This window comes from Cibotium barometz, chromosome 20 (assembly GCF_041138505.1).
Source record: "Cibotium barometz isolate CiBa-2024 chromosome 20, ASM4113850v1, whole genome shotgun sequence".
NCBI lineage: Eukaryota > Viridiplantae > Streptophyta > Polypodiopsida > Cyatheales > Cibotiaceae > Cibotium > Cibotium barometz.
Window position 1 is genome coordinate 19703073 of NC_141065.1, and position 72089 is coordinate 19775161.

The following is a 72089-nucleotide window of genomic DNA, read 5'->3' on the forward strand; positions in this document are numbered from 1 at the left end:
CAAACAGAAAAAGGATTGAGCGGTGTTTGGAAGATGCAAGGAAGGGCAAGTATGGACATGGTTATGGCTTGGAGAGGCTATCCTTGATTTGAAAACAAAATGCAAGTTTCCATTCATTCATAGTGTCATGTTTCCTAATCAGCTGAGCCCTGAACATGAGCCCCATGTGTTCAATATGTCAACTATGGGCCTTGGAAGTGGGCTTGACTTGGTTAATAGGATGCAACTAGATGGAAATAGAGAGCATGTGGATTCATTTTGACCATGTGCATAGAGTGCAAGGTTGGCCAACCATATCAACCTTCATGTATGATCCATTTGTGAGGGAGCTTCTTACCATTGCCACTTGTGAATTTAGGGTCGAGGATAGGAATGCCCAAGTAATATTCTGGAGGATGCTTAGTAAAGTGGTTCATGACAATGTGGGTTTGCAAACCTAGAGTGTAGAGGTTTCATGGCAGATGAAGCCAATGCCAACTGGATTGCAGTCTTCTCTGCACTGATTACTTTGGAGGGGAAAAGAAAAAAACGCCAAAGAAGGAGAGGTCATGTGTATTCCACTGGGAGCAAAGCATGGTATGACATACAATGAATTGTATTAGGCCGGCTTTCCAAGAGGAGCATAAAGTATTGTGTCGCAAATGCAGAAGTGCTCCGTTCGAGACTACATCTCAGAACAATGCAAGCATGAGATTTGCAAGTTTTGGCATGCAGGTAATGCCAAAAAAGATGAGATACCTTCATTGGAAACATTGCTAGCTTGGTGCGAGGTTAGAGAATTTCATTGGGGTGCCTGGATTGTAACATAGGATGACTCTGGTGTATTTTTACCAACAATAAATTTGTCTGAGAGAGCAAGCATGTGTGCTAGTGTGGGTTGCAAGTCAAGAATCTCCCTCTTTGATAATGCAACGACGGCTTTGCAAATATGTCAATGGAAGTACTGCAAAGTGTCAATTATAATGCATACTTGAAAGGCACTCATTCAAGGGCTGGACCAAGCATGCAAGATTTTGTGGACAGATTTCAAAGTACAAAAAGTTCAAGTAAGTCGACTGCTAACAATTTTTTGATCTCGCTCACTCTTCCATGCAAGAGATGGGGGTGCATTCTCCGGAAATGTGTAGAGACCATGCGAGCAAGAGGAGTGTTCGTAGTAGAAAGCAACCTCCTTCACAAGATCCAAGAGTGGAGTTAGAAGATGATAGCCATAGGCCTAAGTATGTTACAGTCCACTGATGATAGAAATAGAGTTGGGTTAAAAGCGGAGAGAGGAGGACAGAGCCAGATTGTTGTTGAAGCCAAAATGGCAAAGACAACGTGGCCAATTTGTTGATCTGGACCAGGGAAAGAAATTACTTGATTTGGGATTCCACCTAGACATAATGCAAGATGTGGAAGATATATTAATGAGGGGTCTAAAGAAGTGGGAGCTCCACCACCTTGTTTTTGGGGGCGTCAACAATACCCCGGTGGAACAGTGGGAGGATTTCTTTGGTTTTGTAATAGTATACCAAAGCATTCTTGGATTGTCGATGAGAATCAGGTTATGGGACGTCGAGACCTGCTCTAGGAGTTTGGTCGGTTGAGGAGGGTACATCTCTTCAACCCCAGGAGATAGAAATGCTCACTTTGAATGGGTTTGTGTTGCAGGGTGTTACTCCCCATTTGCAAGGTACCACGAATAATGTGGGAAAGGTTCTTTCATCCTTTTGAAGCGGGTAACAAAATTTTTGGTGCCATTGTCCGACTTTTTTGGTTGGCAAATCTACACACAACTCATCGCCCATACTCTCTGATAGTGGATTTCCACGATAAAGAGTTGGTTTGGTGGAGATTTGTGGTGATTGACTTTTATCTCCTACTTTCCTTTTCAGGAAAAACCTCTTACACCCCCGAATTTGAAATTCAAGACCACCCCCTCCACACCAAACAGATCCTAAAAATCTTTATAAAACCTTAGATTTAAGGGAGAAAAAGTTTTTCACGTCGAGGGGGCAGCGTGAAAAACCAGAGATATTATGCGTAAAAAACTTAGTTTTTCATGGCTGTTGTGAAAAACTCACAAAAAAAGGAAAGGAAAGAAGAGAGAGAGAGAGAGAGAGAGAGAGAGAGAGAGAGAGAGAGAGAGAGAGAGAGAGAGAGAGAAGAAAGAAAGAAAGAAAGAAAGTTGTATTAACGTCTACTAGAGACTGAACTCGACCTATGAGACAAATCAATGTACAACTATCAATGTCCTCTGGATGTCGAGAAAAAAGGACAAAATGAACATGAAATGAACATGAAACAAACTATGAAAGTACTGAGCTAGCGGGGGGTGTGATGGATGAAGCACTACTGCTAGAGGCTCAGTATGCAACCTATATGCGTAGGGTATACAAGAATGCAATGCAGATGTGTCTAGCTCCAACCAGTACCATAATGGGGAGAGAGAGAAAGAATAACCCAGTGATGGCTTGAAAAACTAGAGAAATTTACGTCGAAAAAATTTCATGAAAGTCTGTGATTTGAGGAATTGCCTCACTAAGCCTAAAAAATCTTATCATGAAAATCCCATCCTCAATTTTTTTCTTGAGAAATTCATGTAAATTTTTTTTTCAAAATTTGGGCTTGGGAAGGTGAACAAATGGTAGAGACTAACTAAAGTCCATTAGTAGTGATTTTGACCTCAAAAAATCAAAATTTTTTGGCATGATAAACCTAGAGTTTTCACGATCAAGAATTTCTTGAGAAATTCACGTCGAAAAAAAATCATTTTTTGAGGATGGTAAGGTGACCACATAATTTGGACACACTGTTAGACTCCAATTGGTAGTGATTTTGAACTCATTTTTTGAGGTTGTTGAGGTGTCTGTATGATCTATACTACTCCTCTAAGTCCATTAGAAGTGAAATTGAGCTTTAAAAAATTTTAAAAAAAATCAGCATTAAAAAACAAAGATATTCATGCGTGAAAAACTCGTGAAAAATTTGGCATGAAAAACTAGAGGTATTCATGCATGAAAAACTCGGTTTCTCACAATCGTGAAAAAAGGAGTGTATAAAAAGTAGCTATGTTCGAGTTCCTACAAACACAATCACAAGAGATTACATTAGCAAGTTGTAGGGATCTTTCTAACGGCCGAGCTCATAATCCCAAGGTCTTCAAGTTCCACACCTCCTTGGATATAGCAGTTTTCATCACCATATCCCATGAGCGCTGTCACACTATCGTATTCGACTACATATCATCATCCCTCCTCTCACCTCACAACATTCATACAAGCTCACTAGCATGCATTAGAGAAGATGATTAGTGAGAAGATTAGCACAAGAGCAAGAGTCTATTGCGCAATTGGAAAGTACGTTGTATTATGAGAGAAAGCGGCCTATTGCTTATGCAATGCTTAATCTCATAATACTTGCATGAAGTTCACAAGACATCTATTTTAGATTTTTGCCACACGTTCTTAGAGTGAAAATCACCATAAGTATTCCGTTAGGCCATTTTCGGGTGCCTATCCAAGTTGTAGATTTGGACACTGTTGATTGATCATACATGCTTTTGGTGTAGCCTTTGCTATTTGATGTAGAATTATAGTGTCAACTCTTTTTAACCCCAAAACGATAATAGGAATATTAATATAATGAGAAAACACATAAGAAAAAAATCCAAATCAACAATGTGTAGTTTGTTGATTATGAGGCATGGATAAACATAAATAGAATTGAACGAATAAGGATCCATACATGCAAAAGAGAGTTATATGACTTGTGTAATGGCTTGACTTAAGTGCTTCCAAAAGATCAACATCTCTTTGCTTTAAATTTTAAAAAAATCATTTGGATGTTTTGATTTTTTAATGTTCTCAATTTTGATGAAGTTAAGAATAGTGGTTTAACATACGGATTACTATTAGGAATGCTAAAAAAACCATCATAAATTCAAAACCAGACAAAGGTTCATCATGAATGCACAACCCTCTCTTTCATTCATAACCATAAATTCTAGGTTTTGCAGTTTTTATGAATGCACAACCCTCTCTTTCATTCATAACCATAAATTCTAGGTTTTGTGGTTTTTATGAATGCACAACCCTCTCTTTCATTCATAAGCATAAATTCTTGGTTTTGTGGTTTTTGAAAAATGAGAATGCCACACAGTAAAAATAAAAATGGCAATGTGTCTCCTCAATTGTAATGGGCGACTCCATATTTCTTGCGAGGGTGAAACTTTGACTAAAGTTCTTTACTCTAATATTGGAAGGGCACACTTAAGTATATTTTAAAATGAAGCCTTTCTTTTGAAGGGTAAAATTTTGTGTTCCCCTAAGTGAAGGGTGAAACATCCCAAGAAGGAATTTGGATCTTTACAATTGAGAGTATTGTCACTCATTTGCAATGGTAAGCCAAGAATTCTTTAGCACTCTCCTTGACTTCATGGTTTTTTCGAGATTTGGGAGTCTTTTAGTCAATAATAGGTTTTATACATGTGCAAATCAATCAAACACTATTGTCAAGGTTAGTGGAGGACTATGCTTGCCTCCTCCGGCTAGAAGTCATGTGAGACAATATTGAGGATGACGATAAGGGAGTACTACTCGAGTTGAACTTGATTTTATGTGATGGGATTGATGAAATAAGTCGACTCGTTGCTTTGGTTACACCAAAAATAAGTTTTTTCTTTTTTTCTTTTCTTCACATTTCAAAATGTGTGCCTTCAATTAAGTCCATATTTCCATTGACAAAGCTCCACTTTAGCATATAGAATTCAAAAAGCAACAACATATGCATAGAAAAGTGAGTCAATAGGGGATAGGAGTAACTTGTAAGGAACATGTTCTAAACTGTTCAAATTTTCAAAATAAAGGCATCCTTGAAGGTAACTAGTTCTCACCCACAAAATTCACATGTTATGTAGATATGCTTAACAAAAATATATGCCTGTGAATAGAAATCAGGTTGGATTTCTCTATTTTAGCAAGGAAAGAAATGCATTAAGGGGCCTTAGAAACATGACACCGATTATTCTAGCTAGGAAAAAACACACTAAGGGGCCTTAGAAACATGGCATTAGCTAGGAAAAAATACACTAAGGGCCCTTAGAAACATGGCATTAGCCAGGAAAAAATACACTAAGGGGCGAGGTAAAAGGGGATTTTCCATTTAGGGCCGCGCCCATCTAAATGGGAGAGGTGTATGCCTCTAAAGACCTTAGGCCCTATATATAGTGTCTAAAGACCTTAGGCCCTCTAAAGACCTTAGCCTCTACCAAAATGTGAATAAATATAATGTGTCTAGAAGGGAACAATAATTTTTGATAGGGTTAAGTACTAAACTTTTTCTCTAAACAATAATTTTTTATAGGGTAAAGTACTAAACTTATTCTTTAAACATTAAAAAGCACAAGATGGCCTAAGGCCCCCCCCTTGGCCCATGTGCATTAGAAGTACCTCTCTCTTTGCGAGAGACTCAAGTAAAGCTGCAACTTTTCATGTGCAAAATCGCCATCAAAATTATAGACTGTGGGGGCTCTTTGCGCCCTCATAACTGCTGGACCACCCTATCTCCTCTGATTCTCCTTCTCAGATGATCATGAAGCAGCAGCTGCTTTGTTCTAGCCTCTTCTCTTGCTCTCATGGGTCTCCGAGTTCATCATAATGCCAACCCATCTCCTCTCATTGCCTCTCTCAGCTTGCTTTTCATCATCTTCCAAACTGCTTCCGCAACAGACTTTATAGTCGGGGACGACAGAGGCTGGGTGGTGGGAGTTGTTAATTACACTCAATGGGCTGCTAATTACACATTCTATGCCGGTGATTCTCTAGGTAACACAAAGAATTAAGCCTTTGACGATGATGCAATAGAAGAAGTGGGTTGCTTTAGCAGGCGTACCCATTACACCTTCAGATTATTGTAATAAAAGAAGTGATTATGTTAGTAGGCCTCCATAGAAGCCGTAATAATGCATAGAAGAGGGTGGAAGCGTTATCTAATGTAATCCAAAGTATAATGATGCATTAAGCTTTGCAATAGAAGTAGTGAATTGAAGAGATTACGCATGATCTAGGCCTAAGTAATATCATGCATTAAACCTTAATGATTGAGGTTAAACTTTAATGTTTGAAGTAGAAGAAGTGGTAGCTTAAACAGGCATTCTGATGATGTAAGGAAAGGCAAGGCAAAAACCATGCATTGATAAGCCTTGATATTGCATTAGAAAAGGCTGTAATGCAGATAATTTAAATCGATGGTGTTCTCTCTTTGTGCAGTCTTCAATTACCTGGAAGAGTTCCACTCTGTGTTGGAGGTGACTAGGGCAAGCTATGCAAGCTGTGAAGCTGCAAACCCCATAGCTAAATACAATGATGGCAAAACCACAGTTCACTTGAAACAAGCAGGATCTTACTACTTCATATGTGGGGTGTACAGGCACTGCCCACTTGGCCAGAAGCTAGAGGTTTTGGCCTTTAACCGCCCAAAGCTTAAGGGCCCTGCACAAGCCCCCCACCACCATCTCCAACAAAATAGCCCTTCCCCTTCACCTAGCCCTTCACATTCTTCATGTATTAGAACTACAATCTGCACATTCTGCAACCTTGGATTATTGCTTCTAATTATGTTGGCATATAATTAATTTGTGGGAAGAATTGCCTTTTCATTTTTCCCACTAATTGTAATGAATTATGATATATCCCCCCCCCCCCCCCCCAAAAAAAAATAAAAATAAAATGATGGGATGATTGGATTTACAAATATTAGCACTGGAGCAGTGTTATAAGATGATGTTAATTGTCATGTGATAGAGGCAATGGCCCACTATTTAAATAAAAATGCACATCATTTTTTAGGAAATTTTCCTGTGATGAACCAAAGTCCCCAACTGTCTCTCTCACCGAAATCCATCCTCTGGTAAACTGTTGGAGTCTCCTTTACTCCTATGTCTCCCATTTTGAAACTTTTTCATGGCTCTCTCTCTCTCTCTCTCTTTCTTTTCATGGTTCTCTTTCTCTTTCTTTTGTCTTGTCTTGTGATGTGACTTGGCAAATAAAATGCACGTACAATATTTTGAGGATTGGAAAATAACAATTAACTTATACGTGGATTCATCCCGAGGATATGGGTTCGATTCTCCCCCTGTGCGAGCGATGGCATTAGTGTGTGAGAATAGAGTAGTTGTACTTTTAAATTCCAGTCAAGATATAGATATATATATATATGTATAATCAAAAAAAAATCCAAAAGTTCTTTGATTCCTTTTGTTTGTTTTGGGCACATTCAAGAAGCAGACAGAGAGCTTGGAGAAAGGGGGAAAGAGTGTGTGTGTGTTGCAATAAAGCAACTAAAAAAGCACTCACACATAGCACATGTAGTGATTGGTAGACAATCACTAGATGCTTGTCAAAGTTGGTGGTGGATTAAGTCTATATGAACATGGATTTAGTCCAAATCCATGTTCATAGCATGGGTTGATGTAGTCCACATCCAAAGCATGGTGTCTAATGGCCATGGCCCATGCAGTCCATCCAAGTTAAAAGCATAGGAATCTCTTGAACATGGTGGTAAAAAGGACATCATGATTTTTTAACCACAACCTCCCACTAGAAAACCACAACACAAGAGCCTTGTGACTAAGAAAAAAACTCTGCCAAATCAATATCTTTGTATGAACTTTGCTCTTCACTTTCTTTTTGGTTTCTAGTTTCTTTTTTTTTAACAGGTTGTGGTGGGATCACTCGTATGTCAAATAATGTGTGTTTCCACTTCCCATGGCACATGCAAGGACACCCTTGGGGTGCAGTCTTACTGCACCTAGAGCAGGGCCGAGGATGTAACCATGGGCTCCAGCTCGGGGGGTGAGTCCGGGCAGGCTCTTTGGCTGGGTGGTGAGCCTTAAGCCTTGATCCTCAGTGGATTCTATGTCCCAATGTCCTTGGGTCTAGGTCTGTGAGACCTTACATTGGTATCACAGCAGGTCTGACAAGTTTAAGAACCCTATGGATTCTGGGGTTTGAGGGTATTCGTGCCAAGAAAAGTAAGGAGTGCAGACATACATGGCATGATGGAAGGTAAAGCCGTGACTCTCTTTGCTTGGATGAGTAGAGAGGCAAGGAAGAGTGTTCTTTGCATGGATGTGCAAGGATCAAGGGGGGATAGGAACCAAGGCATGCAGGCTGGCGTTTTGCTGGTCGTGCAAGACAAAGGGCATATATATGGTCCCATGGTAGCCTTGAAAGCAAGGCTCTCTCAATAATTATCCATTTGACCGAAGAGTTAAACTCTTCAAGCTCACTATAAATCCCATGTTATTTCTTTTGTACACAATAATGATCCGATATTATTAAGGGATCACAATTTTGTACTACCCAACTCGGGTGAAATCTATTGAACCCAATACAAACATGTTATCTTCCAAGTATGATCTCTATTCATGTCATTTGAGTTTTGATCTCTTTTTGTGTGATTGATGATTAACTCAATGCATGACAAGTCATGTAGTGCAATTGAATCAAATGAGTCACGAGCATTACATGAGATTAAGCAAGAGTTTGCAGACGTGTTTCTAGCTGATTTACCAGGACAATATCCTCGAGTGAGGAGTAGACCACATTATTGAAATGATACATTGTAGCAAGCCTTTCTCAAAGTAACCTTATCAGTTCGGTAGAACGAAGAGGAGATTTGTATGGCCAAGCTTTACGAGGAGATTTGTATGGCCTAGCTTTCGACCTTTGCAGTCCAGACCGACTTGGGTACCAACAAACTTTGGCATGAGAGATATGGGCATCTCACTATGTAGACTCTTTTTAGAGATCCAAAAGGTAAGCTAGTTGAGCATTTGCCCCCAATTTCTAACAATCCAGATGCATGTGAAGCTTGCATGACGGGTAAGGAGCATCGAGATTTATAGGCTCATTCAAAACTTCTTTTGGGTGGGTAGTTGTAGCCAAGAAAGAAGGATGGCACGATGCGCTTCTTTGTTGATTACAAGGGGCCAAAAAAGCTCACAATAGAAAATAGTTATGCATTACCTTGGATGGATGACCTTACGGATCGACTCTGAGAAGTCATGAAGATTAATCTTAGATCTAGCTATCATCAAATTTGGATTAAATTTTCAGACGAGGTATGGCCACTAGGTTTTTGCTTTTACCTTTTGGGTTGATGAACGCTCTCACAACTGTCCATCACATGATGCACCATCTACTCGGTCCATCAAGTGATGTGGAATGATGTCCTCAATAGTAGTTTTGAGGCATTGAAAGAATTGGTGACAACAACACCAATGCTCCATAGTATAGTAGATCCTAGCATACCATTTATGGTTGATGGTTGAGACTCGTAGCAAGAAAATTTTGGAGGCAAAGATGTGGTATCCCACTCAAGGAAAGGAATTACTTGCACCAGTGGTTGATGGTTGAGGCTGATGCTAGTGATTTGACCACTAGGGTAGCCCTATTCGAGGATGGAAGGCTCGTATCGCAAGAAGATTTTAGCGGCAAAGATGTGGTATCCCACTCAAGGAAAGGAATTACTTGCGATAATTCATGCCTTCAAAAAGTGGAGACATTATTTGTATGGCTCCAAGTTTGTTGCTTAGACAAACCATCATTCCTTGAGATGTATTTGTGACCAAGGTGATCTTTGTAGTCATAAAGCTAGATGGGTAGGAGTTTGTCTTTGAGATACAATATCGAATGGGATCTGGCAATCGGGCACATCTACCATTCTCCCTTACGTTCAAGGAAGAATGGCAGTGGTGCCATTCTCAAGGTTTCCCATCACCTTAAAGGGGAGAATGGCACCACAACCATTCTCCCTTATGTTCAAGTAAGAATGGCAGTGGTGCCATTCTCAAGGCCTCCCATCACCTTGGAGGGGAGAATGGCACCACAGCCATTCTCCCTTACATTCAAGGAATAATGGCAGTGGTGCCATTCTCCCCTTTCAAATGATGGAAGGCCCTCAGAATGGCAGTAGTGCTGTTCTCCCCTTCAATTAAGGTGATTAGAGGCCTTGTGGATGCACTCAATAGATTGCCTGAAGTTGATGCTCAGTATATCGGTTGATCTCTATCTTTCTCTTCACGGGCTTTGCCAAAGGGAGCGCTTCTTTGAAAGCAAATAGTGGCTAGGTGGCAACTAAGAAAACTTGGTAAGGAGTCCCAGATTAGTCATGCCAAAGAGAAGATGCCAAAGAGAAGGTAGTTCAACAGTATTCCATTCGGAATGGACTGTTGATCAAAAATGGAAATGTCTTCCGAACATCAATGAAATTCGATAAAAGATACTTTTCGAATGTCATGATGTATCGAGTGCAGGACACCTAGGCATTCATAGGACTTGAATTAGTCAAGGAATACGTTTATTGGCTATATATGAAGTCCTAGGTGGAGGACTATGTCAAGAGATACTTTTATTGGCCACATATAAAGTCCTATGTGGAAGACTAAGTCAAGAAGTGTAGCCAATGAATGCCAAGTTAATAAAGTGGAACACCTTCAACAAGGTGGCTTACTTCATCTATCGAAAATATTGGAGTGTAAGTGGCGAAGTATCTCCATGGACTTTATTGTTGGATTACCCCAAATGAATTGAGGACGCCATGCTATCAAGGTAAAAGTTGACAGACTGACCAAGATGGACAATTCATCCCAACACGATCTATAAGAGTTGGCTGCTTTGTCTATGGATCAATCCCGAAGAAATAGTCAATGAGATCGAGAGATCAAAGTTCACTACATGATTTTGGCACCATAAATTTGCCAAGCTTGAAACTAGCTAAGTATGTCTTCCTTGTATCATCCAAAGGCAGATGGCCAAACGAAACAGATCCAAAGAAGATATGATACACGCTTACATTTCAAATCATGAAATAGAGTGGGAAAGATATCATCCACAGCTGAAATTCACGTACAATAGCAATAACAATTCGTCTACGGGATACAGCCCATTCATGCTTATGTACGACTTTCAACATAGGTCACCAATTGCAGTTGGATTGAGTAAGATGCAGTCTTTAGATTTTCTGCTAGATATGAAGGGGATACTTAAGGTAGCTAGCGCGAGTGTAAGAACAGCTCAGGAAAGAGCTCAATCTAATGTTAACCAACATTGATCTCCCAAAAATTACAAATAAAAAAATTTGAGCCAATCTTTTCTCACTCTAGCCACATCTAAAGTTGGAAAATCTCTCTCTCTCTCTCTCTCTCTCTCTCTCTCTAACACACACACGCACTCACACACCTCTACAAGGACGTGCATACCCCCCTAAAAAAAGGAATGAAGTTGGCCTTGATGGGGTTCATTTTCTCCTGCATAGATCAACAGGGTCTGTTGCATCATTGGTCTAGTTGCACCACCAACAGGAGCACTCAACCAACAGATATAATCACTGTGCTAAAATTCTCCATGTACTAAATCAAAAATTATAGAATGCCCACCTCCATATGCTAAGTCAAAAATTGGCAAATTACTTAGAATTTTCAGACAAGCTACATGAACAAAGACATAATGGACGCTTAGAAATCTCTAGTTCACACAGCTTAATAGATGACCTTTAACCTTCAGCCCTTGTCGCACTTGATGAACAACACTTCAGTAACAAGTTAACTTTCGTAGACGTGTTGTTACTGCCCTTGGTGAGTCATCATTCAGAAACTCAAACACTTTGACTGATAAACGGTGTAACACACATAGTTCATGCACCTTGCACATAGATAGATGTCTCTATAAGAGGTGTGCAATGGTATCCCACATCGGGGCATTAAACAGCTTCCCAGTCCATGTTTTCTTCTTATATTGTATGGTTGCTTCTCTTTAGCCTGAGCATGGGGTGGGGAATTTGTTTCCATACGATGGCATCTATTCAGAGTGGACAGTGTGAATAATATAATTATTTAAAATGATCAGATAAAGATGAGTTTGAGTTCATGATTTTGTGTGGTCCTGATATGCACTTGATTACAAAAAGCACAAAGATTGGCATCAGACGTCACTACATACAGAAGCGTTGGCCTTATCCCCGGACTCTTTGGGCACAATGGCATGTGTGAGGGGAAAAAGAGCATAAGATAATACAGTATGTACTTAAGGCTGTTGATTTATCTTTTCTTCCTACCCGTGGCCTTTGAAGAGCGACTGGTTTGTTTTGGAGTGGAAGTTGCAGGCAACCTCAAAACAGTTCCATCACGTATGTCGGAGGAGCCACTAGCTTCCAATGTTTTTTGAGCTTCAATGTAAACCATGAAATCCCTAACCTGTTCATCAACAAAAAGTAGATAAAATGATTGGGGCCAGCACTAGTAATACCGTCTCAACCACATCAGCCCAAAATTTGTAATCAGACTTGTTGCTTGTTGCTTGTTGCTTCTATATACCCAGTTCATATAGAGCACATAAAGGGCTTCTTCCTTCAATTCGCCTCCCAGCCTTGACTTGATCTCTCATGTGTGTATTCTCCTTGGGCCTCTAATGCCAGACCAGATCCCCCTTCTTAGAGCTTGCCACGTGACCAGTTTCCTCCTAGGCTAAAACCCCCTTTGGGCCTTTCACCTTAATGCACATGGTATCCCCTAGCCCTTCCTTCCTCACAATGGTCAGCTCAAGCACTCACCTAGCCCTTCTGATTCCTTAATTACACAACTTGCAATAAGTGGGAAGAAAAATCAAGGCAGGTCAAAAGTAACAACCTGCTCCTCTAGATCTGTAATTCGATCATCACGCTCCTTAATAGCAGCTTTCTCTCTGCAAAAGACATATTTTAGAGGGATTGCTTCCGCAAACATTACTTCAAACATATAGGAGTGCCTTTGATACTGCTTGCTGATCAACATTAGAAATAAACCTTGCTTCAGCTTCTTTTATTGCCGATCTCCAAGAATCCTGGTTTGCCTTCATGGACTCATTCACCTGTTTGCCCCAAAAAAAAGGCCCTTACAATCATAACACCTAGCAGCTAACCCTTATCCTTTCTTTTGTTTTTTTTGGGTGGGCTATATATTATCTAGCTATGTGCGTCCGGAGGAACCCCAGATCCTTGCTGTGGGAACCAAAACCATTCACCACCAGGCTACACACCCATGGGTGGAAACCTTCGCATTCGTGATGTAGAGTTCATCCCACCCCTTTCAAGCAATCAAAAACACACAAGGATGAATGAAAGAGATCCTCACTTGTTCAAGAAACCTCTTTTCTTTCTCGACTTTCTCCAGCTTAGCTTGCAGTTTCTGTAACTTAAGGCTCACTGCCTTTTCCACAGCTTGCGCAATAGCCACGTCTTTCTCTTGTTTTGCCTCCACGAGGAGACCTTCATAGTACTAAAATTAACCAAGATTAGCTTGCATCATCAAAAAGAAATCACATAGCATCTTATAAGAGAACAGATTATAAGGTTTACATAACCAACCTGTCTTTGCTTATCCAACTGACTAGTGAGGAGTTGATTGTATTCAGCTGTTATCTGCCAGCAAGATGCAGAAAACATTGTCTTATTGCCTGAATTATCTGTTGACAATTTTACCTCATAGATTAAAGGATTAGTTTGGAATTGATTAACTCTTAGGAAATGATGCAGAGATCATTATTTGCACGGGCTGCAGAGCAGGGGCTGCTGTGGAGGGGAAGGGGGATCTACTTACTCCATCTATTTTACTGTTGATTAAAGCTTCAGCCATTCCAGAGCCATGGCTACACTCACAGCTCCCACACTCATCACTCCCTTCCCTGCAAGGTGCATTCAGCTCTACAAGCTTTCCATCAGTTTTAGACTGAATCAAGCGGTGCACGTATCCATCACCAACATAATCCCACACCCTTTGCGTTTCAACTTCAAGAGAGTAGCAATGCTGACTCTCTCTCCAGTGCCTGATTGCATGCCCTTGCTGATACCTGGAAAGCAAAACTGGACTATCATATGTATACGGCAAGAAGACTCAACAGGGCAAGTCCATGTGCATATCTCAACTTTACCTTCCACATCCTACAAAGCCACAGATCACACAGATCCACAAATTCTCGGATGTGGAGCAGACTGTACATGTGGACTTCCCCGACTGCTCCTGGCAATACCGACACACCTGAAGAAAAAAACAAAAAATATTCCATGAATATATGTCATAGTGACTTCAAAAGCTGTGATTTATGGATCTAAACTAGAGTAAAGGCTTAGTACAACAAATGTAGGATCCCAAACAAAAACTTACAGGACATGATGAATCTGTCCACTTTGAGATACACGAACTATGAAATGAATGGTTGCATACTGTCGTCAAGATCCCACTTATATGTTGATCCAGCCTTTCTGCATCACAAGAACAAAACTTGTGAATACATTGCTACTAAAGCTCATGCGTACAAATTTACAAATAGCGCGCGCGTGCGCGTGCATGTCTATAATATTTTTTTATAAATTCTCTTACCCAGACAGACTGGACATGCTTATTATTATGATATCAGGATATGAAATTTCAACAGGATTATGTTATATAATATTAGTTTTATATTAAACAGTACACTATGTAATATTATTACAATAATCTTTTATACTTTATTATGTATATACTATAAAATTTCTTACCCAAACAGACTGGACATGTAGGGAGCTCAGTCAAGCCAATGGGAGGACTGGAAGCTTCTTCTACTGTGTTGGTGTACTGCACTTCTGCAGTGAAAAGAACATGGCAAACTTCCTCCTGCAATCAAAGAGGAAGGCATTCAGTTAGATGGAAGTGTCCCCTATGGAAAACCTGAGCGAGAATAATGTATTTTGAAGATTAAGCAAACCTCAAAGGAGGAGAATGGCTTCCCATTATAGTGTTTGAAGAAATCATCAGCAGAGCTCTGACTGTCAAACTTCATGAGAGCACTATATCTGTCACTCGATCCATCATTTCTACAGCATAAAGATTATCCCACATTACAAAAGTATAAAATTAGCACATGCCAAATATTCCTTCTACAGTCACGACTCACAAAGATGCAAGCCTCACCTCACAAATCGCATTTCTTTTACGTTTTGAAGAAATGAACCTGTAAACTGGCAAAACTCAGCACCAGTCATATGACTTGGAATTGCAAGTATGCATAAGTGTTCGCTGCGGCTGGCCTGTGTCACATCAAAAGCAGATGCTGTCAGCTTTGTTAATGTCATAAGCAAGTAAATGATCAAAATTACCCCAAAAGCAAGTCAGCCATGAAAGTTAAGCTTGTACAAGATTAGACCTGACCAGACCAAGTTCAAAAAGCAAAGTAACAAGAGGTGATCTTCATAATGAGAAGAGGAGGAGGAGAAAGAAATGACAACAGAGGATTCAATTATTTCAACATAATCTAATGTACATTGTGAAGCTTACAAAACTACAAAGAATCCTTCCGGATCTGCTACTAAGCTTAAAAAGCATAGCTGCCACCTTTGATTTCATTGTGAAGACAAATCACCGGAGTTTGAGGTATTTTCTTACCCAAACTAAGTTGTCAGGGAAGCATATGAGAATGGCCAATTTCCTCTCTATGTTTCATTTTCAAATCTTGCACACCCCAAGAAAGAAGAATGTAGTGGCAGATGCATTGTCATGAAAGCCGTATGTAGTAGCTATCTCGGTTGCCTCTCATGGGCACTTGTCTGCCATGCGTGATTTGATCATACGGATGCTGATTTTGCCACTATTTGGACTGATTTGATGGCTGGTCATGCACATGCCTCATATGTGATCAAAGAGGGTTATCTCATGAAAGATAATTGCCTATGTGTGGTGTTTGACATGAGGCAAAAGGTTTTGGACGAGTGCCATGCTGCTCCATATGCTGGTCATAGAGGCATAATGCCTACTACCCACATGATTGAGCGGTATTTCTTTTGGCCAGGTATGCGGAAGGACATAGAGGCACATGTACGTACATGTATCAAAAGGTGAAATTTGATAGGCAAAAAACACCAAGTTTGCTTCAGCCATTGCCTATTCCCATGCAGCTATGGGAAAGTATTACAATGGATTTCATTATGGACTTGCCACGGACCCAACGGGGTAACGATGCAATTTGGACAATTGTGGACAGGTTTAGCAAGCAAGCTCACTTCTTGCCGGTCAAAAAGACCATCAAAGCTGAGCATATGGTTAAAATATATCTTGCACAAGTGTTCAAGCATCATGGAATGCCGAAGTCCATTGTGGGGGATAGAGATCCCAAGACTACAAGTCTCTTTTGGCGGGCCTTATTTGATAATATGGACACCAAATTGGACTTCTCATCAGCTTATCACCCTCAAACGGATGGACAAAGTGAGGCTGCAAATTCAGCCGTGTTGGATCTCTTGAAATGTTATGTGGCAGATCAGAAGTCTTCTTGGGAGAAGTACTTACCGCTTGTGGAATTTGCATACAACAACATGGTGCATGCATCTACGAGAAAGGCCTCGTTTGAGATTGTTTATGGTAAGGTGGTTTTGCTACCCATCCTTCGCACAAAGGATGAGATATTTGCAGCTGATGAGTATGTGAGAGACTTGGATATTGCTTTTACTCAGGTGCGGATAGCCATTGCACGGTCACAAGACAAGCATAAAAAGGCTGCCAACAAGCATAGAAGGCGATTGGATGTTAAAGAGAATGATTGGGTATTGCTGAAATTTGAGAAAGCAAGACTTGCAAAGAGGCCTCGCAAAGAGGGTGCATATCCTAATCTTGTAACCAGGTACTATGGGCCTTTTTGAGTGATCGAGAAGATCAATGAAGTGGCTTTCAGATTGGCATTACCTAGTCATTGGCACATACACAATGCTTTTCATGTGAGTCTCCTTCGCAAGTATGTAGAACCGGAGCCTAGTGAAACGGTCATTGAGGATCCACCAGAAGTGGATGAGCTTGAGGAGATCTTGTAGCCAGAGCAGATTGTGTATCATAAGAAACGTAAGCTTGCTGCAGGCAAAGTTGTCAAGCGTTACCTTGTGAAGTTTAAGAACTACCTTCCCATTGATGCTAAATGGGTAGATGATGAGTTCTTAAGAGATTTCCCGCATGTGCTTTAGACATATTTGGATGCTTTTCAGTTGCGGACAACTATTTAGAAGCCGGGGGGGATGTCAACATTTGGCCACCCAATTGGTCCACCCGTGCTTTCTCATGATGTATGTACATTGGACTGGTGTCCATGGCAGTTGTATATGCCAGGGATTGATGCCACTCATGTGATACTGTGGACTTGGCTTTCCGTTGGGACTTATGCCTGTGTGTACATGCCCAGAAATGCTTGGTGGATTGGTGTTCCATTGGGTCTGGTACTTCGTATACTTGCCTGGAGCACGTCTATTTTGGTATAGTCTCCTGAACGGGGATTGTCCATACCAACGCTGCATTGCATAGCATCTTTATGTGCTTGCTTGCAATTGAAATTGCATGCTGTTTTCATGCTTGCTTGACCAATGTGTAGTTCTGGGTAAAGAGACGCCCGTCCGCAAACCATGCGTGTGAAACTGTCTGCTGACATGGTTATGTGGCATATGACAGGTGGTATGTATTGGTCATAAACCCAACCTTAGGAGTTAGCACTAATTTATAAGTGTGTGTGTATACACTTCATTAAGTTTTGGGCGACCAAAACTCACTTATAAATTATGACCAACCTGATGTTCACACACACTGACGTCCCAAGGTGGACATAACCCAATGTCCACTGCCCAAACCTTATCCCCTTTGTACAAAGGGAGTAACCAGCCATGTGTCCACTCTAGCTTGCTCCACAAAGCACCTGCCTGCCACCTACACTGGACAACTCACCACCTCACTCCTCCTCCTCTCTCTAGAGATTGGCGCCTCCTTCATGAGGGCTGTTGGGCTGCATTTTCTGCACTTTCTCCTTCCCAACTCCATTTCCAAGCTTGCTAAGGTGTTTCTAAAGCTTCCAAGAGTGTTTCCGGATGCTAATCACTCTCCTACACACTCCCAATGACTGAAATTCAGCAAAACAGCTCTCTTTATTGCTGTAATTTCTGATCTTTTTGCTGAAAACCCTAATTTCAGCCCTCCTTTCTCAAGTTGAACCATAGGAAAAGCTTTCCCAAGGTTCCCTTCATCCTCTTGAAGACTTTTGCCGCGAAGAAATGCGACAAATCGAAGATCTCATCACTCCAAGGACTTCCATCGCAAAGACTTCTATTGTCATTGACTCTACTTGCAATTGGTAAGCTTTTATGCTTAAATATGGAAGCAAGTAGCAAGAGGGAGGAACCGGATTACAAGATCACATACCCTGTGTAGTGTTCTATTATCCTACGTGCTCTCTTGTTGCAGATTGTTGCTACCATGTATTGGTGAAACAATAGAGAGCAGATGGCAGGGAACATGGGCACTTGAGAGGGTAGTGTGGATTGCAAGTCTACATCGACAACCACTTGTTTGCAATACTGTATTCATATGCATTGGCATGGAAATCTAGTCAGAAATGCCCATGACACTATGTACTTGATTCTCCCAAGATCAATATACTTTATTTGAGGGAGGGGTCGGCCGTTCCGGCTCATTGTGTGTCTCCTGTCAATTCAGCAAATTACTTCTTGTATTTGAGCAAGTGTCCATCAAATCTTAGTGTATTTACGTGTATTGATTAGCATTGTGTTCAACCAAGTTACAGGCTCTCACATGGGGGGGGAGGGGGGGGGGGGGGGTCAAATACGATAGCTCCATCCTCGCCTCGCAAGCAGCGAATACCATCTCTCTACCTGTGAGAGCCTGCAATCTCAAGGAAATCCCCAATGACTCTATCTCTAGCCTAGGTCCAGAAGGAAGCTCTAGCATGGTATCTGTACTCCACCCTCCTCTCCTCTATGAATTTGACCCGTACGGGTGACAACAAGCTAACTCTCAATCCACAGGCTATCGGGGCATGCACACCCATCAAGTGTACAAGTGGCATGGCATCATCAAGCATTAATCAGGATATTTATTCAGGCATATATCAGTATGAGCATCATATGGGGGTGTTTCATCACCAACATCAGCACTTTAGTCATCATGAGCATTGTAAGGCATTTAGCTACATCAGCCGACAGCATATTTGCACCAGCCAACAGCCTTTATGACCAGCCGACCAGCATTTATGGCATTTATGTGCAGTCGTGAGCATTCAGGAGCTGGCCGACTGCAGTAAGGCTGGGCGACCAACATCAGTTCCCACATATAAATAGAAGCGCATCCTCCATTCAGTCCATCATCGCTTCTCAGATCAACGCATATCTCATCCAGTATCTCATCCAGCTCAGTCCATCAGATTCAGCAAACGCATCCATCTCCTCAGTGTTTCCTTCCCAGGCAACAAGGAGAGCATTTGCGTTTCATCATCAGCTCAGCATCACATCAGTCCCAAGCCATCCCTTCAACATTTCCTTCCCATGAGACAAGGGAAAGTCAGTGGGACAGCAATTCATCCAGCATATCAACATATCCAGCATATAGGCAGCATATTCAGCATATAAGTCATCATTCCTATCACCTACATAGAGGGAAGCCGGCTCGAAGGGTGGACCTCAGCATTGGAGCAAGGAACAGTCCTCAGCATCAACATTCAGCCTATTCCTCTCATCCCAAGAAGGATATTCATCTAGGACAGCATCATAGATCTAATTAGATCTCATTGTAACCCATTCATCTAATATAGCTGCATTGCATTGCATTGACACTGTCTTTCTTTTCTCAAGCATCATTAAGTGCAGTTTAGTTAGCCTAAGGTTGTGTTTACGATGGTCAAATCCCTCACGTGTCACATTGGTATCAGAGCGTTACAGGGTAACCAGCCTTAGATCATTTTCATTCCATCAGTCATTTTTGTCAGATAGCATGTTAATCGCTTCCGCACAGATAAACCCAATTCTCAAAATCTTGCAGGCCACCCTTAGGGATTTTCCCTTACGTATGCATTAGTAACCCATCCATCTGCATTCTTGCACAACATCTAGGGTTGCACATGGCTTTCATCTTAGCAGTCAGTCTTGCATCTGCAAGGCATACATGTTTGCCCATGAATTCTCTGGGGAAGAATGACATCCATCATCAAAGGAGTACATAAGTTTTGGGCTTCAACTGGCAGCAACAGGGGGTTCTCTTCCACAGAAGAAGACGGAAGTTGGCTCCAACATCGCCTCAGGAGGTTCAGAGCTTCAGGAACGACGGAGATGGTAGGTGAAAAGTTTCCACAGATAGGTCAAGGGTGACTGAAGTATTTCCAAACAGTTTTAGCAGCATTTGCAATTCAGTTCCAGCAGAAGATAAGTCTTTGGCTCAAAGGATTCCCCTCCTACAGACGATGTCACGTGCATCCCGCACTTGGATGCCACGTAGACATTCTGTACAGAAGGTGCAGGACCTGGGATGGTGAACTGGTCCCATGTGAGCCCAGTCCGGGACGAGTCAGCCAGGGATCCATCTCAGTCGTCCGAGGTCATGTGTGCATTGTCCTGCACATGAGTCCAAGGTCAGGTGTGCATTGTCCTGCACATGGAGCAGTGCCAGTCCGCGCTGTGAGTCTCCCTCTGGAATGATGTCAGATGATCTGTGTATCTGGTTTGCAACTGGATGCCAGGCCTCTGTAGGCATGTAGGTTTGCATGTAGAGATAGGGGCCAGCCCATAGGGCTACCCCAGGATAGAAGAGCTTGCATTTGCACTCTTAGTGTGGGCATGGGGGAGGTATAGAACCACCCCCAAGGGGCCAGGAGGGCCCACATTGTGCCCACCAGCCATGGCTTGGGCTGGAGGGGCTGTCAGCCAGCCCTAGGGCTGCTGGACAGGCAGCCGACAGGGCTAGAAGCCCTACCCAGCCAGTCGGCCAGGTGTGGGGGGCAGTCCCACACCTCTACGCAAGGTGCCCAGCAGTCAGATAGCTGTCCAGAAGGTATGCGCAGGCTGGACAGTAGTAAAATAGGTGTGAAAGCATTTATTTAATCAGACTCAGTCGTGGGACTTCATAAAGACAGCCGACTGGATGCAGTGAAGGGTATAAAAGCCCAGCCCATAATTCATTGATTCCATCTCACAATTCACCAAGAGCCTCAAGCATTCAAGGGCCAGGACAGCCAAGGGTTTGCTAAAGCTAAGGGGTGAAGGACTGAAGGTCAAGGGCAGGTTTTCCAGCCAAGAAAAGGTCAAGTACTTTGTATTTTGTTTCAGATTTACATCATTCTAATAAAGCAAATACACCATCCGTGGTGGGGGCCCTACAGAGGGTAATTGGGACCCAATACTGTGTCCTCTCCATCTCCCCCTTCTCTCTTTTTTTCTGCACATTGTCTTACAGTTTGTGCGTTAATTCCGTCGCGAAAAGAGTGCTGTTTTCTGAGTTTTGAAGTACCGATCCTTCTCCGAAGCTTCCGCATATTACAGTGGTATCAGAGCCTACTTCAAGGACGAAGATTCAGCATAGAAAACCAGAAAATTTTTTCGCTCGTGTGGTTGGTTTTTAGACGCCGGTGGACTACCCTTTTCGGAGTGACTCCTGTCCCTCGAAGGACGGTTGGTTTTTAGCCTCCGGAAGCCTCCGGAAGTCTCCCACACAGATAGTGGATGGTCAGATTGCGTTCCGGAAAGGAACTGCATATTCCCGCTATGGCGAGCTTTGGCGACGAGAGAGAACCAGAACCATGGGACCAGAGTGCACCAGGCAGCCCAGCTAGGGCACCCGGCTTGAGTGTACAAGACATGTTCCAGCAGATGATGCGAGCAATCGCAGACCAGACAACCAAGTTGGACGAGCAGAAGGCGCGGATTTTGGCTCTGGAGGAGCGTTCTCGCTCTCCAGCGTCGCGTTTTCCATCTCCTCCTCCCTCTCCTTCCGTACCTCAGATACCAGATCCTCGTCACAGGGACCCTCTCGAGGGGTCACAGCCGCAGTCAAGCTCCTTGCTTGAGATGCAGATACGGGCATTGGAGATTCGACAACGAGAAGACGAAGCCATGCGACGAGTGGAACACGAGCGTTACCTCCGAGCTTTGGACGCCAGATTGACACCGGCGGCGCCCTCGAATCATTTTCCCGAGAAAATGAACTTCAGTAAGTATAATGGTAAACTCGATCCCACTACTCTGTATTCATGGTTACATCAATTTGAAGCTTACTTTGCCGCAGTTAGGAAATCAGATATTGACAAAGTGATCTTAGCCAGTTGGTATTTGGAAGGTGAGGCCATTCCTTGGTGGACTCAGTGGGCTCACGCCCACACCAGATCAGGTATGGCAGCTTATGGGTGGGACGAGTTCGTCCGTGACCTTAAGCAGCGGTTTTTACCGCCCCACTACCTTGAGCGACTCGAAGACGAGTTCAGGGGTGCGCGTCAGAATGCGCAACCAGTCCTTCAGTTTGCCAATAGAATTTCGACCTTGTGTCTACAATTAGGCTTATCTGATGCGGACAAGAAAGGGCAGTTTTTGTATGGCCTGGACACGCACATCCAATGGGAGGTGCGTATGTTTAGACCAGCCACCTTTGAGGACGCACTCTCGCTTGCGCAGAGTGCAGAAATGAAACACAATGGTGGCAAGCCCAAGACTTCCCAGCCGGCTTCTCCCAAGGCTAACACCTCGGGGGGCAAAAGCCAGAACCAGACGGGGTCTTCCCCAGGACAAAGCCCGGGAGCCTCTGGCTCCAAGAACTCGAACAATGCGTCTAAGCTTACTCCAGACCAGAAAGCGGAGGCAGGCAAGACAGGTGGCAAGTTGAGTGCTGAGGAGCTTGCTCAGTACAGGAAGGAGGGTAGATGTTACTTTTGTCACACAAAAGGACATACTTCTCGGGATTGTCCGAAGAAGCCTCCAAAGCCCGCCGCCGCCTCCACAGCTTCAGTGGTGAGCACAGCTCCCACACAGACCCCAGCGGCTACCCCTAGTTCTTCAACCCCCGGTGCTTCAGTTGGAGCAATTATTAGCCGGGAGCTCGAAGATAAGCAGAAGGGCGCCCATGACCAGGAGTATGAGCGCAACGAATTGCTCAAGTCCTTTGGCTACATAGGTGGCCAGAGAGTCGTTGTCTTGTTTGACAGCGGCAGTACGGAGGATGTGATCACGGAAGAGGCCGCTAGGCGTGCCCGTTTCGAGCTGACTCCGGTGGACAAACAAGTTGAGGGATTTAGCACAGGTATGACAACGAGCGTCAAGTATGAAGCTCTAGGTGCTAAGTTAGTCATTCAGGGCATAGAGTTTGTGCGTGACTTTATGGTTGCCCCTCTAGTAGGAGCAGACATAATTTTGGGTATCCAGTGGTTTCACAAGTTCCTTCCTGATGTCAAGTGGGACAAGCACACGTTCCAGATTGATCGGAATGTGTCAAACACCCCTGTGACCATTAAGTGTGAGCCAGGTATTCCAAACTTTCCGCTCATAAGCCACTTGCAGGCTAAGAGAGCAGTCCGGAAAGGCGCACAGTGTGCGATGATTTACATCCAGACAGCCCAGACGGTGGCCAGTGCTTCCGAGAAGTACTCGGTTCTCCATGAAAAGTTCCAGAAGATTTTTCTTCGGGACAGTCTCCCTCCCCAGCTTCCCCCGTCCAGACCGGAGGATCACAAGATTGACCTCCTCCCAGGCTCGGAACCCCCGAGCAAGTTTCCGTATCGCCTTTCTAAGGCAATGGAATCGGAGTTGGACCGCCAACTCCAAGAATTGTTGCAAGCTGGCTTCATCCGCCCCAGCGTGTCGCCGTTTGCAGCACCGATCTTATTTGTCAAGAAGAAAGATGGGTCTTCTCGGTTGTGTGTCGATTACCGTGCACTCAACAAGCTGACTATCAAAAGCAGATTCCCGATGCCTCGAATTGACTATATTCTCGAGAGGCTGAATGGAGCTAAGGTGTTCTCTAAATTGGATTTAAAGAGTGGGTACCACCAGGTTCGGATTGTTGAGGGGGACATCCCCAAGATAGCTTTCCGTACAGAACGGGCCCACTATGAATTTGTGGTCATGCCATTTGGTTTGACGAACGCCCCAGCTACATTTAACCGCATGATGATGCGTATTTTCCGGGAGTTGATTGGAGTGTGTGTGTTCATATTTTTGGACGACATACTCATATTTTCAGCTACAGTTGAGCAGCATGACATTGATGTGGAGAAAGTCCTTAGGTTGCTGGAAAGCAACGAGCTCTATGTCAATGAAAAGAAGTCAGAATTTTATCTGTTCCAGGTGCATTACTTGGGATATATAATCAGTGCCGAAGGCATTCGACTTGATCCGGCTAAAGTGGCCGAGATTGTGAACTGGGAAGTACCTCAGACTGCTTATGACATTAGATCATTTGTGGGTATATGCCAGGCATACTCCACCCACATTGACAGGTTTTCTGATCTCTCGGCAGACCTCACCGATCTGCTAAAGGGAGTGAAAACAAGGAGGCAAAAGATTCGAATGACTCCACGAGCGTTGGAGGCATTCCAGAACCTCAAGGTGGCTTTGTCAGAAGCGCCTTGTTTAGCCCTTGCCTCGTGGGACGAACCATTTCAGGTGATCACCGATGCGAGTAACATCGCAATTGGAGGTGTATTGCAACAGAATGGTCATCCAGTAGCTTACATGTCTCGTAAGTTACTGCCCGCCGAAAAGAATTACTCAGTCTACGATCGTGAACTCCTAGCAGTCATTCAGGCCTTGAAACATTGGAAACATTTCTTGTATGGCCGTGACTTCGAGGTTCGCACTGACCATCAGGCATTACGCTGGATTCAGACGATGCCCAGTGCACAGTGGAGTGATCGACAGCACCGCTGGAGTCAGATATTCCAGCAGTTTGGTGGCATGATTGAGTACCTTCCAGGAAAGGCCAATCCAGTGGCCGATGCTTTGAGCAGGAAGGGACAAGTATCCGCGATTCAGACCACTCGACTAGACCTTGTTGGTACAGGACTAGAAGACATGAAGCACACGTACGCGGATTCCGAGGAATTCGGTACACAGTGGGAACAGGCATTGGATGCCACAGGACCATGCCATTTTCTGATACGCGATGGTTGGCTTTACTACAAAGGCCGACTGTGTGTCATGAAATCATTCCGGGCAGCTCTTCTCCATGATGCCCATGACGCCATTACAGGTGGTCATAGGGGCATGAATTCGACTCTGGAGAAATTAGAACGGCAATACTATTGGCCAAAGATGAGGCGTGATGTGTTTACCTATGTACAACGCTGTGACATTTGTCAAAAGGTGAAAGCTCCTCGTGGAAAGAAGATAGGGTTGTTACAGCCTTTGCCAATTCCTGAGGGTCCTTTCCTAGACATTTCGATGGACTTTGTCACAAATCTGCCTCCCAGTCCGAGTAAGCGTAATACACAGTGTTTGACTATTGTTGACAGGTTCAGCAAATTTGTGATGCTTATTCCTTGCAGGGCCAATGTGACCGCCGAGGATGTTGCCCAGCTATTCATTCGGCATTGGTACCCGATTGGTGGGATTCCTAGGACCATAGTGTCAGACCGAGATGCCAAGTTTACCAGCCATTTTTGGAGGGCATTGTTTGATAATTTTGGTACTAAGTTGAATTTTTCCAGTGCATTCCACCCACAGACAGATGGCCAGACAGAGATATACAACCAGTTGGCCTTTGATGTGCTGAAGTGTTATGTCCACGATCAGCAAGGTAAGTGGGAATCGTTTTTGCCTTTAGTTCAAGCTGTTCTGAATGACTCTTTTTCTTCAGCTATTGGCAGGACTCCATATGAGGCAGCGTTTGGAAGGCCTTTCCAATCGTTGTTAACCAGGACGTCATCTTCAGTACCGGAGGCGAACAGAGTGACGGAGTCTTACCAGGAGATCCTAGAGTCCGTTAAAGACAGATTGGCTAAAGCGCAAGAGGCCTACACTCGACAGGCCAATAAAGACCGAAGGGACATGAAGTTTTCGGAAGGAGATTGGGTATATCTTCGGATTATGAAGCAAAGATTAAAGCAGGTGGGCAAGCGATGCCCAAAGTTGTCTTTCAGGAGCTTCGGACCATTCCCCATCCGGAAAAAGATTAATGAGGTGTCTATGCAGTTAAAGCTACCTCCGAGTTGGACTATGCACGATGTATTTCATGTCAGTTGGTTAAAGCCATATGCAGGTCCACCCCCTTCAGAGGTCAAAGACGAAGCGGAACCAGACATCATTGATGAAGCCGAAGTAATGGTTCCAGAACAGATCCTTCTGCACCGTTTCAAGCATGGCTCAGGCCGAAGACTACGACAGTTCCTCACGAAGTTTCAGGACCGAGGAACTCATGAAGCGGTATGGCTCGACAAAGAATTTTTCGAAGACTATCCGGCTTTATTGACGGATTATTTGGAGGCTATGCAGCTTCCGTCAAGTTAAGCAGAAGGGGATGTCACGTGCATCCCGCACTTGGATGCCACGTAGACATTCTGTACAGAAGGTGCAGGACCTGGGATGGTGAACTGGTCCCATGTGAGCCCAGTCCGGGACGAGTCAGCCAGGGATCCATCTCAGTCGTCCGAGGTCATGTGTGCATTGTCCTGCACATGAGTCCAAGGTCAGGTGTGCATTGTCCTGCACATGGAGCAGTGCCAGTCCGCGCTGTGAGTCTCCCTCTGGAATGATGTCAGATGATCTGTGTATCTGGTTTGCAACTGGATGCCAGGCCTCTGTAGGCATGTAGGTTTGCATGTAGAGATAGGGGCCAGCCCATAGGGCTACCCCAGGATAGAAGAGCTTGCATTTGCACTCTTAGTGTGGGCATGGGGGAGGTATAGAACCACCCCCAAGGGGCCAGGAGGGCCCACATTGTGCCCACCAGCCATGGCTTGGGCTGGAGGGGCTGTCAGCCAGCCCTAGGGCTGCTGGACAGGCAGCCGACAGGGCTAGAAGCCCTACCCAGCCAGTCGGCCAGGTGTGGGGGGCAGTCCCACACCTCTACGCAAGGTGCCCAGCAGTCAGATAGCTGTCCAGAAGGTATGCGCAGGCTGGACAGTAGTAAAATAGGTGTGAAAGCATTTATTTAATCAGACTCAGTCGTGGGACTTCATAAAGACAGCCGACTGGATGCAGTGAAGGGTATAAAAGCCCAGCCCATAATTCATTGATTCCATCTCACAATTCACCAAGAGCCTCAAGCATTCAAGGGCCAGGACAGCCAAGGGTTTGCTAAAGCTAAGGGGTGAAGGACTGAAGGTCAAGGGCAGGTTTTCCAGCCAAGAAAAGGTCAAGTACTTTGTATTTTGTTTCAGATTTACATCATTCTAATAAAGCAAATACACCATCCGTGGTGGGGGCCCTACAGAGGGTAATTGGGACCCAATACTGTGTCCTCTCCATCTCCCCCTTCTCTCTTTTTTTCTGCACATTGTCTTACAGTTTGTGCGTTAATTCCGTCGCGAAAAGAGTGCTGTTTTCTGAGTTTTGAAGTACCGATCCTTCTCCGAAGCTTCCGCATATTACAGACGACCTCAGTCTCGACAGAAGAAGTCAGAAGGGGGCAGTGGTTCGGTGGAGAAGGATCACCAGAGGAGTCGAAAGGTTGCCAGGTATACCACCCAGCAACAGTTTAGCAGAGGGGAATGTCACGTGCACACCCATCAGGTGTACAAGTGGCATGGCATCATCAAGGATTAATCAGGATATTTATTCAGGCATATATCAGTATGAGCATCATATGGGGGTGTTTCATCACCAACATCAGCACTTTAGTCATCATGAGCATTGTAAGGCATTTAGCTACATAAGCCAACAGCATATTTGCACCAGCCGACAGCCTTTATGACCAGCCGACCAACATTTATGGTATTTATGTGCAGTCGTGAGCATTCAGGAGTTGGCCGACTCCAGTAAGGCTGGCCAACCAGCATCAGTTCCCACATATAAATAGAAGCGCATCCTCCATTCAGTCCATCATCGGATCTCAGATCAGCGCATATCTCATCCAATATCTCATCCAGTTCAGTCCATCAGATTCAGCAAACGCATCCATCTCCTCAGTGTTTCCTTCCCAAGCAACAAGGAGAGCATCTGCGTTTCATCATCAGTTCAGTATCACATCAGTCCCAAGTCATCCCTTCAGCGTTTCCTTCCCAGGAGACAAGGGAAAGTCAATGGGACAGCAATTCATCCAACATATCAGCATATCCAGCATATAGGCAGCATATTCAGCATATAAGTCATCATTCCTATCTCCTACATAGAGGGAAGCCGGCATCGAAGGGTGGACCTCAGCATTGGAGCAAGGAACAGTCCTCAGCATCAGCATTCAGCCTATTCCTCTCATCCCGAGAAGGATATTCATCTAGGACAGCATCATAGATCTATTTAGATCTCATGTAAGCCATTCATTTAATATAGCTGCATTGCATTGCATTGACACTATGTCTTTTCTCAAGCATCATTAAGTGCAGTTTAGTTAGCCTAAGGTTGTGTTTACGACAGTCAAATCCCTCACATGTCACACAGCCTGAGGAAGGGACTGACGGACTGTACTCTAAAAGGTGGCTCTACCTGCTACAGTGTTCGGGGCATAGACATTGAGGAAACCCACACAGTCCTCTCCAATTCTAATGGTAACCCACTGAGCTCGCCCAAGGACTATCAACCACTCCCGGCAAGAGCTGCTCACTGATAGAAATACAAACCCCCCTATGTCTTGGAGGGGCCAATCGAGGGAGACCAAAAAGTGTGACTCCTACATGGTAAAATCTTCCCGTAGTGGATACGCCCGTCGGAAAGATGGTGCTCCTGAAGGAAAAGAATGTGGACGGGTCCCCCGAATGCTGCTCTATGGAGCTCTCCTCTAAGGACGCCTCACCTCTGAAAGCACTTAGGCCCCCCCAAGCCCTGAATGTTCCATGAGGCAATTCGCATATCGATCTCTATGGGAGGCGGAACTATCGGAACTACCCTCCACTCAAAGAGTCTTGGGCATGAGTTTTGACACGGAGTAATCAATCAGTCATGGGACGAAGGCGTGCCAGGTGGGTGCGGATCCTATCCTCCATGTGTCGCCACTATGTCCCAGCTTGAGAGTAAGCATACTATGAACTCCATCGGTCACAATGAAGGTATCTATTCGTTGTGTTGTTGCATTGGCTGCCGATCATGGATGTAAAGTGCATCAATTGGACATTAAAACATCTTTTCTCGATGGGGATTTGCACGAAGAAGTTTATGTAAATCAGCCCATTAGTTTTGTCGTACATGGTCAAGAAGGCAACGTATGGAAGCTCTGCAAAACTCTTTATGGTCTCAAACAAGCTCCCAGAGCTTGGTTTGAGAAGATAAACTCTTACTTGACCAACCAGGGTTTCAAGAACAATCCAACTAAGAGCACCCTCTATGTAAAAGAAGATCATGGGATTTTGTTGGTGCTCATACTTTATGTGGATGATATGCTGTTATCTAGGAACAATGAAGCTGAAAATCCAGTATTCAAGGCTGATTTGCAAGCTTCTTTTGAAATGTCAAACCTTGGTCTCCTACACTATTACTTTGGGATACAATTTGTACAGACAGATGAGGGCATTATCATGCTTCAATCCAAGTACATACAGAAGCTCCAGCATAAGTTTGGCTTTCAAGATTGTAAGCCTATTTCTACCCCAGTAGGACCAAGGCTTAAATTGAGCATGTATGATGCAATAGAGCCTTATGACATGAGTGTGTACATCCAAGCAATTAGCTATCTCACATATTTGTGCAACACGAGGCCAGATATTCAATTTGGTGTTTCCCAAGCCAACAAGTTTATGCACAATCCAAGAACGAAGCATTGGCAGGCTGTAAAATGTATATTTCGCTATCTTAGAGCACCAGTCTACTGGTCAGCCAATAGATGTTGCTGGCCAGTAGCTCTTGGACAAAAATTAGCATTAAATGCTAATAAAAATGCTGCGCTTGGCAAAAATTGTAATAATTAATGCTGCCTAATTGGAACTTCCCGCCTGCAGGCTGAGCAACATCTTATGCTGGCCGACTGAGCACATAGACTACAGCTGCTGGGAATCATTTGGTGCTCTCGGCTGAGTCTCAATGCTGGCCAGCAGTTTGCTACTACTGTCGGCTGGCTCATAGAGCTGTAAACAACCATATACAGGCTGTCGCCTAAAGCCTGGACCCACGGGTTGGCCTTTGGCTGGCCCAAAGGCATGCTTTATCATGCACTTTGTTTCTAAATGCTTATTGATGCATACCCAATCCTAAGGTTGACACTATATGCACTATCTGATAAATTCTCCAAGTGGGTTAAGAGGATTGACACTGTAACTCGCGGCGGGTGCCCGGGGGACTAGGGCCTTTGACACACCTGTTGATACCATCAATGCATATTAAAACATTTAAACATATCCATCATCACTTTGTATAAAACATAAAAGTTGGACATAACATCCACAAATGCTGAAAATGGAGCTTGCACATGTGACACCACATAGAGGCCGGAATGGGCCAACCCCCCCCCCCCCCCCCCCCCCCCCCCCCCTTGGAGTAATTTATTACCCAAGGAGAATAATATCATGTACAAGCTTTGAGGGCCTTACTCTCCCCACAGGAGATGCCGGATTATCCCTATACAAATGCCGTAACACAGCCCAACACGAGGCAACCAAGCCGGAACATAGGCTGTAGAAATGCCGAGCCAACAATATAATCCATATACCTCCGTGTGGGTACTGATTCTTCCCCGAAAACCACGGGTCTTCATGCAATAGAGCTAGTACAGCAAGTACAACTCTCCATTCAGCCGGTACAAGTACAATGGCTAGTACAACTAGTACAATGGCTGGTACAACCGGTACGGTGGCTTCAGTATTTCTTTGCAATGGAAGCCTCCAAAACAGTCCCCAACACTCGGTATTCTTCATGGGCAGCCTTCAAGAGAGAGAGAAAGAGAGTAGCCATCATTAGGGCAGCCTTCAACGGTGGTAGAGGCTAGTGTGCAACAAGAGAGCCTCTATTAATGAAGAGAGAGGGCTCCAATTTATAGATTTGGGCCTCCCATGAGCTAAAATGGCAAAAGAAGGCTACAATGACAAGTGGAGAGCCACACAATAGCTGAAGTGACAAGTGTGAGGCCACTTGTCTCATTTTGATCCACTTTCTAACAAGTGTCAGGCCACTTGTCTCAATCTAAGAGATGGGTCCTTCCATAAACTTTATCTCTAAAAATATCCCAACTGGTAGACATTCTGTCATAAGCACTTTGCCAACTCTTGGTATCTGCTCAATTCCAGATGTAATGACGCGAACAGAATTTCCATCGGAGTCGGGCCAAAAATAGCAACTCTCCTAAATTTTAGAAGTGTGGTCCTTTGTATTCTAGGATAGTCCCCCATTCCCAAAGCTTGTACTTTCCAAATATTCAGACATCTTGGAATCCACCAGACCCCTTTCATACTGAGAAATGTCCAGGCTGGTGACAGACACTTGACTAGCCTCTAAGGCTCAGAGACTGACCTACGTAGCTCGTGCCAAGGGCTCACAATGGGGCCACAGCATGCGACAAAATATTCCTACAAAAGGTAATTCGTACTAATGAATGGTGTACTGATGTAGAGCCAGTGTGTTACATAGCACTCTAGTGCAGGGTGCATGTGACAACTGCCCACAAATATGCACTTAGTAGCTTTGCCATCAAGCTTATCTCACAATTGCTAAGGTACATGTACATAAGCAATACATCCGAAAACTTTTAAGTGATCGACTTTAGGTTTCCTCAAATGCCAGGCCTCATATGGCGTAATGGTTTTCAATGCTTTGGTAGGGAATCTATTCAACACATGTATTGATTGCCTCTATCCAAAATTTTTGAGGCAACCATCATTTCTCTCAACAACACCATTTCGTTGAGGAGAGTATGGCATCGTGCATTGATGCCTTATGCCCTTTCTGCCATAAAAGCTTTGAAAGCAATGGACATGTATTCCCCCCCTCGATATGTAGGGAGGATCTACACTTTGCAACCTGTTTGATTTTCAGCCCGTGCCACATAATGCTGAAAACATGCAAATACATCAGATTTTGTCCTCACAGGGATACACCCAAGCAAATCTAGAGTAGTCATCGATAAACGTTACAAATTATACATGCTTTCCAATAGATGGCATCCGCATAGAACCACACACATTACTGTGCACAAGCTGTAATTTCCACACAGCCCTTATTGATCCATCTTTTGGAAATGCATTTCTGTGCATTTTACCCAATATGCACCCTTCACATACATGCTTTGGTGGCAACTCTACACAAGACATGTCCTGCACCATTCGATGCCTTTGCAATAGCATCAAACTATCATATTTCACATGCCCAAACCTAACATGCCACAATTTTGCCTCTTGCATGGCAAGTGTTAAGAGTGGTAACCACATGAGCATGATGCTCTCCTGTCAAACCTATCAAGATGGTATAACCCACGCTATAGTGTGCCAGATGTGACTAATGCATAGCCACTCTCACCGTCTCTGACTATGCACCTGTCGTCCTCAAAGTTCATTGCATGTCCTCTCTTAGCAAAAGAGGAGACTAACATTAAACTCTTCTTAATCCCAAGCACATACAGTACATCTGGAAGACATAAGTCTAAACCATTTGCTATTGTGAGGATCATCTCACCAATTTCCTTGACAAGATAAGAAGAATTGTTTGCACATGTTATCGTTTTGCCCTAAGGGGCAACCATAAGCTTCTTAAACAAATTCGTTTGAGAGGTTGTGTTTAGAAGCAGCACTGTCAAAGTACCATGTGTCAAGCCTTTCATTGACATTGAGAGACATATGCTCTAATCATGCATCGTAGCTGCGAGTAAGAAAAGTCCACTTATCCTCCACAAGATTTACTGACACATCATCTTTCAATGCAAGTGATGAAGAAGAATCTACAACCATGCTACTTTCCTTTTTCTTCTCCTTTGTAAGCCACTTGCACTCATTTACACCTGCCTGGCTTTCCGAAAGGTCCCCGTGGAAAGAACATCCTCATCTACTAGAGGTTCTTTATCCCGAATACGATGAGACATCAGAGCAGAAGTGACCTATTCAGTTTCCTCGGACTTACAAACACAAGAACTACCAACATTAGTACTAGAGAGTTCCTGCCAACTGCTGCCATCTACTGGCAAGCTATCCACCATCTGGTCCCGGAAAGCCTGCACCTGCAGCGTATCCACACTTAAGTGGCCATTACCAAACTGCCACTCATCACAAACCTGAGGACCTGGGAGAGAGAGTGCTGAAAGCTTGTAAACTCCATTCTCCACTCCGCCTTCCCAAACCACCTGGCCTGTTGCTTTGTCCCGGAGAGCAACAAAGTGCTCATCAAACTCCACCCGTACACCAGTCTTGCAAACCTGATGCACTGACAACAGATGAAAACCAAGTAAAGGAACATACAACACCTGGGAGGAATGCTTCCCCCCTCTGCCATTGGGAACTATCTCCATCTTGCCCTCACTGTGAATTGGGATAGTGGATGTATCCCCAGTAAGAATGTGACCAGAACACCTGCAGAGATCCTGTAAACCGGAACGGCCAATCTCCTCCTTGCCTGAAGAAAAACATCGGTGTCCACCACCTCCAGGTGCACAAAAGCCAAAGTCTTCATGATTGCTGCTGAGGAATCTTCACCCTTCTCGGTCTTCCGCTTGGGACACTGCCTCCAATAGTGGCCTTTCTCGCCACAATCATTACAGGTCCTCTCTGCCTTTAGTTTCTCGCGGTCAGTAAAACGGACTTCTTCTCAGAAGACTTCTCCGACGAAGCCTTCCTTTGCCCGTGTTACGACCTTTCGACCGTTGGCCAGTTAAGGCCTCCGAACCTCCACCTTGAGGAGGGTTCGTGAATCGTTCCTCCTCGTCCAGGACCATGGGCACAAGCTCCTCCCACGTGATGGTGCTGAGCCTGCCACTGGTAATCAAAGACGAGTAAAATGCTGAGTACAAAGAGGGCAAATGTGACAGCAACGTTATGGCCATGTCCTCTGATGATATCTCCTTCCCAGCTTGAAGAACTTCTTGCTGAAGAGCCTGCAGCTTGTTAATATGCTCCCGCATCGTCGACGACTTTGCAGGGCTCATAACCCGCATCCGTACTTCCAAGGAAATCCTCTTCATGGGCGATACCCTGTTGTAAAGAGAGGCCAAATGCTGCCATATACCTCTGGCCAGCGTCATATGCTTTACATGATTGATTACCTGCGGTGTGCAGTTGAGAAAGATAAACGAACGGACCCTGGCGTTGACACGATCCCACATCTGCGTCTAAGCCTCCCGGTCCTTTCGGATCGACGGTAACTCCCCTTCCTCTACTTCCAGCCGTGGAATACCAACAACGACGAAATCAGCGAGGTCGTAAGACTACAGAACAGATTCCATCATGACCTTCCATATGCCGTAGTTGCTCCCGTCCAACTGACGGTCCACCGGGAACGTGGGGAGTGTCGGGATCTTCACATGCCTCTCGGCCATCTCAAACAGATCTGCCATTGCGGGGATGTACGCTGAAAAGAGTGGGTGGGTGGGAACAAAGAAGAACTAACACCTGCAAGTGGCTGTCTAGCAAATCAGCCCACCGTCCTCTTGCTTCTCCTCTTCCCGAACAGTCCCGTACACAGTCCACCAATTAGCCACACAACAGTCCCCCTCTTGCTCACACAAATCCCAAGAACTATCTAGAGCCTAGGCTCTGATACCATGTCAGAATACGCAGCGGAGATGATGACCAGATCTGGGAACACACGAGCAAAACGCCGTGCAGAAAATCACAGCACAAGAGAGAGAGAGATAGAGGCGTGTAACTCTGCTCTATATACACAAGAAGATCCTGAGTATGATACAAAATGGAATGGGAGGCTGTGGGCCTATTTATATGGCCCCATATACCAGTCGGCCGGTGCTACAGACAGCCGACAAGTCCTGAATCTCCACGACCAGCATATGCAGCCAGTTGTGAGACAGCTGACTGGACATCCACGACCTGCAAACGGCAGTCGGCCAGCTCCAGAATGGGAACACACACATGCTGATGCACTCGGCCAACAACTGGATCCGCCTGCCAACTCAGGGCTGCCTCCCAAGCGACAGAAAAATGAAAAAAAAAATAGGGGAAAAATACGAAGAGTGGGAAAAAATGAGAAAACACCTCATAAGGGCGGGCACACCCACAACAAAGGCCCTGGTGTATAAAAATAGACAGGATAATAGTGTGTTGTCGTTTGCCTTGAGATGGTTTCAAGGAAACATTGTTTATGGCTCCCTTTATTGAGATGGATTTTATTATATTTTTTATTTTTTTGGCTCCCTTTATTGAGATGGATTTTATTATATTTTTTATTTTTTTGGCTCCCTTTATTGAGATGGATTTTATTATATTTTTATTTTTTTGGCTCCCTTTATTTGGGATGCATTGGACTTACGGAACTCATGGTTATGCCATGGATCAAGGATTTTTTTTCTATGGATTTCTATTGGCGGCCAAAATGCATGTAAACTATTGGTGGCCGAAATGCCTATAAACTATGTGTAGCAAAAATGCTTATGGAACACCAAGCTATCTATGCCTGCAAGTGATTGTTTTATCTTATTACTTGAGCAAGCATTGAAATCAGAGAAAGAGATTCTTCCCTTCGTAAATTTAGAAAGGAAATCTTCAACTGTGTAGCCATATTGGGAGCCAACAGACCTCCTCAAAAGTGTATCCCTTTTGCTAAATGCAAAAAAATTTGCCTTGAGTTGTGCAAAACTTTTGCCATGTCCTTGAGACGCATGTATTGAGCATCGATTCACTTCTCCCACGTGTCTCAGAGTAAACTTGCCACATCTTGGATCCTTAACAAATGGGATCCCCCATGCAAACTGGAATCCCCCATGTGAACCTGCAAGTATGGGTCTCTCAGCTCATATCCTCCTCATGTGGACAGAGGATGGTCCACTTAATGTAAAGCTTCTTTATAAATTGGTTGACAAGGTGGATGTCCGCAATATCATAAGCAATGATGGCTTGGGAGGTAGTTGCCTGTGTCACAACTCCCATGCATCATATAATATAGGCTAGTATTACTTATTTACTTCTTATATGTATTTAGCTACACACGCACACATTTGTATTTATAGTATATTCGTTTATTATATATACGGTTGTAAAAAAAAAATTTTAATGAGTGATTTCTTTTGTGTGCATGTGTGTAAACTAACTTCCTATAGCAATGTGCGAGTCTCGGGGGGGTTGAAGTCTGAAGAGCATCAGGGTGGCCATAGCGAAGGGTGGCACCTTTCTCCACGAGCCATGACACCACACCCCAAGTGATGAAGCTGGTACTGTCGTTTGGTGCCATACCTGCCCTACCACCTCTCTTGCATGAGGCAACCACCCATCCACTCACCAAGATCATGATGATCCCTCAGGACACATGAAAACAGTGATTTTGCACAGCCATAAGCAGTACTAAAACTCTATTAAGAATTGTGTTGTCATAAAACTCTATTAAGAACTGTGTTGTCATCCCCACACCTAACCAGTGGGCCTATTTGGCCTCAACGCCAGTTGTCCTAGCCACATCCGTGGTCAAAAAAAGCGGTACCTGATCATCAGGATGGCCAGCTACAGCTCACTAATAAATTATTATGTTGATGTTGCAAATTGTATCAATGTATGCATGCATACCACCAGGATTGAAACTTCTTCCAACCAAGATATATATGATGCACCCTCTGTCCTGGACCTATTGTGGTTTCCTTACAGGCATGTGTATGTAGGTGTGTGTATGAATGTGCATGTACAACTATATTAACATATTCATAAAATGGTGTATTACACAGGTGATTAAAACTTCCAGGAATTTTAATGGCCAAGATTTTAGCCGAACAAAAAAGGTTCAGGTAGAAAACCCTAAATGCAAAAAAGATAACCTAATAAAGTTCAAAACCTTTGGAGAAAGTTCAGAAAAATCAAAATTCCATACCGGGAGGGGCCCAACGGAGTGAGGGGATGCGGAGACGTTGCGGAAGAGGTGCATGATGCCGCGGGTGGTCTCCACGCGGGGGTTTCCCGATGAGAAGCTCACTGCCCTGGTGGCTGAGCTCCCATCTCCATCTCCAGGCTCTCCACCATCGCCAACGCTCGCTGAAGTGAGGCTCAACGGCTCTTTCATCTTCCCTCCTTCTTCTTCTTCGCGTGCAGAGTTCACCGTTGCGGGCTCTAGCTCCTGTACCTTCACGCTAAACATTCTGTATCCGAATCGTGGGACCTGTATGAACGTATGAAAGAAAACGTCGCATATGTGTTTGATTCAACACACACGCACATACGTTTATATATACATGTATGCGAATGCATACATGCGTACGTACGTACGTATTGTGTGTATGTACATGTGAGCGTACATACGTATGGTGTGTATGTATATTGATATTTTGTATGCATGTGTGTAGTTTTTTTTCAAGTGTTGCATCGCACTGGAGAGGGTACTCAAAGAAATGCCGAGGATACTCAAAGAAATGCCAAATGGGCTTTGCATCGTGCAAGTGTGGTAGACACGGATTGAACCTAGGACCTAGCGTTCTCCCTTACCACAACGCCCATGGGTGTATGAAAGTAAACTTGTGAATGCGTGTAGATATATACATGTACTTATATATGTAAAAATATGCATGCATATGTCACTATATACTTGTGTGTATATTCATCTACATGTGTGAATGTATATGTCTACGTGTATTTATGTTACGAGTGTGGAAACACACACACAAAGTGTATGTGTATACACCAGTGTATGCATATACAGTAAATAATTAGTGATTTTATGAGATAATAAGATAAATAAGATATTAGCAAGTGAAAGATGGGTTATATGTGTATGTGTGTGTATGCACGTGTGTGTGTCTATGGTCAGACCACTAGTCTTACTTTACACTACATGGTCAATTGTTAATTCATAGCTTGTAGTCGATGTTTATAATAGTATTCCATTGAGAAATTTTCCATCAAACTTTTTAGAGCCGTATATGCTTACGTTTTTTAAGTCTGAAGAAAGTTATTTTGAAAAGGCTTGTAAGAGGGTAGATCATAGAGTGGCGAGACAGTTGGGAGGGGATTATTTTGAGTAGGCTTGTAAGTACGTATGAGGAGAATGTGGGGGAAGAGGATGAACTCGAGCTCCTTGCAAGTAGACACACGGACACACATACACACACACACACACATAAGAGTAGACAAGGACACAAAAAGAGATGGATGGTTGAATTTCTTCTATTCTCTTCTCATCTCTACAACCATAACATAAAGATAAGAGTACATACTATAAGGGAAAGTACTCTCCTACTATAACAAAGAAAGGTTGATCCATAGTGTGAACCCGACTAGATAAGCTGGTGCTATAACGATGCCATAACTCTAATGAACCAAAATGGATGTCACACAACCTGTAAACCACTGGCAGCCATAATCTCACCAACCATGCGAGTGACATAAGTGTGAAGCTATCATCTTAGTGTGTCATCCATATCCACAATAGTTGAGCTCGATATCTCAACACTCCCTCTCGAGCTTTCCTAAACATGTGGAGCTTCTTTGTCCCCAATGCCTTTGTGAATATGTCAACTACCTAATCCTCTATGCTAACATACACAGTTGCATGATTCTTTGTACTAACATACACCAAATCCTCTGCCTATGTGAAGATGTTAGCTATGTGCTAACATACACCAAATCCACATCACCTCCTAGAATCTCATAAAGTGATAATGCACCTTAATATACTTTGTCCTAGCATAATACATTGGGTTACTTGTCACCAATTGTATATTGCTCATGTTATCATAATAAATGACAATAGCCCTATCCATGGGCTCTCCCATATCTGTCCCCAACAGCTTCTATAACCAAGCTACCTCACATGCTGCCATAGCAATGCCCCTTTATACTCAACAAACAACCATTGGTTTCTTCTTATTGCTCCAACCAACATCACTCCCAAAAGAAAGCATAAAGCCACTAGTGAATCTCCACTTTGAGACACTACAAGCCTAATAATCTACATCTATATATATCCATGTACCTGAACCTTATGCAAACATTGGAGCCTTCACTTCATGATGTTTACATCCAATATAAACATTATACCAATCATGTTGCCCTTTGCAACCATGCTACACTGGTTATTTAAATCTCTAAGGGTAAAACCTCACTTGCAGACCCTAACCATTTATCCAATTGAAACCATGTCCTTTACAATATTTGGAACATGAAGCACATCAACCAAGTACTTCATTTTGCCATCCTGCATAAACAATGACACCTTATCAACGTGTGCAATAGGATGTGTAGTATCATCACACTTGTTTCCAATTATCGTTTTTATTTTTTACATATTTCTAAACCACTCTCCATGACTAGTTATGTGGTTAAAAGCACCCGAATCAACATACCATGCATCTCCAGGATTCCTTGCATCTACAATTATGGAACTAAGCATATGTTGTATCACAAAAATCCCCTCACTTCTATCTTTAGCTTGCTTGAAGGTGCATAGTTCCTTGAAGCTTTGAACTAAGCATATGTTGTATCACAAAAATCTCCTCACTTCTATCTTTGGCTTGCTTGCTTGAAGGTGCATACTTCCCACTTTTAATGTCATTCTGCTTTTTATAGCATCCCTTTGCTAAGTATATGCTATATCATAAAAAGCTCATCACTTCTATCTTTGGCTTGCTTGCTTGAAGATGTATAGTCCCCTTGCTAGCATTCCTTTGCTATATGACATGGTTTGCCATAGTAATAGCACTCCATGCTTTTTTCACTCTAATTCTTTGACATTCACCTCGACCTCTCTGGCTCCCCCTGCCTCTAGAGAGTAGCCTCTTTCACCTATTTATATATTATATTTCTATTGTTGTTGTTGCCCATGATTTTGGTTTTCCAAAACAGTCTGCTCTAGATGGTGATCTACCTCTACCTCTACCTGTGTTCATGTAGAAGGCCTACTTCTACATATTTTCAAATTTTGATTTACTCCCAACATTCATCTCCTCACTGATAAGAAGGGCTATAAGATCCTCAAAGTTCAAGAAGTTTTCCCGAGCTCAAATAAATGTCTAAAACTAATCATAATGTTTGCCAAGGCCATTCAATGTGACTGACACCAAGTCACCATCATCCAAAAGAGCTCCAATAAAGCTGAGGATATTTGCAAGCCCTTTTACTTTCAATGAGTAATTACTTATATTCATCTTATTCCTATGCATATTATGTAGCTCTTACTACAACTACATCTTCATTGCCTTAGTACTTGTGCTATACAACTTAACCAAGGTATCCCATGTATCCTTAAGTGTCACTACATCTTGTATATGACCAATCATAAGATCCAACATACTAACAGATAGTCAATACATCACTTTGTTGGCTCTCTCATGCCATGACTTAAAGCATGTACTTTATTTAGGGAGTGACATTTTTTGCAAAAGCTCTGGCTCCTTCTCATCACCTAAAATAAACTCCTAGTATCATTTTCCCATGAGAAAATTTATCATCATGAACTTCCATGCTTGGAAGTTGTTCTTATCCAGCTTCTCACTCACAATATGGGATAGACTTACTGACATGATTACCTATAGCAACGTACAAAACAATACTTTGTTGCACGTACAGCAAACTTGCAATCTCCATCACATCGTACTGAAACCTGTTATACTACAAACTTTATAAGAACTAGTCACATAAACATACATCCCCCAACGACCTGCAAATCTTATATTCTTTGCATAAACTGCAACTAAGTTATGTTACAAATTTATACCGAATCAGAAATTGGGCATATACAGTCAAAATTGACACTTTTACATAATGTCTGTGAAAATTTGTAGAGCCAAAAACGGTGCCCAAAACAGCCCGAATCCAAATTCTAAAAGCAATGAGGTCCTATAGACTTCTCCCACACAATATAATGCCCCTTTGCTTCCCTGCAAATAGCAACTCAAGATGTGACAATGCACCTTATTATTGTGCATGCCTACTACACTTGCCTAGTAGCTACCTGCTCTGTAGATATTTGCTTCTAAATCAAATGGAAATAGATGGAGTTATTCTTACTCGTGTACTGGTTCCTTTGCTTGCCTCTTGAGCTCTTCATACGAAATCAGTGCTCTGATACCATGAGAAGAACGCAAGGGAGAGGGTGAGCTTGAGCCCCTTTGTGAGTAAACACACACACACAAGAGTAGACAAGCACACAAGAGAGATGGATGGTTGAATTTTTAGTTAATCTCTTCTCTTCTATATAACCATAACATAAAGATAAGAGAACATACTATTATGGAACGTACTCTCCTATTATGACATACAAGTTCAGTCCATAGTGTGAACTTGACTAAATGAGCCGGCGTTATAACTATGCCATAACTCTAATGAACCAAAATGGCTATCACACAACCTATAAACAATTGGTGGCATACCACCCATAAGCTCACCAACCATGCCAAGGGTGTAAGTGCAGATCCATCATCCTAGTGTGTCACCAATATGTGCACTGCTTAAGCTTGATATCGTAACAAGGTAGTCTTGAAAACCCAGAGTTTCCACACTACCCATGGTGTGTCATGATACCACACCATGAATGACATATGGTTGGCTAACAAATATGCCAACATACCCCATGAGGGCTACTAGCACACCCCTAGAGTCACATACATCCGCACAGGCTTGCAAGGCTTTTGCATGCTAAGGTAGGTCCCCACTCTGCCTAACCAACCCTTTAGTCTTCCACAAAAGGGCCAGTTGAAGATAGGAGAGGTCCCTTTAGACTACCCATTTATCTTCCACACTACTGCCTTTCATGTAATCCCCACTACCCAAGCGAGATTTTGCACCTCCACAATAGGTAGATCATGGAGTGGTTAGATAATAATTTACTCCACAATCTAGTTTTATCCTGGATTTTTTGTCCATACATGGTAGATTAACAATTTGTATCTCATAGTTTATTCCATTCAAAATTATTCTATAAAACTATTAAGATTCTCATATGATGAACCTTCAATATCCACATCAATATTAAAAACACCATTAATGGCAATTAGAGTGTTTACACATTCTGTACCTACTAGTATGGACAACCCAATGTGTGGCTATAGGAAATCACATTTGACTATGATCATAACTATAAACAATTAGATACTTGGATATAAGGAGGTTCAAATACCATGATTAAATACATGACTAACTATAGTACTTAAAGGCTCAGATAGAAACTATGTGTAGTAGGTGGGATAAGTGGCTGACGAAGTTTGTAGCACATGGTGGATAAGTGGCATACAAAGTTTGTAGCACAACTATAAAAAATTAGATACTTGGATATAAGGAGGCTCAAATACCATGATTAAATACATGAAAAATATAGTAGTTAAAGGTTAAGATAGAAACCATGTTTAGTAGGTGGATAAGTCACAAAGATAAAGTTGTAGCACAACTTTGAGTACTGAGTAGTCTTATGGAAAGACTATTCCAACACTTAGTAGTCCTTCCATAGGAGTACTCATATCAGTACTAAAACTAGTTCTTCCATAGGACTACTCCAATATTGAGTAGTCCTTTCATAGGAGTACTCATATCAGTACTAAAACTAGTTCTTCCATAGGACTACTCCAATATTGAGTAGTCCTTTCATAGGGAGTAGTCCTTCCATAGGGACTACTCCAATACTGAGTAGTCCTTTCATAGGGAGTAGTCCTTTCATAGCCACTAGTCCTTCCACCACAGGGTTACTCAATACTAACTAGTCCTATGGAACTAGTCATACTCAGTACTAGCTAAAACTACTAAATAAGGACTAGTCTTATGAGAACTAGTCATACTCAATACTAACTAGTCCTATGGAACTAGTCATACTCAATACTAGCTAAAACTACTAAATAAGGACTAGTCTTATGAGACTAGTCCTAGTCAATAAGGACTAGGACTAGTCTCAGTATTGAGTAGTCCTATTCAATAAGCACTAGTCCTACTCAATATTATCTAGTCCTATGAAGCTATTCCTTCCATAGGAGTAGTCCTATCAGTACACTAGTCCTAGTCCTATAGAGTTGTAGTCCTTCCATAAGACTACTTAGTACTGACTAGTCTCCTATGAAACTTTAGTCCTTCTTCCATAGAACTACTCAGTGCTAAGTAGTCTCCTATGGAGCTATAGTCCTTCCATAGGAGTAGTCCTACTCACCCTAGTCCTATAGAGCTGTAGTCCTGCAATAAGACTACTCAGTACTGACTAGTCTCCTATGGAACTTTAGTCCTTCTTCCATAGAACTACTCAGTGCTGAATAGTCTCTTATATGGAGCTATAGTGCTTCCATAGGACTACTCATTACTAAAATAGTCTTATGAAAGAACTTGTACGAGGTGTATAAGGATGTCCCAAACATATATTTCAAGAGATTATCTTTGCATCCATTGTACTTGTTCGTAGTAGTTGTTAGTGTTACTGATGTTGAAGGCGATACCTTTTTCTCCCTCATAGGATAGGAACAAATTTAGTAACTCAACAATGTAGGCGATGATGACCTTTAAAAATCTAATATCTACCAGATCCAAATTTGGGACCATATTGTACTACTATTGTGTGTTAAACTCTTATGCATGGTTTGGAGCATCCATGGTGACGGGGGCTTAGGGCTTAAACTATGGAAAATTTGTAGCTTTGTTATGAGTAGTAATTCATGAAATTTACATTCTTATATTTTTCATTAATTATGAATTATCTTAGACGAGTTTGTAGCCTACTTTGTACGTACATGGGTGATTCCATGTGGTTCCATATTCTCGATTAATTAGATTTTATATGGTTATTTGCACTAGAAATTTACTAAATTAATTAGATTTTATATGGTTATTTACACTAGAAATTTACTAAATTAATTTATTAATTGATTGGCATAGTTGATGTAAGTGTATATCCTTTTGTTGGATAATAGAGGTGAGCTAGTGGTGGTCAGGAAGATTTTGAGACACTCGACTTTGGGCATTGGCAGATTATTATTTTATTTTGTTGAACACTTACTATATATTCCATTTTGGGTGGCTTCCATATTGGTGGTAGATATTTATTTAGATATATGAAAATTCTCTTATGGAAATTTTTATGTTTGTGCAAAGGTTATACTATTTAATTAGTTAAATGGATACTCAAATTTTGAGTAGACAGACATGCACATAAAAAAAAGCAAGCTATTTTTTCTTAAGATAGGCATACATGTAAAAAGTGCAACTATTTTTAGCCCCACAAGCTTGCAAGTGTTAGAATTAGGGTTGGGGTTGCAACAATGCACACACACAAGATAGAGAAGCTTGAGAGCACACAAACTCACTAGATTAGAATCAACAAATGTGTGCGAGATAAAAAAAGATAAGTACACACCCCAAAATGAGTAGATAAGAGGGTGTACATACGCACGTGGGAAAAAACCTCCTAGCGAGGGAAAAGTGCCCCGGCGGTCCTAAGTGTGTTCACGCACATCACTACCATATAATACTACAAATCCTCCCTAGAGTGATGATGTGAACATGTACAGGGTATGGCCGATCAATCCTGAAAAGGTAGTAAGCCCATAGCTTTACGAAAAGCTTCGAACTTTTCATGAGGAAGCGCCTTTAATAAATCTGCTATGTTGTCATGTGTAGGCACATAGACCAAGCTGATCTCTACTATAGAGAGTCTTTCCTTGACATAGTGGTAATGCACCTCAATGTGCTTAGTGCGAGCATGAAACACTGGGTTCCTCGAAACTGCTAATGTGCTCTAGCTGTCAGTGAAAATTGTAGTGCTAGCTAACACCTAAATCAGCCATAAGACATCTGAGCCACACACTCAATTGTAGCTGTAAAAGTTTCCCTGTACTCAGCTTCACAACTGGAAGTGGCCACTATAGGCTTCTTCTTGTTGAGCCATGATATACATGAATCACCAAGGCAAAAGCAAAACCCACTAGTGGACACTTATGTGTCATAACATCCAGCCCAATCTGAATCGCTAAAAGCATGCAGCTGTGACTCGCCCCCTTTTGGATAAAATAATCCAAAATACTGAGTACCCTATAAATAGTGCAAAACCCACTTAACAGCCTACCAATGCTTTGTACCTAGGCTATGCATAAATCTTCTCAACATATTGTATATCTGGCCTCGTGTTGCATACATAAAGAGAAGGGATCCAATAGCCTGTTGATACAAACTAGCATCAAAAGAGTCTCTTGTATCTTGAAGACTAAGTTGAGTACCTTTCTCCATAGGTGTAGCCACAGGTTTCCAGTCTTCAAGATTAAACCTCTTCAATAACTTCTGTATATATTTAGACTCCAGCATAACAATGCCATCATTGCGCCACATAAACTGAATCTCCAAATAGTAACGCAACGGCCCCAAATCTGACATCTTAAATGATGACTGCAAATCAGCCTTAAAGGCTGAAATCTGATCTATATCGGGTCCTGTGGGTAGCATGTTATCAACGTATAGAATGATGACCAAAAATGTTTCCTTACTCCTCTTCACATAGAGGGTACTCTCTTTTAGACTGTCACAAAAATCATTTGCAACCAAGTATGTATGAATCTTGTCATACCATGCTCTAGGAGCCTTCTTAAGGCCATAAAGAGCCTTTTTCAACCTACATACTTTAGACTCTTTTCCTTTCATAAACAAAACCAGGAGGCTGCGATACATACACCTCCTTCAATGCACTCTTAATTGATGTTTATTCCACCCATGATGTGCTACTAAAGCAATGAGACACCTAATGGTAGTTATACGAGATGTGGGTGCAAAGGTCTCACCTTAATCAATGCCCTTTGCTGGGCATACCCTTTGCAACAAGTCTGGCCTTGTAGAGCGATCAATGCTACCATCTGCTTTATGTTTTAACTTGTAAACCCACTTAGTACCAATGGCCTTCTACATGCATTTTTAGCCATGGATACGAAGTTCCTAAAGCATATAAAAACCTCTGACTTCTGCTTTAATGGATACACCTAGATATATCTGGAGTAATCATCAAAAGTGACGAAGTAGAGATATCCCCCACCCAATAGATGGTGTCCTCATAGGACCACATACATCACTATGTATAAGCTGTAATTTCTTAACAGCTCTCATAGATCCATCCATTGGAAATGATGCCCGATGCATTTTACCAAGAATACACCCCTCCTCACATACATGTCTAGTAGAGGTCTCAAGAGTTGGCAACTCAGAAACCATATCATGCCTTTAAAGGCATAACAAATTGCCATAATTCAGATGGCCAAATCGTGCATGCCATAATTCTGCATCACTCATAGCACAAGTCATAGAGACTGAGCAAGAATCATGCTGCAACTTCTCAAATACATCCATCTTGTATAGGCCATGAAATAAGGTACCTGAGGCAATGATAGAATAGCCATCATTTCTATCCTGAACTGTACATCTATCATCTATAAATTTCTTCATCAAGTCTGACAAGGCTAAGGCTGAAATTGATTGCAAGTTCTTCTTGATTCCTGGCACATATAAAACTTTAGAAAGAGTAAATACGCCCCCATTTGCAGTAGTGAGCATAACTCTACCAACTCCTTTGACAGGATATGAGGAACCATTTGCACATGTAACGGTTCCTACACTTGGGACATATTCCAGAGATGAGAACAAATTTTTGTGTGAAGTAATGTGCTTACTAGCACTACTGTCAAAGTACCAAGTATCCGATTCTGCCACTAACATGCATACATCATGAACAGAAGGGTCATAACTGCAATGTACAGTCCATGCCCAATCATCTTGAGCAAAACTTGCAGATTCCTTCTTCTCTGCACTTGGTGCAGATGCATTAGCCCACAACCATGCCTGATTCTTTTTTTTTTTCTCCTTCTCTAGCCTTGCACTCATGTATGTAGTGCCCTAGTTTCCTATAATAGTGATAATTGCCCTTCCTTTTAGGCTTATCACCTTCTTTCTCTACATCCTTACCCGAGGATTCTGATTTTGGCTTATAGCCACCATGCGAAGAAGCTTTACCTTTGCCTTTCTGATTGGCAACAAAAGCTTGGTCACCAACTCACATAACAGATCTGTTTTGTGCCTAAATTGCTCTTCTTTCAAGAGTACTGAAACCAGCTCATCAAATGTAAGGGCATTTGGATTTCCCTTCATCATGAGTCTAAGGGTAGAGGCAAAACTCTGATAAGAATCTGGCAATGCATTGAGAACTGTGGGCACCAATGTACTATCAGAATATATCTCATCCTCCACACTAGCAAGCTGCTCCTTAAAATCTTTAATCTTGGTCAAGAAGCTATCCCATTGAGTCTCCCTCATTCATGTGCTCAGACTCCAATTGTTTGAGCAGATATGCAACACGTGCTTCATTGCGCACCTGGTATAATGTAGTAAGTGCATCCCATGCCTGTTTTGAAGTCTTACATGACCGAATATGAGGAATAATGCTTCGCTTCACAGAAAGTGCAAGCAATGCATGTGCATGTGCATCTCTTCCATCCCATCTTGTTTGAGCAATAGAGAGAGGTACTGGTGGTGCATATGGAGGAGCCACGTTTGTATCAGATTCTACTTCAGATGTACGTGTAGCACCTGGTTGCACTGGTACTTGTGAAACAGGATGAGTTTCACTACCACTGACCACATTCCAAAGGCCTTTAGCAACTAATACACGCCTCATCATATAGTACCACAATGGGTAGTTAGTCCCATTAAGTTTGTCCTCAGCAAACAACATGATGAATACATCACTACTACCAGCCTTGACTTTCTACCAAATGCAAAATCTTTCAACACACTGCAAGTACTCAGTATTCACTGAATGCAACCCTAGATGGCTGCCAGCTAACTGAATCACCTGCAAAGTGTATGAAAAATAACACAGAGGTAGAGAATAGAGTGTTACGGTGGTGAAAGTATGATGGTCGATGTTGTTGAAGACACTGTAGATGCTGCTGCACACTAAATCTTTGTCGCTACACAGCCCAAACTCCAGAATCAATCCAAAATGATGCCTCTCTAGAACATCTGCAGAAACCTTGAGGTGCCCAAAATGCACTTAAATTGCGCCGCGGACCCCGAAAACTTTGTATACACTACACTACAGTATATACCTTCTTCTCCTAAGAGGGTATCTTAATCGGAGACAAAAAAAAAAAGGGTCATGATGAGGAGGGAGGCAGACTACTAGATCAAGTGTCAAGGAAGCTAGCTCTGATACCAATTGTTGGAATTAAGGTTAGGGTTGCAACAATGCACACACACAAGATAGAGAAGCTTGAGAGCACATAAACTCACTAGATTAGAATCAACAAATGTGTGCCAGATACAAAAGATAAGTACACACCCCAAAATGAGTAGATAAGAGGGTGTACATACGCATGGGGAAAAAAACCTCCTAGTGAAGGAAAAAGTGCCCCGGTGGTCCTAAGTGTGTTCACACACATCACTACCATATAATACTACAGCAAGGAATCGTAGGATAGTAGTAAACCACTTACCTTGGATTGCTAAAGTCCTAATAGGGTATTTATGTTGTTTTATAATGAAATATTGTGTTTAAGTTTTGAATATGATACTTGTTTTGTAAAATTATTATTTTTAATATGAATTAAAATATGCTGAGGGGAAGTGTGGACTCACTCTTGTGTGGAGGCAAATTGGAACCAATCCTATGTAATGATTTTTCTTACTCTATACTTGCAAGTGTCATTTTTTGATTTAATGTTATTGGGTATGTTGCCTTCCAACAGTGGTATCAGGGCTTGGGATGATAAGGAATACTTGTACAAGTTGAAGAAATTAAAGGCTTTTTCAAATGTTGGTTTTTTGTGTATTGGGCAAAGACTAAAGGGTAAATGAAGGTGGAAAACCACTAGTAAACTACAAATGCAATCTTTACCCACAAAACCACATATTGCCTATAAAGGAGCCCAGTTAGTTATGTCACCATTCAAAGCCTTGTATGGACAAGAGTGTATTACACCGCTACTTTTGTCCAATCCATTAATCAAAAGTTGATGCTACCAATAAGAAAGTGAATGAAATGAAAATTTAGAACAAAATCCATCAAAACTTAAAAGCAACTTAAGATCGCCAAAAGAGCTACGCTGACTTAAAAAATATATGTTAGAGCCTTTGAGAAAGGAGATATGGTGTTCCTTAGAGTCCCCAACCTTAAAAAAAATTTCTCTAGACTTGGGCAAATTTTGGAGAGTAAGCTTATGAACTAGCAAATAGATATATCTATTGTGGACTATATGGCATAATCAAGAAAGTTGGAGAGCAAGCTTATGAGCTTATTTTGCCTCCTCATCATCGAATCCATAATGTGTTTCATGTTAGACTAAAGAATTATGTTCTAGATGAGACTCATATCTTAAATGATGGACTCATAATACTTGAGTGTCAAAATGAATTCCCCATGGAGCTAGAGAGAATCTTGGATATCCAAGAGAAGCCTTCAAGGAGTAGAGTTATCAGGTGAGGCTCTTGTTCAGTGGAAAGTTTACCTAGTAGAAGATGCTACTTAGGAACTACTAGACGTGTTCTACCAAAACTTCCCTTTTTTGCGAGTTGAGGATATCTTAATTTATTTTAGTGGTAGAGTGGGCCTTATCCCCTACTTCCTTTGATAGTGTGAACCCTAAGTGATAAGAAGTAAGAAAAATAATGTGAATGCAAAATTTTCAATTAGAAATATAATCTCGATAAAAAACTGAGAATTTGATTTGGATTTTTTGTGGCTTATGTTCACTCAAGAAAGCTTGAACCCTTGGACCTAACTTCATCAATTGGTTGCCACAATTGGGTTTGATCCTTGTCTAAATAACCTAGTTTAATGTGTGGATAAGTAAATGGATTTGGTAATATCCAAAATTTTCTTTGTATAGGGGTTTTTATCCATCCTAGCTAGAGGTGTGTTAACCCATAATAACTAGTAGACTTGTCAAGGACATAGAAAAAATCTTCAATAAAGGTAGCATATTTTGGATTATTTGGTCTCTTTAAAATTAAAATGATGTAAAGTATATGGTTGATCAATGTGGAAATTTAGTATATCTGATGTCAATGCTCCTTCACACAAATCTTGTCCCTTACCTACACAAGAGACATTTATCTAGGTTATGATAACCCCATGACCTTAATATAAGCTAATTAACCTTGATTTCAAATGGCATTAATCCTTGGGAAATGTAAAGGGTGAAAAAAATTAAACAAGATGCTAATAATGTCAAAATATTATTGAAAACGAGAAAAATTGAATAAGCAACTCATGTAGAGTGGTGACGCTTGTCACCACCCTTCCCCTTTAGTGTGAATAGAACCCTCTCTTAACCATGCATGCTAATTAGAGTTAATTAACCCCCTCTCTTTCTATCTTTAGCTTAATGGAAGCTAATAGAGGAAAAAGGAAAAAATGGTAGAATTATGGGTTCATCCTCATGTACTTATTAGAGGCTAGATTGATGGTGGCTATGGAGATGATCCCTTGCTTGTCCTCCCCTCCTTTAATGCTTCTTGTAAGGTTCCCCCCTTCCAAAAATAGGGGAAAACACTTAAGATAGTCCACTAAGTCTTAACTTGGAGAAAATTTCCTACTCATCGACACCTTGACCATGCAGAGATTCAAGGATATGATTCATAGGTAAGACCTAGTCCTATCCCGCAAGGGGAGCGTGATCTTCTAAACATCAAATCACCCATAGGGTAATTGATCATAATTTGGGTAACTACTAGTCTTGATTCCTAGAGACAATGTTTTTTTTTCTCATCCATGCAAGGCACAGCCGCCCGCTGGCCTAGTCTTCTAGAACAGAATTGCCCAAGAACCTATTTATCTAGCGTAGGGCTTTCACTTAATCTGTTGGAAAGCTATCCGACTAATCGAGTCCACCCGTCCGTAGGATGGTGCCGTCGGGGCATTCCATCCTCCCACTTTCCACCCTACTCATGCGTCAATTTATTTTCTAATTAATCCTACCACACTGTTTGACATAAATAAACATGTTTCTTAATTAAGGCCCTTTTCACAAGGTTTGTTAAAATAGCATTTTTTCACAGTACAATAATGCCAAAGACAAGATTTATAAAAAAAGTTTATACATGAATCAATTCCATACAAGCCAAACTGGCTCTCTTATTCTTTTCCTTTATACATGAATCAATTCCATATAAGCCAAACTGGCTCTCTTATTCTTTTCCTTTATACTGCCGATGATCTAGAATTCGGCCTTCCAGCCTCTACATGCTGGGCAAAACCCTACGGGACCATACACCTCATCGTCGGCCCGCTGGCCGAGGACTCAAGCCGGCCTGTCGCCCTCTCAGGCTCCATCGCTCGATCCTCCTGCGCCTCAAAGGGATGTCTATGCACTAGGGTGGGATAATTCACCACACTAGCATGGGCCCTCAGAACTAGGCAGCATCACAATCACTCGCCTTAATCGGCGAACCTCATTTTTCCAATGGTATGAGGGATACCATGGGCCAACTTCGGGCCTTACTAATGTCTTCGCCGTCCGGTTACACAAGGACAAGAACGGGACAACATCAAGGCATGGAGAGTTGTACCTGTACCTTAATTAAACCAAGATAACAATCCATTTACTCAACTAAACCATAGGACTAGAATCCATGTTACCTTCTTAAGAAAACAATCCTTTTCACAAAGATTTTAGCATTTCAACTTGAGATTGTGAGTGATAAGACATTCTTTATTAAGGCATATGCTGTTGTTTAAAAGAATACAAACTTTAACTAGTAAATCAATCAAATAGATCACTATTAACAATTAATAGAGAAGCCGGGGCCATACCTCAACCCCTAAGAATGATATATAATTGAAAATATATATATATATATATACCTTATAGAAATTTATCGTTTATCGTTGTCTTTGCTCATTAATAAGAGTTTCAGAACTTGATATATGAGAATAGAGAGTTCTAATACCTTCTCTTACGATTGAAATCATCCGATCATCCCCAAGCTTTATCTCCTCTTACTCGCACTTTGACTTTTCTCTTTTTCGAAGGTCTATGGCAAAATAGCCTTTTCTTGTAGGGCTACAGCATACTATTCTTTCTTGTAGGGCTATGGCATACTATTCTTTCTTTAAAAGAAAAGCTATGGAGTTTTGGTCTCTTCCTTCAAAAGACTATAGCAATCTAACCTTCTCTTCTAAGAGATTAGATAAGAATGAAGGGATATATACATCTCAAGCTCTAGGATTACCTTGAGGCTACTTGCTGCCTTCTTACAGTTTTTTCTGTGTAGAGACCATGATAGAATCATGAAATTGTTTCGGCCATAACTCTCTAATGAAAACTCAGAATATGGTTGTATAACTAGTTAAAAGAACCGCAAGGCATCTAGTCTAGAAGCTCACGCGGGTAGAATAGGCAAAAACGTCTGTATATAGCCGCAAACGTGCCATCTTTAGAAACACATTGCTTTTCCACATTTTTAATATGCATGGACTCTAAATATGTAAAAGTACTCTAAATATGACCTCTTATCACTTAAATTTGAATTTCTATTTTTGGAGATACTTATCTCTTAATAGAACTATTCTTGTCTTCTTATTTCTTTTAGGATTTTTGGAGCTAATTTTTTTATTATAACACTTTCCTAATGTTTCTAGCCTATTGTCTCACTCTTCTCTAAGTACACTCTCTTTCCTTATTGAAATCTATATTAAAAGAGACACATACATGGCTTGGGAGGGACCTTACAATCTCCCCCACTTAAAAGATTCGAGATGTCCTCATCTCGCGAGCTAGGATAGTATCTAAGTAAATCCTCCTGTCTCATCCAAAGTGGTGTCGCCACTAGGTAGAAATCTTCTTTTATCTAAACATTGTTCTTAAAGAGTCCCTTATTTCATGTGTTTGGCTCGTTTTATTGTGCCTCCAAAAGGTCTTTATTATTCTAAAGTTAAATGGCCTTATTATCCTAATTTCATGCATTCATATACCTCTCATATGATATGAACCTTTGAATTCCTTATTTTATACCCCCATGTAATATGGTACTTAACAAATTGTCATGGAAAAACGTAATGGAATCAATCCTTTACGCAATCTAACCTATGATAGCAGTTTCATAATCTTAGTATCGTCTTGTAGAATAGCTCTATTCATCATGCACATTACTTCACATGAATCTTGCACAATCCTCTTCTATTTACTCATAGAAATACTTGTTGAATTCGATTATCTTTAACCCTACTATCCCTATTTCTTGACCTAATTTTTCTCTAGCTCATGCTTCCTTGTAGCCGAGGGTGGGCTTGACGTTCCTCTTGAATTAGGGGACCTCTTTTTGATTAACATGGAAGGACTCATGTCCTTCTCGACACTTTCTATATAAAAAAACTTGATTAACATGGAAGGACTCATGTCCTTCTCGACACTTTCTATATAAAAAAACTTTATCATAGTCTCTGGCTATAATTATGGCTTCTGAAATAGAGGATGGTTTTGCATTCTTGACAAGGTTATTCAATGGTAGATTAAGCTTCCAAATGAATCGATGGAGAAGAGTTACCTCATCCATCTTTAGAGCAAATCGGGAGAAGTTTAACAAAAGTTTGGTGGTATTCTTTTAGGGTCTTCCTTTCTTGGGTTAGCTCCAAAAATTCATTCATTTTATCCTCTCAAAATCGTGGAGGACAAAACCTTTCACAAAGGTGTACTTTCATGGCATCTCATAATTGATTCTTGTTCCAGTGGTTGGATTGACAATAGTGCTTCCAACTAATTCGGCATTTCTTATGATTTTTAGACGAGCCAGGATGAACTTGCTTCTTTTATTGTATCCATGAAAAGTTCAAAACTATCAAATACTTATCATAGCACCACATTTGAAGGCCGTCAGGATTAATACATCTGAGATCTTCATTTTTTTGAGAATTACACATCTAGTGCCTTGGGATTGACACATCCAAAGATTATCAAGATTAACACGTCTGAGATGATTAGTTTTCTGAAAATTACACATCTAGTATCTTGGGATTAACACATCTAATAGCATGATCCTCTGGGACTTACACATCCGAAGTTAGACCTATAATTGTCCGAGATGGGTTCAAGATCTTGGATGATCATCCTAGTGTAAAGTATCCAATGGATGGCATTCACACGTCAAATATTTAAACCTTAATGGAGTTGTAATCTTAATGGAGTTGTAATCTTAATAATTTATAATATGCAAGTTAATGAGATATATCCTGAAAATTTCTCTAAACAAAGTTTCGGTCTATCCTTCTAGTCATTCAGTCTCTCACTAATTTCTTAATTTGATCGCCCTATGTTTTACCTCAAAAGGTTTCCTCCCCAATCTTATTTCTCAAATTTATTGTATAAATATCTTGTGTGTGCATCCCCAAGATACAAGCACAATTTCATAGGATGATTATATCAACAAGTGAGGATATTCAAATCACTTCTATGGCCAGTAGAGATGATTGATTCGTCCTCATATGATAAACAATCACTTATTTTAATCCCTTGATAGTTAACCTTTGAAAAACAAATCCTAAGAACTAAGATCGGCTCTGATACCACTTGTAAGGTTCCCCCTTCCAAAAATAGAGGAAAAAATTTAAGATAGTCTAGTAAGTCTTAACTTGGAGAAAATTTCCTAATCATCGACACCTTGACCATGCAAAGATTCAAGGATATGATTCATAGGTAAGACCTAGTCCTATCCCGCAGAGCAGGGGGAGCGTGATCTTCTAAACATCAAATCACCCATAGGGTAATTGATCATAATTTGGGTAACTACTAGTCTTGATTCCTAGAGACAACGCTTTTTTCCTCATCCATGCAAGGCACAGCTGCGCTGGCCTAGTCTTCTAGAATAGAATTGCCCAAGAACCTATTTATCTAGCGTAGGGCTTTCACTTACTCTGTTGGAAAGCTACCCGACTAATCGGGTCCACCCGTCTGTAGGATGGTGCCATCGGGGCATTCCATTCTCCCACTTTCCACCCTACTCACGCGTCAATTTGTTTTTTAATTAATCCTACCACACTATTTGACATAAATAAACTTGTTCCTTAATTAAGCCCTTTTTCACAAGGTTTGTTACACAAGGTTTGTTAAAACAACCTTTTTTCACAGTACAATAATGCCAAAGACAAGATTTATGAAAAACGTTTATACATGAATCAATTCCATACAAGCCCAAACCGACTCTCTTATTCTTTTCCTTTATACTGTCGATGATCTAGAATTCGGCCTTCCAGCCTCTACATGCTAGGCAAAACCCTACGGGACTATACACCTCATCGTCGGCCGTCGCTGCTGGCGACAACTAAAGCTCTCAGGCTCCGTCGCTCGATCCTCGCGCCCCCTCAGAGGGATGTCTATGCACTAGGGTGGGCTAATTCACCGCACTAGCCTGGGCCCTCAGAACTAGGCAGCATCACAATCACTTGCCTCAATCGGCGAACCTCATTCTCCTAATGGTATGAGGGATACCATGGGACAACTCTGGGCCTTACTAACGTCTCCGCCATCCGGTTACACAAGCACAAGAACAAGGCAGCGTCAAGGCAAGGAGAGTTGTACCTATACCTTAATTTAACCAAGATAACAATCCATTTACTCAACTTAACCATAGGACTAGAATCCATGTTACCTTCTTAAGAAAACAATCATTTTCACAAAGATTTTAGCATTTCAACTTGAGATTGCGATAAGACATTCTTTATTAAGGCATATGCTGTTGTTTAAAAGAATACAAACTTTAACTAGTAAATCAATCAAATAGATCACTATTAACAATTAATAGAGAAGCCGGGGCCATACCTCAACCCCTAAGAATGATATATAATTGAAAAAAAAACCTTATAGAAATTTGTCGTTTATCGTTGTCTTTGCTCATTAATAAGAGTTTTAGAACTTGATATATGAGAATAGAGAGTCTTCTAATACCTTCTCTTACGACGATTGAAATCATCCGATCATCCCTAAGCTTTATCTCCTCTTACTCGTACTCTGACTTTTCTCTCTTTTGAAGGTCTATGGCAAAATAGCCTCATCTTGCAGGGCTACGGCATACTATTCTTTCTTTAAAAGAAAAGCTATGGAGTTTTGGTCTCTTCCTCCAAAAGACTATAGCAATCTAACCTTCCCTTCTAAGAGATTAGATAAGAATAAAGGGATATATACTCTCAAGCTCTAGGATTACCTTGAGGCTACTTGCTGCCTTCTTACAGTTTTCCTTGTGTAGAGACCCTGACAGAATCAGCAAATTGTTTTGGCCATAACTCTCTGATAAAAACTCAGAATATGGTTGTATAACCAGTCAAAAGAACTGGAAGGCATCTAGTCTACAACTCTACGTGGATAGAATAGGTAAAAATGTCTGTATATAGCCGCAAACGTCTGTATATAGCCGCAAACGCACCATCTTTAGAAATGCATTGCTTTTCCACATTTTTAGTATGCATGGACTCTAAATATGTAAAAGTGCTCTAAATACGACCTCTTATCACTTAAATTCAAATTTCTATTTTTGGAGATACTTATCTCTTAATAGAACTATTCTTGTCTTCTTATTTCTTTTAGGATTTTTGGAGCTAATTTTTTTATTATAACATTTTCCTAATGTTTCTAGCCTTATCGTCTCACTCTTCTCTAAGTACACTCTCTTTCCTTATTGAAATCTATATTAAAAGAGACACATACATGGCTTGAGAGGGACCTTACACTTCTCTTGTCCTTGTTTTTACTCAATACCTAAGCTTTAAAGCCCATGTTAAGGGGGATACCCAACCATGCTTGAAGGGAGAGAAATTGCGATGATTCGCCACTCAAAGAATGGTTTTGGAGCCTCCTTGCTTAGTCCTTCACATCTATGGAGCCTAGTTTTGAAGAGGGAAGGAGGAAAGAAATGTAACTCATCCATCTATGTGGTTTAAAGCATCGTGACCCTGCCCCTTTTTGACATATCCTACGATGAATGCATTCTGATTGAATACATTCCTGCTAGCATGATTGCATCATATCCTCCTTGTACCTTAGGGATTCTTGACAAAATCGATGCTAATGCACTCCCATTTCATCTCAGGAAGATCAAAGGGTTAGAGGGTTCCAAGTAGCTTAATTCTTTAGGCCTTTACTTTCTTGTATTCTTTCTATTTCTTTGAGATATTTATAGTGATACATATCTCCAGCACATTTAAATAAAAATAAAAGTCTTTATATAACTTAGAACACCCTTTTTCATGCCAAGCCAATAGAAACTCTTCCTTTCTTATAGAGGCAGATTGTTAGCAAAGAACACACACTTACTATTCCAAGTATAAAGTTGGTTTTCTCTTAGGATCTCTAGGGCTTTTTGGACATGGTTCTTATGCTCAGCTTCACTCTTAGAGTAAACCAAAGTAGCATCAAGAAAACAAGAATGAAATCATCCAGTTGTTCCTCGACATGTATGCCATTATCAACCTATTAAAAGTTATTCCCAGCATACATTTGCCATTAAACCTATTAAAAGTTATATCAAAGCATTAGTTAACCTAAATGGTATGATAAGAAACTCATAATACACATATCTGGAGTTAAAAGCAGCCTTATCTGCTGATATTATCCTAATTTCAAGTCTATCCCTTGTGAAGTAGTGGGCACCATGAAGTCTGTCAATGAGTACATTGATGCAAAGTATAGGGTACTTATTCTTGATGGTACATTAGTTAAGGCCCCTATAATCCACACACAACCTAATGGAACCATCTTTCTTCTTTTGAAATAATATAGGATCTCCCCATGGTGATATGCTAGGGCATATCAAACCCTGTCTAAGAGGTACTTCAGTCGATCCTTCAATTCTATTGCTTCCGATGCATATATTTTATAGGCTCTCTTTGTTGCCACTAGACTAGCACTCAGTTTAACCTTGCAAGCCCAAATGAGCTATGTATTTGACTCTCCCAACATGTGGTGCCACATTGATATTGTAGGAAAGTCCAATCTCATGGTCTACTTCCCACCACAAAGGTGGTAATTTGTTCTACTTCCCACCCCAAATGTGATAATTAGTAAGCTCATCCGGAAATACATCAGCATACTCACTAAGCCATTCTTGTTTATATTGCTCTAAGGAAGATTTGGGTTTGTTGAGTTTGACTGAGTAAATGCTTAGCCCTTTTCTCAGACCCTTGATTAGCTTGGAAATCTCTACTACCTGCAAAGGTGAGTGACCCTTTCTTCCTCTGAGTGGAACCTTGCATTTGTAAAAGTTACAATTCCCTATTACACAAGATATCAGCTCGCTTGGAAATAAGCCAATCCATTCGCAATATTTCATCCTAAATTCGTAAAGGTAATACTCTAAATTCCTAAGAGGTTACGTTCTGACAAAGGTAAATTTAAGATTGTCTATTTTTAGATGGGTTTTCTCTTCTCTCTTCTCTACCATTAGTTAATTTCACTTGAAGTGCACGAGTAGATTTTACTAATTTGAGATTTAACCTTTTTACATATGATGGAGAAAAAAATGAATGTGACTTCTAGAATCGATGAGAGGGGTGAATGGGGTACCTTGATAAGTACCTCATTAGCTTCAATCATCGAGCTTTACTTGTTTTTCCCTCTGACTTCAACAATAGCATGAATTTGGCCTTTCTCATCTTCTTCCTCATCTTCAATAGTAGCATGACTCTGGCCTTTCTCAACTTCAATAGTAGCATGAACATGGCCTTTCTCATCTTCTTCCTCATATTCAATAGTAGCATGAATTTGGCCTTACTCATCTTCTTCCTCATCCATGAGGGTAATTGCATGTGTGGTACTGTTGGCTTGGGTCTTTTCATCGAATTTGAATTCCTAGAAGGGTTGGGTTTGGTATTGGTATTGGTGGAGATATTTGGTACATTTGTTCCACATTATTTAGAAGCCACACATCCTTTATAAAAAGTCTCCTTTCAACTTGAGCTCTTTCTCTAAGTTCTGGAGATAAGTAAGATCCCCTTAGTCATCCAAGACTTTTTTGCTTAAAACATTCCTACTGAATTGAAACTTCTTGCTCTCCAAAGGGTTGATTATTGTGGTCTTGGCCCTCTAGAATTGGGACAAAACTCTTCCTTAAAAGGGAGTAAAGGGGATCTTCTTGGTCAAAAATTCTCGAGTACCTTTGCTAATGACAACATTGATTATTGATGAACGATCTTAAGGATTGAAGCTCACTTGATAGAGGAGGCTCTAAATCAATTGCAAACCTACTCAAAAGTTTCTCTTTCGACATGTCAAGAGCATACTTGGATAACCGGATGAATTCTTCATGGTGATAGCCTTCAACGAGTGGTTCCTCTGTGTACAAGAATTAAACTCATTCATCTTTGTATGACTATGGGTGGGGAGGAGGAGGTAATGACTCTTCAGCATGTCCTTAAATTTGATTCCAAGAGAGGTCACCTTCATTCAAATCTTAGGTTTGGCAAGCCAACGTCCACCAATTTTTGGCTAGCACATCAAACTTAAGACAAGTCATGATACCTTTTACTAGCCTCATAGTAGCTTGCGAGATTAAAGCACTCTTCTATTAAGGCTATCCATTCTTCTAAGCTTTCCTTAGCATTATGCTTATCCATTGAGAAAGGTTCTGGATGAGATCGGCAGAGAAGATCACTTAAATCATTGGCCAAGCTGTACTAAACTATCCAAGCAAGGAAGGGACACCTCATTCGGGGTAGCATGATTGTGAAAGATAATAGAAAGAAATATTACTAGACTTGCTTAATCCACTCTTTCCTAAAATGCAATCTCTAAAATTTTATTTTTCCTAATATTTAGAAAGAAACTACTATGTTTTTTATTTCTAGGGGGTATGAACTTCCCCTTTTTATTTATATATAAAGAGGTCCATCTCTTTCTCTTGCATATCATCTCTATGATGGCCTCATCTAAACTTGGTATATCCATGAGTATCATCACTCCAACTTGTGCTAGAAGGTGGTTAAGTTTATGATGATACATTTGAAAGATGCACGTTTGTAGTCTAAAGAGAGAAAGTTTCAAAGGGGACCTCGACAACATAAGTGCTTAAGTTCTTGATCCAATTCTTTTACCAGTCCTCCATGTTCTTTGTTGTAAATGAGCAAAAACCTTGTGATAGATCTCTTCCTTGACCACCTTTCTCACCATCTCAAAGAATAAAAGCTCGACGTGATCAATGGGTCATGTGTGTTGGGGTTTGGACACACCATATTTCCACCTTGCCTATCGGATCCTAGCAAGTTAATGATTACAAAGCATTGTATAAGGAATGGGTACATGGGTAGCTACCAGAGCAAGTGACATTATGGAGTTGGCCATGTCGTTGCATTGAAAATGTTGGAGTCCATTAAGGGGTGGGGAGCAGTATGATCACTTTAATGAGGTCCGAGTAAGGGGGTGGATTCCATGGATCCAATACTTCCTTTTTAATATGCTCAATTGCTCTTTTTCGCAACTCTATTACTCCCTAGTGTATTTGTTAAAATTCTTTTCTTCGAGTTGTTGCCCTTGTATTATCAGTACAACACAGCATGGGATGCTTCTTTATGGTTGGTGAGGAGTTACTCCACCCATTTTTGGATTTATTAGTACAACACAGCATGGGATGCTTCTTTATGGTTGGTGAGGAGTTACTCCACCCATTTTTGGCATGCCAAAATTACTATTAGATTTATCAATGTAGTGGTTGCACTTGAGCTTCTTATGATTTGCATACATCCTGGGGCATTGTTGCATTTCACACATGTGGGGAGCGGATTGACTGCTTGATCCCATCTTTCATGCTACTTTTCATGGTGGAGGACCTGTTATAGGACATGCTTTCCAGTGCCCACTATCTAAGCCTTTTGTTTTTTCTCCTCCTCTTTGTTTTGTGTGTACAACATTTGATGTCGAGTTAAATAACCTTTTGTCATAGGGGTTGGGATTTAGAGAGGGCTATTGCATCTTCTACACTTGAGGAGTGGAGGGTTGGCCTTTTGATAACTTTAATTACTTCTTTCTCTTAGACTTCTCCTCTCTCTCCTCCAAGATGCATTGTGTGATCTCTGTCTCCTCTTCTTTCTCTTCATTGGATTACTCTAGGCTTATGAGATGTACAACCACCATGTTCAGATCTCCACCCATCTTAGAATGTCCTCCCAAGGAGGCTATTTTCTGGGCTTGAGTCACCATGTTCCTTGAGACTATTGATGCTCAGAATTCACCTTATTGCTCCATTTTTGCTGCCTTTTCAGCAGTAAGTTATAATTTGATTTTCTCATGTTGGCATTTTTAGCTAGCAAACATACCATATCTAAGTAGAACCTCATCTATTTTTAGCAGGTCTAGCTTTCTACTTTGTGGAGACATAGTACTCCTTTTTGGCAAGTTTGGCTTTTTGTTAAGTGGAGGTACTCCTTGCCTACCTTTTTTAGCTTTGAGGAAATATCTGTTTTTGATGCATCTACATTAGTTATTCCCTCAGATGGGAGCGAGATGGAGGGCTTTGCTACTGTCTCCTCGATTTTTACAAGCATCACCCTTTTTCTAGCAATCTACACCTTGTTGTTTTCACCATTTATTCCTCTACTTCTTGATTACCTTTGTAGGTTCTTCCAATACAATAAAGCTAAGTCAATCAGGCCAATCTTTTCCAACCATGGCTAATGGCTTGGGTAGTTATAGTAGGGAATTTGATTGGTTAAACTCTATGAGCTTGCATGCCTCCATGTTGATAGCTATAGAAGGGGGTTAACTTTTTTGCAAGAGTAGGAGAGCAAGATTAAAAGCAAAGTGAGCTATTGTGGAGAGAAAAAGTTTGAGACTATTTTTACCTTGCACGTTAATTTCAAACTGTTGCTTTCTTGATGTGACACGTGATTTGTTATCTTCCTTGATGAGTGTGCAAAGTGGGTAGTAATTCTAGAAAGGGGATTGAAGCCCACATATATTTCCTTCATGTGATGAGTGTGCAACATACAAGGCATCTTGTAAGTGCTTACACCTACATGCGAACATAGTGTTTACCATTTCCACACCAAAATTCTAGAAATAGAAACAATTTTGCCACATTATCACTTTGTGGTTCATCTATTTTTAATTGCACTTTTTGCAATATGTGCTTTTTTTCCCTTACATGGTAGCCCACTATTGGATTGTTAATCGGTCCATGATATGGCTTTAGTTTAAATCCACTAACTACTTTTGGTAATGTCATGCTATCTGGTAAAGTCTTCTGCCCCTAGTGTTCTAGTTATCTGATATGGTCTTGTGCTTGGGAGAAGCAGTATTGGATGATGATGTGAACAGGAATGTGGGAGCTATTCCAATACCACTTGACCCAAGGGTACATCCACCCATGCATTTCTTCTCTACTACATGGCTCCTGCCAATATGGCACTTTTCTTCTTGTCCTCCTCCAGTGCTAGTAGTTGTTCTAGTTTGTTTTGCACAAATTGGTATGGGGAAAGGTGCTCCTTTTACACTGCCACTCTCATGCTTGCACAATTGCTACGAGCCCATACACCAAATTTTACCCAGTTCTGATCTGATATGCTATTATGAATGCCCATAGTGTGGATTGTGGCTTTTCTAATCCTAGTCTATTTGATTTTCATTGATAATCTTTTTAAGCATTTTTAGGATTCTGTATGTCCATTGCACTGTGTGGATAGGTTACTATTGATTTTTGTGTATGACCAAGTGTTTGATTATGAGCTTGAATATCACATCATTGAGGAAATGTCCTCCTTGGTTACTTACCAAATCCCCTAAGCATCCAAGCCTTATCATGATGTTCTCATACAAAAACTTTGCCACTAAATTGGTTGAAATATCCTTGAGGGCTCCCTGAGGACCTTTGCCTCTACACACTTGGTGCAATAGTCTATTTGTAACTAAGATATAGCAATTATATTTGTTCACTAAGCTATAGGGTCAAATTTTGAAATGAATTCTTATCCTTCTTCATGAATTCTTTAAGTGGTAGAATCAGATTATGTGGCATTCTATCTTTTGCATTTTATTGTCCCCTTGCCTTTGACACACATCACATTGCTTATCAAAATCCCAATCATCTCTTTAGCACACATGGACACCATAGTATGGATTGAATTTTTTTTGCCTATGATGTCACCTCTAGAGTGATCTCTACTTATGCCCTCATGAACTTCTATCATGATAGCTTGCTGCTTATGATTAGGCACACATTTGTGAAGTATTTGATCTACTCCCATTTTGCACAATTGATCAGCTTACTGTTAATGTAAACATCTCTCTTTTTATGCCAACTTCTTGCATTCATCCCTTCTCATCCTTTTTGAAAAATGTCCTAACTGAGTAGATACAAGCACTTCTTTGTTGGAAGAGCCGTCTCCTTAGCTGCCCCACATGTACAAGAATTATCCCACATGCATTGAAAAGGGTTGAAAATCCTTAGTATAAGGGTCAAAGGACCCTTAGGCCTCCCATATCCCTCCACTACCCTGTACGGGTGAGTGGGTTGAGGGATCGGTGGGCTCTCTGGGAGGCTTGGCCAGCTGGGCCATTTCGTGCGCTACTCGCTCTCTCAACATGGTATCAGAGCCGGTCGCTCTCCTCGCCTTTCTCTTCTCGTTGTCTTCTCTCGCTTGTGTGTACATGCTACTGGGTTTGTAAAGCCTCTACGCCCAAGCTCGCTATGGCCCCTGACCAAGCTGATGCTGCCATGGCCAAGCCAATGTTGCTCTAAGCCTAAGCCATTGTTAAGTGCCTGAGCCAAGCCATTGTATGACGCTGCAACCTTTGTCGTGATTGCCACCGTGGAGCCGAGTTCGATGCCAAGGAAGGTGTTGGAAGAGCCGTCTCCTCAGCTGCCATGTCTAAGGGAATTATCCCACATACATTGAAAAGGTTTGAAAACCATTAATATAAGGGTCAAAGGATCCTTAGGCCTCCCATATCCCTCCACCACCCTTTACAGGTGAGTGGGTTGAGGGATCGGTGGGCTCTGTGGGAGGCTTGGCCAGCTGGGCCATTTTGTGCGTTGCTCATTCTCTCAACATTCTTGTCCCTTCTGGTTGTTACAGTTATGTTCTACCTTGGGGAGCATTTTTCTTTCATAATAAATTGAATGATACTAGCCTTTCTCTAATTTTTACATTAATACAATGCCTATCACCATCGTTATCGGTAAGTACACGAAGTATAAGTGCTTACATGGCATGTATTTCAGGAGCTTGCTCTATGCTAGGCACTTGTTCTCTCATTTTTGAAAGCCTTCACATGTGCATTGCAAAAAGTCTACTATTGACATAGAGCACTTCACACCCTTTTCTTTGGACCATTCAGTACTATCGTAAAAGATATGGGATTCATTGCATAAAATAATGGCCTCACAAATAACCTGTGCATCAAAAGTCCTTCCCTTCTCCATGTTCTTGTGGAATCATTTAGTCAATCATGCTCTCCACTTAACAATCTTGCCATCCCCATATTTTGGACAAAAAGCACTAGGAACTTTTGCCACAATTGTGTTTACTTGAGTTGACTACAAAGGTGGAGCCCCACTTTGAAGCACAAATCCATTTTCTTGAAGCATTTGTATCTCATGTGGCTACAGACATGTTCCATCATCAACTCGCCACACCCGTAGAGGTGCGTGCTAATCAAATGGTTTTTATCAACATCATTAGGGTGGGTGGGAGCCGAGTTACATAACCAAACAAACCCCCAACAACAACACTAGGGTATTTTAAATGACCCCAAAAGCATGGTGCAAAGCACTCTGTCATTTCTATCTCCATCTTCCTCATTGATGTATCTACACATCTTCCATGTTGCCCTGGTAATCACCCAAACAAGTCATTTTCTTACCTAGCTCTGTCCTTTAAATAGCCCACAATGTTTTTGGGTAACTTTGTCTCGATACATACCTCAGTTTCCTTGTGCACCTTTTAGTGCACCTTGCCAATTGTTCACTATAACAATTATATATTCAAGCCGTGGGCTGTCATCTTCCAAAGACCACACTGGGATCTGCAAGCATTAGATGTTTTTTGCGAACACTAAGCTGATCTACATTCCCACCTTGCATTTCATGAGAGTTTATCCCCATATCTTACCTTGATGTGATTGTGTTAGATCCACCAGTTTTGCTAGATCCACTAGTCTCTTGCTTGAAGATGTTCTCGCACCCTAAGTATAAAATTTGTTTGCCATATCTTGCATCCTTGTTCCATTTCCCATGCATATTGTTCCTTTCAAGTATGCATTGTATTTAACACTTTTTTATAGAACTGCCATCACCATATCTACTCTAATGGCCTCATAAAGTGAAATTTGGCTCTTGTAACCCACACTCACTCGCAAGCTTGCATGTTTAGTCTTTGAAAGGTTAGTCTAGTCATTGGCACAAAAATAGTAGACTCATCCTTAGTCGAACCAAGATCCCCAATGGAATGCATTGATATCCCCCCCTAAGCTAACCATGTTTCCAATGCTGGAATCTTCCCTTATGTTGCCTCCTCAAGGGCATTTTCTTTTATTGAAATAGTTGCCTCCACTATGTACAGAGGGCACTTGTAAATATTTTCTTTTAAAAAATGCCCCTCGAGGAGGCCATGTCAGCGCAAACTTCTTCAAGGCATTTTTTTAAAATTAAAATAGTGACCTCCACTATGTGAAGAGGGCAAAGGTGAGCAAGCAATTAAATGTTTTAAACTTGGCCATTTTTTTAATGAGTACATAGCATCACATATGGTTTGAATGGCCATGGTGAGCAAGCATATATGGCTTGAAGGGCATCTCATGCAAGAGATTATGCATATTTCTTTCGTAAAAGAAATACGGCCTACGAAGGCCATGCTAGTGCAGCCTCCTTACGCCTTTTTTTTGTGAAAGCCATAGATGTCACATACTATTGTCCTATGCAATGCTCTCATTTGCGAAGGCTAGCAAGCACTATATTGTTTTGAAGGGCATCTCCTATCCAGGGTTTGCATATGGAGCTCCCGCTTTGGGATTTTTTTCTCTCAGCACCACTGATTGCAAAATATGCCTATAGGGCCAAGGTGAGCAAGGATTGTGATGTTGTCTCTCTTGGATTGCACTGATTCGCCAAACATGCCAAAAGCAAGCACCCTATTATTTTGAAAGCATGTAGCATGAGGGATGCTCACCATAGCTCTATGAGAGAATTGCAGAGCACATTATAATATTTCTCTCAATCATTTTCAATTAAAAAAATTAGGCCTAAGGAGGCGATCACATGCATGTTATTTCCAAATATTTAAAAAAAGTTATTTTGTAATAATGCCAAAAACACACGCACATTATTATCAATAATTGAATAAGAAAGTTTGAAGCCACTGCAGCATCTCTCCACCCCTCTACGCCGCCTTAAAAACTAGTGCCTTCTTTCCAAACCTTCCTCCTCACAGCCTGCCTCCTCTTTCCCCTCTGCCATCTATGGTTTTTAATTTTTCATCTATGGTTTTTAATTTTTAAAAAAAAGAGGCCTGAAGAGGCCACGCTGGTGCAGCCTCCACAGGCCTCATTTTTCTTAAATTAAAAACCATTCAGAGAATTTCTGACTAAAATGCTCCTCTTGTGTTCCTTTTTGAAACCAGCCGGCAACCAAGTAAATCAAAGACTGTGGAGGCAAGTGAGAAACATTAATCTACATTTTACAGCGGCACGCGTATCCCACAATCAGGGAAAGTACAATACACAAGTGAACAAGATGGTATAAAAGAGCATCCAGATGCTAGGAATATGTTGTGAATGGCTTTCAATAGAGGTCATTATAATTTTCAATCTATGATTTTCACCCAAACAAAATGAGGCCTAAGGAGGACATGGAAGAAGACGTTGCGAACCTTAAGCTATGGAGAAAGAAACAATTCCTAAGATTTATCTCCAATATTGCTCGTAATACCGTAAGGTCCGCAAGATCTTCCTGTACTTTTGCAAGGGTTGTACATCCATATGGCCTCCCTCAAAATAACGACTCAACCTCTTCGTATCTACATAATGTTTATGTCTATCTTGACCAGCTTTGATATATTTTCTTATAGATTGTATTGTTGAGATATCGAGCTCATCTAGTGAGGTGGTGGACACTGACGACCCGCTCCTCAGGCCTCATTTTGTTTGGGTGAAAACCATAGATTGAAAATTATAAAGAGCTCTACTGAAAGCCATTCACAACATATTCCTAGCATCTGGATGCTCTTTTATACCATCTTGTTCACTTGTGTATTGTACTTTCCCTTATTGTGGGATACGCGTGCCACTCAAGATGGTATAAAAGAGCATCCAGATGCTAGGAATTTGTTGTGAATGGTTTTCAATAGAGCTCAATATAATTTTCAATATATGGTTTTCAATAGAGCTCATTATAATTTTCAATCTATGGTTTTCACCCAAACAAAATGAGGCGTGGCCTCCTCATCCCTCATTTTGTTTGGGTGAAAACCATAGATTGAAAATTATAAAGAGCTCCACAATTCCCTCATAGCCATGGTAAGAAAGTAATGTATTTGGCACCTTTTTTTGATGAAGCATATTGCTTTCACCAAAAAAATATAGCATGAGGGCACCTTTGTTTGATGAAGCCTATTTCACAAAAAAAAAAAGAGGCTTGAGGAGGCCACACCGGCACAGCCTTCTCAGGCCTCATTTTTTTTTTGTGAAATACCTCATGCTAGATTTTATATTTTGGTGAAAGCCATATGCTTCATCAAAAAAATTACCACCAATACATTACTTTCTTACCATGGCTATGCGGGCATTGTGGAGCTCATCATAACTTTCAATCTATGGTTTTCACCCCAAAAAATGAGGCCTGCCACCACGGCCTCCTCAGGCCTCATTTTTTTTGGTGAAATATTCTTCATCAAACAAACGTGCCCTCATGCTAGATTTTTTTTTAATAGTGAAATATGCTTCATCAAACAAAGATGCCCTCATGCTATATTATTATTTTTGGTGAAAGCAATATGCTTCATCAAAAAAAGGTGCCAATACATTACTTTCTTACCTTGGATATTAGGGCATTCTGGAGCTCTTTTTTTATAAATTAAAAGCCATTGTTGAAACTTAATGTGGTGCTTTGCAATGCTCTCATGGCCAATGTAAGTATGAAATGTATTATTTTGAAAGCATCTAGCATGAGGGCATCTCTTGTAGATGATACATAGCATGAGGGAATCTATGGTGGTTTTCACCAAAAATTGGCTTAAGGAGGCCGTGTCATAAACTTATTTTTTGGGAAAAGCGCCACAGATGCCACATAATATTGTGCTAACCATCATGGTGACGTAAATGAAAAAGATAGAATGTTAATAGCTTAAATAAGAAATCAGTATACTAAAGGGGCCAAGCCATGGTATCCTCTTACACAAAGATTTGTCCTTATTTGACTACTACAAAGAGGTAAGGATTGAGAAAAGGAAATACTTGTTTCCACTACTGGAGGCTCAAGAAGAGAGTAAGGGAAAAGGAGGTGATGTCAAATCTTGTAAGAAGGTTAACTTAACCTAGTCGGAATCTCAAAGATTGGTCTATAGGTAACAACTTGTGCAGATACTTATTTTGGAAAGTAAAGCATAGAATCTTATCATCTTCTTAGTTCCATGCATTATCCAAAATTGGTACAATAATAGTGAGAAGATACTTGCAAAGAGAACAACCAATTATGTTTATCAAGACACTATGCACTTGGGGATGTTTGTCTCGGTGATGACAAGCCCAAGTGTATTGCTATTATTGGAGACTACATTGCTAATGGGAGGTATTTTTTAGGTGGGATAAAAAATCCAACATACACTAAGATTCATAAGCATATGTTGAGGTTTAGACCACATTGTAGGGAGTATGCTAGGAAGGGGAGGTCCGTGACTTGGGCAACAGATTTTGTGTTTTTGAACCTCCCTTTTGGAGGTGTTGTTCATGGTGCCATTTCTTAGTCTCCTTGGGACACTATTACAGAGGATCATGTGCATTATGGAGTTTCATTGGTTGCATCATCACTCTGAACTGGTAAAAGGTTCACATACATGGGAGGAAATCCCAAATGCTTGGACTCCTTGCTTTGACAATTTTGTTTTGTATATTATTGTTGTGCAATACATTAATGATCATTTTGCCTTGTGTGACAGGTGAAATGATCAGTTGGGTGGACCGTTATTGTCGTATATTGTCATGCATCACTCTCCCTATGTTTTAGTGCATAGTGTTGAATGGATTTGAATTTGCAGTATGCTTCCTCTATGCTATTTCGGTGCGTAGACACAGGATGGTGCCTCATGTTTTTCTTGGGGTTACCACCATTTTCCAGAGGTGTCACAGGCTAGAGAGTCCGATGGGGAGGATTGGTGTAGATGCTTAGAGAGGAGCTTCACATTTATGGCTTTTTTTGTGGAGTTGTTTTGCCACTGCAATGGTATATGCCTTGAGTTGGGATGTGGTACAACTCTTATTATTAAGGCATGTTTGAAGATAAGACACTTGTGTGCATCGATAAACAAGGATGAGAGACTAGTGTCTTCATACGTGTAGCCCTTACTACATGCTAGGAAGCGGGGAAGATATGAGGATGCTAGCACTTCATAGAGGCTGCGGATGATGAGATTGATGCCGCACATGTGGGAGAAAACCTGTACAATTATAGTGAGCATCTACACCTTCCTCGTACTTATAGTCCTTTCTGTTTTTGACAGTAGTTGTTTAGGATTCTTATATTTTCTAATTGCTATGTTTTTAGTGATGGTTATGGATATGGATACGTATGTTTTTATTTGCTATGGTTTTGGTTATGGATTCCTATGTTTTTTGGTTCATCGAATAGACAACATGGTTTTGTTGATATAGTCTTGATGCTCTTTTCATATAAAATGTGTCCATATATGGATGAGAAAATTTTTAAAATTTTGTTCCAAAAACAAAGGAGACTAGCAAAATTTTTCTAGAAACCTTACACTCAAGCATAAAATGTTAGATTACTAGTCACAAGGATTAGTGTTGATTATGGATTCCTTTGTTTGATTGATATCAATGCCATGATTATCATAATAGTGATGATGATGTTTATAATTGTGTACACTTGTTTTTAATTGCTAAAAATCTATTTTTGTTTTTGCTTCCATGCAAAGGTGGCTGCGGTATGTTGAAGTGGCGATGGTAAGATCCATGGCTGAAGATCCACAATGTGAGGTGGACCATGAGAAGCGATCACCACAAACACCACTCATTTATTGATGATTAGTGCAACTATACATAAATTTCTATGGTTGAGCTTCTTGATATTGTCTTCCCTATTTTTATACACCCAATTTTTTTTGGATCTAGATTGGGTTTCACTCTATTTTCTCAATTTAGTGTTGTGACGGCTACTCGATTAATATTTGGACTACCTATGGTTCTATCTTGCTTAATCTCATAATCAATATCTATGTGGTTTGATGTCAATATACTTATGATGAATGTACCAGAAGATATACACTAAACTACAACCAATGTGCTCTCTTTTGTTTAATTGTCCCCTCTGGCTCTAACTGTAACTCATTTATTGATACGGTCCACTCTCAATCTACTTCTCTATAAGAGGCCTTTTGCCTGGCTTGATTTTTTGGTGTGCTCGAAAAACGTCGCTTGGAGTAGTATGGTAGAACTCTGGCATTCTTATGTTGAATAGTGTTGCTTACTAGTTCATTGAACCTAGATCCTTGGATATCTATTTTGAGATGATGTTCACTTTTTATCCTCCACCCAATAGAACTCTATGTATATCGTGTCCCTAGTAGAACTCTAGGTATATCGTGTCCCTAGTTGTTCTGCCACCTTCACTAAAGGGGCTATGTTACATTAATTATACATGTAGTTTTACATTATATGATTCCATGCCAGGAAGATAGATCTAACTCACAGGTGCACTTTTCCTTGAGGTGCCCTTGTTGCTTCCTGCATCTTCCATAGTATACTTTCTCTCAGAATTTAGGCCCATTTGGACTTCTGGTGCTCTTCTTATTGGTAAACTTGGTCATGGTTACTTTGTAAGGTCTCTCATCTCTTAAAGTAGTGCCTTGCTCTTTGCACACTCTTCTTACCTTTATTCTTTGCTAACAACATCTGAGTTCGATTCCTCTCTTGAGTTGCTATATCCAATTTCTTTGTCTTAGTGGTGTCAGTGGGGCGACAGATGCATCCTCAACTACTGCTTTCTTCTTTTTCTTGGATTTAGTCTTCTTGTACATGTTTTTCTTGGCCCTTTTGGCTTCTCTTTTGCAAGGTCATTAAACCTTAGGTATTCCACTTCCACAATGGCAGACTGTCTCTGAGCTTCAGATTTAGTTTTTTTATGAACCATTTTGCCATCAATTCTTTAGAGGGTCTATTAGCTTCATCTAGTCTCTTTCTAGCCTCTTTCTGATGAATTTAAATTTTGTTTCATAGGCCTCATGTCTGCTTGCTTTAATTCTCTCATGATGTCTATAATTTAACTTGAAGTAGTCACCTTTTGGAACCTCTTTGTGAATGCATTACTTAGCTCCTCATATGTGTCAAAGTGATTGTCATCAAACTATGTGAACCACTCCATTGGCACACCAGCAAAGGTGGGGCTGCAAACTAGTGTCTCTTTAGTTCTTCCAGCTACAAAACAATTTATTGCTAAAGTTGTTTGCCATTTTGATTCTATGCTCACGTTCTGCTTCTTGGAATAGTTCCTAAAATCTGAAGTACTCCTCTTGTTTGCTGCTCTGCCTCTTATTCTTGAGCTTCTTCTTGATTTTGCATTGGTTCTTGCATTGGCTACTACTCAAGTTCCTCTGGTGCTCCTTCTCTATCAGCCATGATTTTTTCAAAACTAGTGGCCTCTCAGCATTGCCACTTCTTTGCTATTACTTTTACTTCAATACCTTGGGTGTGGTAGTGGCAGTAGGATCCCCAAAAGTGTTGGGGTCAACCATTACAGAAAGATGGATGGCCACTAATTAGAATGGATATCCAACCATTACAAAAATATGGATGGCCACTAATTAGAATGGATATCCAACCATGTTTAATGTGCAAGATCACCAGGAAGGATTGCTAGTCAAATTATGTGGTTTGACATGCACACACACATATGTAGAGGAGTACATTGATAGAGTGATGAAAGAAACTAAGGAGATGCAATGGAAAAATA

At 41.3% G+C, this 72089-nt stretch overlaps 1 protein-coding gene across 1 annotated transcript; it reads right to left on the minus strand.

Moving 5' to 3' along the window:
- Positions 1-11860: 11860 nt before the first annotated feature.
- Positions 11861-37217, minus strand: BRIZ2 (zinc finger (C3HC4-type RING finger) family protein). The gene is made up of 12 exons (XM_086814560.1): positions 36880-37217; positions 14969-15084; positions 14763-14871; positions 14557-14671; positions 14183-14280; positions 13950-14056; positions 13619-13868; positions 13387-13440; positions 13154-13297; positions 12826-12890; positions 12671-12725; positions 11861-12238 (listed from the first exon to the last, which is right to left on the minus strand). The coding sequence occupies exons 1-12, from the start codon at positions 37141-37143 to the stop codon at positions 12083-12085; spliced, it is 1533 nt and encodes a 510-aa protein (XP_086670686.1). The 5' UTR covers positions 37144-37217; the 3' UTR covers positions 11861-12082.
- Positions 37218-72089: the final 34872 nt, after the last annotated feature.

What these genes read in the sequence shown, in the direction of transcription:
- BRIZ2 (XM_086814560.1), bottom strand. Translation starts at nt 37,143, where the DNA reads ATGTTTAGCGTGAAGGTACAGGAGCTAGAGCCCGCAACGGTGAACTCT. An exon ending in TACATGTCCAGTCTGTTTGG is followed by an intron (nt 14,281 to 14,556) that starts GTAAGAAATTTT and finishes CTTGTGATGCAG; the next exon opens with AAAGGCTGGATCAACATATA. An exon ending in AGTTGGATAAGCAAAGACAG is followed by an intron (nt 13,298 to 13,386) that starts GTTGGTTATGTA and finishes GGTTAATTTTAG; the next exon opens with TACTATGAAGGTCTCCTCGT.